A 71,834-nucleotide genomic window follows, 5' to 3' on the forward strand; every position below is an offset into this window, starting at 1 on the left:
AATGTGCACAGGCTCGCCCTGGGGATCTTGTTTAAAAGCAGATTCTAATTCAGCAGGCCTAGGTGGGACCCGGAATGCCACCTTTCTAAGGAGGCCCCAGCTGACGTGTGTGCAGCTGATCAGTTGACCCCACTTTGAGCAGCAAAATCACGCAGTATGGTGAAATTTACAATGTTTAAAAAATAAAATAAAATCAAGATTATATGCGACTTGGTTTTTCGCTTATTGGAAATAAAGACCTTTGGCACCTACATTGTCTTCTGTGTTTCTTGATTTGGGCGGATTCCTTGCAGATAACAGTTTTTGAGCCCTCTTTTATTTAGACATGAAACGTGAGAATGATCTGGCTTTAGTGGGACTTATTTCATAAATAAAATGTGAAGAAAATATAAAACATGTTTTTTTCAAACTCTAAACGTGGCTCCAAGTGGTTCTGGTGTAGCCCTCCAGGGGTAGCCCTCCTTAGCTGAGGACCCTGCCAGCAGTGGGGTTAAGGTGTAGCTCAATCTAGACTCTCACGAGGTCCCTGGGACTCAGTTCATGGGAACTTGGGGTGACCGTGAAAGAGGGAGACAAGTGGACACCTCCCGCCCTTGACTGCCTCAAAGGGAAGCTAGTAATTGTTACTCTGCTCTCTCAAGTAGCGTCTATTTCAACGAAACGTAAGCGAAATAGCTGAGTTTGAAGGGATTTTCACAACTCATCAGACATCCTGAGATGACCTCTGGTCAAAGTTGGATATTCACATTAAATTTGTAAATAGGAGAAGGTCAATAATAAAAACTATTTTTAGTAGGAAAAAAGAAAGACTGTTCCAATTACATGTCAAGAAATTATACCAGGAAGTCAGGAAGAGGAAGAAAACTGGTGTCATCTGTACAGAGAGACGAGAGACTTAAAGGAAAAGGGTTAATGAAACCAAGCGGGGTGACAAACCTCGGGGCCCAGGTGGGAGGATGTGCCCCCGACACTCAGCCACGCTGAGAGCCCAACAGACATGGGACAAGGCCAGCCACGGCGGGAGATGCCACGGGGGCTCTCAGAACCACAGGTCTGACAGACAAGAGAGGACAGGAAAGGCCTGAACCACAATTCGTAACCTCAACCTAATAAACATACAGAATTCGCCAAACAGAGAATGCACATCCTTTCCAAATAAACACAGTATTTAAAAAAATTGACCACATAAGAGGTCACAATGGAAGTCTCAACAAGCTTTTAAAAACTACCATCTGCACTGATCAGAATGTGATAAATGGGAGAAATAGACAAAATGCTCTTCTTACAAAGAACAGTCTTATCTGCAAAACAGAAACAGACTCACAGACATAGAGAACAGACTGGTGGTTGTCAAGGGGGTGGGGGGGATCGATGGAGCGAGAGCTTGGGGTTAGCAGATGCAAACTATTACATATAGGACGGATAAACAAGGTCCTAACCCTATATAGGGTTACAGTTCCCTGTATAGCACAGGGAACTATATTCAGTATCCTGTGATAAACCATAATGGAAAAGAATATGAAAAAGAATGTATGTGTGTATATATATATATATATACGTGTGTTTGTATATATACATACGTGTATATACATATATACACAACTGAGTCACTTGGCTGTACAGCAGAAATTAACACAACATTGTAAATCAACTATACTTCAATAAAATAAATTTAAAATAAAAAGGACAAAATTCCACTGCCCAGAAAAGGGAGAAGTAACAGTACAGCGGCACCTGATAACTCAGGATGATACGCAAGGACAAGTGGGTGCGGGGCGGCCCCCAGCCCGTCTTCAGGTGGAGGAGGGAAGACAAAGCAGGGGGGCAGCGCCACCGTCCTGCCCAATGACTGTGATGGTGACACGACACAGGAGAGGGGAGCACAGAGTGAGAGACTGCCCCACAGCCCCAGAGCCTGGCTAGGGTTCAAGGTCATGACCCCAAAATGTCACCTCACAACAACTGTGTCACCAGTGATCCTGCAGTGGGGCTGGACGGGGGAAAATGGTGTAGAGGGTGTTATTGGGACATGAGGCAAAATTTGAATTAGATAAGAGTATTACAGCAATGTTAAGTGTCCTGATTTGGGCCATTGTATTCTGGTTATGTAAGATAATGCAATAGTCTTTAAAATCACAGACTGAAGTGTTTGGGTATCAAGGGGCATGGTGCCCACAGTTTACCATCAAATGGTTGAGACTGCGAGAGACAGAACAAATGGGGCAAAATGTGAACAACTGGGGGTTCTGGGTAAACCTGGGTGGGCACACAAGGAGCTCTTAGCACTCATCTTGGAATTTTCCTGCAAGTTTAAAATTATATAAAAATTTTTAATTACCATAAATAAATACAACGAATCATCTAAATCCAGGGTTCTACAGGCACCTGTCTGGCCCGATCTCTTCAAAATCTCAGTGCCGTAATAGAAACTGTGGGGTAGGAAGGACTGCTATAGCTTAGAGACAGAAAAACGTCACTGAAGGCAACACAGGAGCATGGCTGGGTGCTGGTTTGGAAAAACACGCAGCCATAAAAGTCACCTTTAGAACATCTGGGGGACATGGGAATACGGACTGGGTAGTAGATGGTATAAGACAATGACTATCGACCTTGTGAGGTGTGAATACGGCACTGGCGTTACGTGGGCGACGCAGGCGTAAATATTTAGAGGTGACGGGTCATGACATCTGTCATTGTCTTTGAAATTGTGCTGTGCGCGTGCACGTGTGTGTTAAACATGGGAAATGTTGACGGCTCACACTAGGTGAGGGGAGGGCAGGTGTTCAGTGAACTCTGTGCTCATTAGAAAAATAAAACAAAGAGAACCACCTGCTTGCAGACTCGTTTACTCATTCTCAACTTCTCCACCTGACGCCTCCTGGGCACTGAAAACCTAGCCCGTCGGACACAGAACGTGGATTCCGCCCCACCCCATCCTGCTCGTCCACACGTCTTCCCATCTCAGGAAACGGCGCCACCCGCCCACCTGCTCCAGCCAGACGCCCCACCGTGATCCCCACTTCCTCTGCCCAGCAGCCCTACATCCAGCACCGCGGGCCCTGGCCAGTCACAGCAGAGCGGCTGCGGCCTCTGACCAGGGTCTGTGTCTCCACTCCTGCCCACCCCCAACCTCTCCTCCTGGAGTCCAGTCTCCCTGCTGTGCAGCAGGGAGAGCCATCTTTGCAGCATGTCAACCAGACCCCACACCGGGATGGAGGTGGTCCATTCACCCTCGACCTCTTAGCCGCTTCCCTCCAGCCCACGGGGTCTCTGTCTTATTCAAGGTGCCCCCAGTGTCTGGGACACAAGCCTGGTTAGAGTCGGAACAGACCTGTGGCATGACATGTGTACTGAAATAATTTAGGAAAATCACGGAAGACTTTTGGGTATCACATCTTTCAAAATGTTCATGCAAGGAAGAGGGGGAAAGTCACTAAGGAAACAGGAAGGACACAAGGGTTTAAGCTACCTACATTCTAATTCCCCCCCAAGTTGCTACTGACGTCACTTCAGCCTGTTTCCTGATGGGTCTTGTAATCCGACCCAGAAACAATCTACAACTTCAATGTAACTAAATTTCACAAAGATTCAGGAAGCCTAAGACACACAAAAATTATTGTCCGGAAGTTTTTAACCTATTTAATCTGTGAGTAGAGATAGTGACAGTTACGTTTTTTTATTGCTGTAAACACCTTCATCATATTTGAATGAATCAGAGAAATAATAGTTTACCACTATTACGTACACACAGCCAACCATTAAATCATTGTTTTAAATAGAAAAGCTTTATTTTTTTACAATAAACCAAGTCTATCGCTAAAAAATAATGTTAAAGAGTAACCACACTATAAATAACCAGAAATGATCCAATCAGCACAAACTGCACACAGGGATCGCTTTCAAAGGCAACTAAATATACAAGGAAAATAAGGAACTTGACCAAATTACGAAATACACAAGATGGAAATGCCCATAGGCACAGAAAAGGGAAACGGAGAAGACAAACTCTTAGCACTCAGCCCCAGGGGCCTCACTCCAGGCGACCTGGGGCGCTCGGCCGGCCGCTGCCCCAGGATCTCGATACGGAAGGCTCTTTTGCAAAAGGTTCCACGTTTACAGTGCCAGCCTCAGCTCGGTTCTCTAACCAGGCCCGTGCTGCCGTCAACGGCAGCGACTACACGACAGCCGGGACCAGCAGCCAAACCCGGACGCTCTTCACTAAGGCCTCATCTACAGCGGCCAGCCCCCCTTCAGTGGCCCACTAAGCCCAGTTGCACTCCCTGGAAAGTTTCCTGTTTACTTCTCCTGGGCCAGGAGCAAGGACCAGGTCCAAGTCTCTAGACCAAGGATGGACCCAAACCCCCTGAAACTGGAAGCAAAATTGTGTGTGTGTTTCTTCTGGGCAGGACATTCTTTCACTCACCTGCCCTCCAGGTGCCAAGAAAGTCACAGAAGCTAGGATTCACAGCTTTCATCCTCCAGGGGTCCCGGTTCATAAAGGACCACAGACCGCCAGCCGGTTAATATCCCCAAACCTGCTCTTTTTAGGGATGATTTACATCACAACTGGAGTCTTAGACCATCTTTAACTTTTACGTATCACGTTCAGATAATACGGCCCTTGTTTCTATTTCCCCACCTGTACGCTCAGAACTTTAGAGCAACTTTCTAAGGCAACAACAACAGCAGGAATTCACTAGATGCTCTGTAACTGCAGGCACTGGGCCAGACACTACACTTCAGCTTCTTTACTTCCTGTGTCCCATCTACGCAGTAGGTAATACACCTATTGTATAGACGAGAGACTCAGGTGGAGAGGTAAAGAATGTGTAGGAAGTTGTTAAACTAGGGAATGGCAGAGCAAGAATTTAAACTTTTACCGTCAACACGTAGTACATATGAGGCTTTTTTTCAGACGGTAGGTGCTCAGCAAATGTTTATTAAATAAATATAAACCATGCCCATTATGAGTCACGGTGAGTTCAGTGATGCCCATCACTTGGCGTGTATGTGCGGACACACCCTTAGGAAAGGGATCTAGATGCCTAGCTTTAATATATCCCTTTAAAGAAATAAATTTCCACCGCTCCACACTGTAGGTTCAGAGATGAATATTTGTCTTGCTCAATGCTCTATTTCCTGAGCCTAAAACAGAAACTGGTACAAAGTACTCAATAAATGACTAAGTTAATTAACTCTATGTTAGGGAATCATCCCGTACCCAGCTCTAACAGAAAAAGTAACCACATTTTGCTTCTACACAGAACAGCACAAATAAAATCCACAGATAAAACAACTTACATAAGCTGTAACTTCCTCCTTCTTCAATATCCTTAAAAGAACCAAGCAAAACTGAGTAACCCAGTGTGCAGGCGGACTCCCTCCCAGGAAGGCGGCCCCGGCCAGCACCTGGGAACGTAGATTTCGGGGGGGGTTCCCACCACCATTGGTCACTGGCTTATGCTAAACACCAGCTTTCCTTCTGGGCGTCTGGGATTTGGCCGCGTGCCACCTAGGGAACACCCCCCACAACCAGCCCCCAGTAGGATCCATGGCCCCGAGTCTCTAAGGAGCTTTGCTGTCCGGGAACATGTCACCAGTGCTGGGGGGTGACAGGCATCCTGAGTGGCTCCACTGAGAGGTGTTCTGGGGAGCTGGCGCCTGGGGCCCCTAGACCTCTCCCCATGCGCCTCTGCTGACTTTGCTGGGTTCTTTGCCCAAAATAAACCAAAGCCATGAGTCCTCCTAATGAATCATCAAACCTGGGGTTGGTCTTGGCTACCCCCATCCACCTAGCAAAGCAAGGTGACCATTGACTCTTGCCAGCTTTCCCTCCCTTGAACACAGAAGTGCCTACACCATTGTTTTCTACAAAAAGGTGCCTGTTACCAGCACTGACTCTCACCAGCTTGGCGTCTAGGACAACTGTATACCACCGACAGCACGCATTACCTTCTATCTCTTTCCATGCGGTTGTGCCTCTCCCTCCGCTGGGACCTGCCCCGTGGGGGCCCGCTCTGCCTCTGCTCCCCGAGGGCGGCCTGGGGCGACTCCACCGACGGCCAAGCACCCTGCGCTGCTGTGGAGCCTTCACCCACATTCTGGAGCTCTCCAAGGGTTCTTCGTTCTATGTTTGTGTCCAACTGACGGATCCTACTCCGACTCCTCTTATTTATTGCTTGTTTACATAGCGCTTCTTCTTTGCAAAAGAAGGAAAAAGTGGTATTTTAATTTTTTGATTCTTCTAAACTTACCCTCGTGAATGCTGAATATATTTTTTGGTATTTTCGATCCAAGATATAAACATGAATGGGTAAGGAGCACACAGAACCAAACAAGAAGCACTCCAAAATTCCATAGAAACATCCGGCACAAGACTCTAGGTTTCAAACTATACAACGGAACATAAACTAAATTAAAACACCCCAGAGGGCTTTCCTGGTGGCGCAGTAGCTGAGAGTCCGCCTGCTGATGCAGGGGACACGGGTTCATGCCGCGGTCCAGGAAGATCCCACATGCCGCGGAGCGGCTGGGCCCGTGAGCCATGGCCACTGAGCCTGCGCGTCCGGAGCCTGTGTTCCGCAACGGGAGAGGCCACAACAGTGAGAGGCCCACGTACCGCAAAAAAAAAAAAACACCCCAGGTATTATGTAATCAATACAGCTTATACAGCAATACAATCAAAAGTCCCCCTTTTAAATCAAGAGCCATTTTAACTGTCATCTAGGAATAAAAAAACCAAGAAGTTGTTTGATTTTTCTGATACTCAGAAGGGGAAAAAAAAAACAAACCTAGAAATATTTTCTCCAAAAGATTTTCTTGATATGCAATTATTCTAAGATGACAACTGATTTTCTAACTGCAATGCTCAGAAGAGGACAGAACCTAAGTGGTTTAGGATTAAACACGCCCTCACCTTACAAGTGAGATTCCCCCCACAAAAGGAGTCATCACGTCATAGCTTTGACCTGTGCTACAGAAATATGTCAAATTTCTATCACAGTACAGCAGGCGTCTAAGAAGTACCTGTGGTGATGTGCATTCCCGAGGTACCGTACAAAGCCAAACCCTCTACGGTGAAAGAATCACTTAACACACATTTCAGAATGGTGATAACTTTGCAAAAGACATAGAGAGGAATTCACAAGTATTGGTAATATTTTGGTTCTTCAGCTGAGTAGTCAGTACAGGGACTATTTTAATTTTAACCTTTATACCTTACAAATGCTAACATATACTTTCACGAGCAATGTCATAAGAACAATGGAAAATTAATCACTGGCGTGGGAGAAAGAAGGAGAGCTCCATCCCTACCCTGTCTTTATCAGCTCTTGAAAAGCTGAGTGTAAGCTGTGTTATTGTTGGATAACTCGAAAAAGAATGTTTTCCAGGAAAAACGGATTGAGGGTTAACGTCAGGGGTAAGCAAAGTTTGCCTTCAGAAGTTTCTTTCTTTCTAAGACTGTCTGTATCACCTTATGGCCTCTTGCTCCCAACTCAATCCTTTGCCCATCTGCAGATGGTCCCCTAAAGCTCTGAGCGGATTTCAGACTCCTGCCTCACTCATGAAGTATGAAATAAGAGAAAAAAAAAAAAACACCTAAATTTGCTGTCAGTAACGAAAATGTACCTAAGTCTATCATGTTTCTGTTTAAGGAGGTTACTGTTAAGAAAAAGCAGCCCCTAAACTCAACGTTTCCAGGCCAAGTATAAATGTGATGTTCAAAATTCGCAAGGATGTTCCAAGTGAGGTGACTGGGCAGAGGGACAGAAGGATTCCTAAGATGCAAGCAGGCTTCCGAGATCCTTTCATTTGTTTATAAACCACCTCTCTCCCCTCCCCCACCCGTGGACAAAAAAAAAGGGGGGCAGAGACATCAGGCAGGAGGAGAAAGCAGCTGCCAGCTTCTGTTTTATCGCTTACCTCCTACTTTAATCCGAACCTGCTCAGGCAAAGCTTTGTTTCTACTACCCAAAGTCTGTTTAGTGGATTCAATTTACTTCTGATAACAGAAAGAAAACGCTCTCGGCAATCCAATATCCTGATGCTTGGTAGCTTCAAGTACAGAACGTGAGTTACTAGAAGTCTGGAAAACAATGAAGCAACAGGGACGTTATCAACAGGTGACAATCTCCTCTCTACGCACAAATAAAATGCATTTTAATAGAAGTAATGTCAAAGTTATTCACATGAACTTGAAGAACTTTAGGTGCACTAAGGATTTTTAAATATCCCCGAACCACATAAATACTCTCGATTTTAACAAGTTATCGAGCTCAATGAAAGACAAAAACATCCTTGGGACCTAACTAAAATACAAGTTATCCACTTAACACAAAAGAGCAAAGCTTCGCAAATCATTTTCCCTACATGTGTTTGTGAAAGATTAGAATTTCCACTAGTAGGGCAAGTATTTGCAGTTAACAGAGGGTATGTAAATTGAAGAGCAGTAGTTGCAGCAGCTGTTTTATTTTTCACTCATGTTCTACATTTGTTTTGTTGCTGATGAAGTGGAACACTCATTAATCCGGATGGATGGCGAATAAGAGTTACCAAACTGCCAAGACAAAAGAAACCCAGAAACACATGAAGAGTATGTGGCAGGTAAGTTTCCTGAAACACCACAATCACGATCACACTCTAATGGCTAACATTTGATTTTCTGGATAGGAACTCGAATCTATTACCATGAATGCCCCCCATCATGGAAATCTCTACAAAACAATTATCAGCTAGTGTCGTAGGGGACAATTCACTTTCTTCCTCACATTGGAAGGTGTGGCTGTGTGTCATCTTTTAGTTACACCTCCCTTCCCATTACACTTCTGACACCAATCTCTGTGTTTTTTTGGCCATCCTCCAAAATCTGACGACTATGGGCAAAATGGGGAAAACTACAGGGTGGGGACAGACAGAAAGCTGAGGAGACACCCTAGCAGACAGGCTACTCCTCTCCGATAGTTGTTGCTGCGAGATCACTTATGGGCTGGCAGTCTGGCTGAAGGATGAAGCTGCATTTTACACTCAAAGACTCACAACATGACGCCTGTCCTCCCAGGGGATGCATCTGTGCAAGATCAGGTCAGCCTCAACCTGAGTCAACAGAGGGGGAAGCAGAGGTCTCTCCTGACATTTAGGTGGGTGATTTGGGGACAAAACCTTTGTTCCTCAGGAACACGTGTGCACTTATCTCAACTCATCTCTCTTCCACATGCAGACGCAGAGCGCACACCGCAAAGGTAATGCTGCAGGCTGTGTACTTAATATCTGCTTGCTGTGCCTGCACAGAGCACACAAACTTTCAGCTCAGCCTCCACACCCACTGAGGTCTGCTCCCTGTTAAGATGCAAGCTGCAGTGAGGCCGCTGGCCTCTGCAGAAAACCCGGGTCTACATCCAGACCGAGGCTGGTGCTTCTCTGCACAGGACCCTGGTCTACACCCGGACCCAGGCTACTGCCTCCCTGCAGAGGCCCCTGGTTCCACCCGGATACAGGCCGGTGGCCTCTGCTGAGGACCCTGGTCTACACCCAGACCCACGATGCTGCTTCTCTGCAAGGACCCTGGTCTATACCCGCACACAGCCTGCTGCTTCTCTGCACAGGACCCTGGTCTACACCCTGATCCAGCCGGGCCCGCTCCCTGGGGGATGCACCCACTTGTTGAGCGCCATGCCAGGCTCGGGGGGATCCGCACCGCGCGGGGCTGGCGGGGGCTCGGCTGCTATGCTGTTGAAGCCGTCCTCCAGGCGGACGCGCACCGCCCACTTGGCCCGCACCTCGGTCGCGCCCTCCACGTTCTCCTTGCCGGCGCCGTCGGGCGCCTTGGGCCGGGGTGCGCCGGCGCCCGGCCCGTCGGCGCCTGGCGTCTTCTCGGCGGCGCGGGGCGCGCCCGCCTCACTCAGCAGCATCATGCGCAGCTCCTGGAAGTCGATGTGGCCCAGGCACTGGTTGGCGCCCGCGAAGCCACCATCGGCCAGCGCAGGCGGCACAGCACCGGGTACACGGGCGGCGCGACCCCGCCGCCGCGCCCACGGCCGCAGCGAAGCCCCCCGCCACTGCGCCCGCCGCCGCCGCCGCCAGGAAGCAAGAGTTGACGCGCGTCTCGAGCTCGCCGTCGGCCGCCGCCGCCTCCATGTGCGAGTAGAGGATGTGCTGCAGCTGCATGTACTCGATCTCCGTCATCTCCACAAGGCTCAGCTCGCTGGTCCTGAAATTCAGCCCCGCCTCGCCCAGCGCCGCGTCCGCGCCCTCGGGGCCCGCCGGCCCGCCCGCCTGCGGCGGCTCCTGCTGCCCGGGGCCCGACATGCCTGCGCCAAAGGCGTGTGGCGCGCGGGCGGGCCTGCTGCGCCAGGCCGGGCGGTCGGGTACACAGAAACCGACGGCCGCGGCGGGCCTGCGCCGCCCGCCCGCAATGGCGGACCCTCCCCGGCCCCCCCCCGCCCCGCCCCGCCCGGAGGTCCCACCCCGAGGGCGGGCCACACCCACCGCCCGCCCGCCCCGCCCCCGCCGCGGCGCCCCGTCCCGAGCTGCGCGCCCATGTTGGGGACGCGGGGTTCTGGTGGCGGGGGCGCGGCGCGCGGGTCCAGGCCGTCCAAGTCCAGTGCCTGAGGGCCCAGACCACCCGGGTCGAGTGTCCGCAGGGCCGGGCCGCCCGGATCCCAATGTCCAAGGGGCCAAACGCCCGAGTCCAGTGTCCGAGGGTCAGACACACCTGGGTCGAGTGTCCGCGGGGCCGCCCGGGGCCTGGCCGGGTATCAGGGCGCATGCAAGAGACACCTCTCTAGGTAACGCTTCACCACCAGTCCACGTATCCACGGGGTGCCCTGCGGTCCCCCCCTTCTCGGGACACGAGGCCTGCAGTAAGCCCGAACAGTAGACAGGTGAGACAGCGGCCCCAAATACAGGTGTGACAAGGCAGGCTGTACGTAGGTGAAAACTCAGGCAGGTAAATCAATACACGTGGTGCACGGTTCCTCCTACAACCGGCAGGGCTCGTGTAATCAATGCACTGGACAAACACTGGCCACTGATGAGCTGGAATGCACGTGCCATGTGGGTTCATCCTTTTAAAGTGCGCTCTTCAGTGGTAGTGGGTTCACATGCCATCACCACAACCAGTTTTCGAACATTTTCATCACCCCAAAGAATCCCATACCCATTAGCACTCCCTAAACACTAACCTTCTTTTTGTCCCTATGGGTTTGCCGACCCTGGGTACGTCCTATAAATGGTATCATAGAATACGTGGTCTTTAGAAGAATTAGTTTTGCAGGCTCAAAATGATGACTGTACCCACCTCTCACCCTTACCCCCATCTCAACCAGTGGCTGTTTTCTGTATGGGAACCACGTGCTTTAAAGAAAGGCCTGTGATTTAGGCACAGTTTTCTTCCATCAGGCTCTGAATCGCTCATTCTGTCAGAGCTCAGACATCTATGGAGTGCTATTCATTTCTTCTGCAGTCTCTTTTCTTTGAACAATGTAAGATCATCCTGCACTTCCCTGGAGGACCAGTGGTTAAGACTCCGTGCTTCCACTGCAGGGGGTGCAGGTTCAATCCCTGGTAGGGGAACGAAGATCTCACATGCCACGTGGCACAGCCAAAAAACTGTTTTTAAAAAAAGGAAAAAGACAAAATATATATACATTTCCTTTTCTTTTTGTCGACTTAATATGTCCCCAGTAGGATAATGATGGACCACTTACTCAAGAAAAGGTATCAGGTGTGGGGGGGAAAAAAGAGCACTTTTTCTCACACCTAACATAAAAATTAGTTTCAGATCATCGAAATACCTACATTTAAAAAGAAAATTATACAACTACTAAATATATAGGATGATATCGATAAAATCTTTGAGAAGATTCTCAGCGTGACATCAACACAGACCGTAATGTGCACAGGCTCGCCCTGGGGATCTTGTTTAAAAGCAGATTCTAATTCAGCAGGCCTAGGTGGGACCCGGAATGCCACCTTTCTAAGGAGGCCCCAGCTGACGTGTGTGCAGCTGATCAGTTGACCCCACTTTGAGCAGCAAAATCACGCAGTATGGTGAAATTTACAATGTTTAAAAAATAAAATAAAATCAAGATTATATGCGACTTGGTTTTTCGCTTATTGGAAATAAAGACCTTTGGCACCTACATTGTCTTCTGTGTTTCTTGATTTGGGCGGATTCCTTGCAGATAACAGTTTTTGAGCCCTCTTTTATTTAGACATGAAACGTGAGACTGATCTGGCTTTAGTGGGACTCATTTGATAAATAAAGTGTGAAGAAAATATAAAACATGTTTTTTTCAAACTCTAAACGTGGCTCCAAGTGGTTCTGGTGTAGCCCTCCAGGGGTAGCCCTCCTTAGCTGAGGACCCTGCCAGCAGTGGGGTTAAGGTGTAGCTCAATCTAGACTCTCACGAGGTCCCTGGGACTCAGTTCATGGGAACTTGGGGTGACCGTGAAAGAGGGAGACAAGTGGACACCTCCCGCCCTTGACTGCCTCAAAGGGAAGCTAGTAATTGTTACTCTGCTCTCTCAAGTAGCGTCTATTTCAACAAAACGTAAGCGAAATAGCTGAGTTTGAAGGGATTTTTACAACTCATCAGACACCCGGAGATGACCTCTGGTCAAAGTTGGATATTCACATTAAATTTGTAAATAGGAGAAGGTCAATAATAAAAACTATTTTTAGTAGGAAAAAAGAAAGACTGTTCCAATTACATGTCAAGAAATTATACCAGGAAGTCAGGAAGAGGAAGAAAACTGGTGTCATCTGTACAGAGAGACGAGAGACTTAAAGGAAAAGGGTTAATGAAACCAAGCGGGGTGACAAACCTCGGGGCCCCGGTGGGAGGATGTGCCCCCGACACTCAGCCACGCTGAGAGCCCCACAGACATGGGACAAGGCCAGTCACGGCGGGAGATGCCACGGGGGCTCTCAGAACCACAGGTCTGACAGACAAGAGAGGACAGGAAAGGCCTGAACCACAATTCGTAACCTCAACCTAATAAACATACAGAATTCGCCAAACACACATCCTTTCCAAATAAACAGAGAATTTAAAAAAATTGACCACATAAGAGGTCACAATGGAAGTCTCAACAAGCTTTTAAAAACTACCATCTTCACTGATCAGAATGTGATAAATAAATGGGAGAAATAGATAAAATGCTCTTCTTACAAAGAACAGTCTTATCTGCAAAACAGAAACAGACTCACAGACATAGAGAACAGACTGGTGGTTGTCAAGGGGGTGGGGGTGGGGGATTGATGGAGTGGGAGCTTGGCGTTAGCAGATGCAAACTATTACATATAGGACGGATAAACAAGGTCCTAACCCTGTATAGGGTTACAGCTCCCTGTATAGCACAGGGAACTATATTCAGTATCCTGTGATAAACCATAATGGAAAAGAATATGAAAAAGAATGTATGTGTGTATATATATATATATATATATATACGTGTGTTTGTATATATACATACGTGTATATACATATATACACAACTGAGTCACTTGGCTGTACAGCAGAAATTAACACAACATTGTAAATCAACTATACTTCAATAAAATAAATTTAAAATAAAAAGGACAAAATCCCACTGCCCAGAAAAGGGAGAAGTAACAGTACAGCGGCACCTGATAACTCAGGATGATACGCAAGGACAAGTGGGTGCGGGGCGGCCCCCAGCCCGTCTTCAGGTGGAGGAGGGAAGACAAAGCAGGGGGGCAGCGCCACCGTCCTGCCCAATGACTGTGATGGTGACACGACACAGGAGAGGGGAGCACAGAGTGAGAGACTGCCCCACAGCCCCAGAGCCTGGCTAGGGTTCAAGGTCATGACCCCAAAATGTCACCTCACAACAACTGTGTCACCAGTGATCCTGGATTGGGGCTGGACGGGGGAAAATGGTGTAGAGGATGTTATTGGGACAAGAGGCAAAATTTGAATTAGATAAGAGTATTACAGCAATGTTAAGTGTCCTGATTTGGGCCATTGTATTCTGGTTATGTAAGATAATGTAATAGTCTTTAAAATCACAGACTGAAGTGTTTGGGTATCAAGGGGCATGGTGCCCACAGTTTACCATCAAATGGTTGAGACTGCGAGAGACAGAACAAATGGGGCAAAATGTGAACAACCGGGGGTTCTGGGTAAAGCTGGGTGGGCACACAAGGAGCTCTCAGCACTCATCTTGCAATTTTCCTGCAAGTTTAAAATTATATAAAAATTTTTAATTACCATAAATAAATACAACGAATCATCTAAATCCAGGGTTCTACAGGCACCTGTCTGGCCCGATCTCTTCCAAATCTCAGTGCCGTAATAGAAACTGTGGGGTACGAAGGACTGCTATAGCTTAGAGACAGAAAAACGTCACTGAATGCAACACAGGAGCATGGCTGGGTGCTGGTTTGGAAAAACACGCAGCCATAAAAGTCACCTTTAGAACATCTGGGGGACATGGGAATACGGACTGGGTAGTAGATGGTATAAGACAATGACTATCGACCTTGTGAGGTGTGAATACGGCACTGGCGTTACGTGGGCGACGCAGGCGTAAATATTTAGAGGTGACGGGTCATGACATCCGTCATTGTCTTTGAAATTGTGCTGTGCGCGTGCACGTGTGTGTTAAACATGGGAAATGTTGACGGCTCACACTAGGTGAGGGGAGGGCAGGTGTTCAGTGAACTCTGTGCTCATTAGAAAAATAAAACAAAGAGAACCACCTGCTTGCAGACTCGTTTACTCATTCTCAACTTCTCCACCTGACGCCTCCTGGGCACTGAAAACCTAGCCCGTCGGACACAGAACGTGGATTCCGCCCCACCCCATCCTGCTCGTCCACACGTCTTCCCATCTCAGGAAACGGCGCCACCCGCCCACCTGCTCCAGCCAGACGCCCCACCGTGATCCCCACTTCCTCTGCCCAGCAGCCCTACATCCAGCACCGCGGGCCCTGGCCAGTCACAGCAGAGCGGCTGCGGCCTCTGACCAGGGTCTGTGTCTCCACTCCTGCCCACCCCCAACCTCTCCTCCTGGAGTCCAGTCTCCCTGCTGTGCAGCAGGGAGAGCCATCTTTGCAGCATGTCAACCAGACCCCACACCGGGATGGAGGTGGTCCATTCACCCTCGACCTCTTAGCCGCTTCCCTCCAGCCCACGGGGTCTCTGTCTTATTCAAGGTGCCCCCAGTGTCTGGGACACAAGCCTGGTTAGAGTCGGAACAGACCTGTGGCATGACATGTGTACTGAAATAATTTAGGAAAATCACGGAAGACTTTTGGGTATCACATCTTTCAAAATGTTCATGCAAGGAAGAGGGGGAAAGTCACTAAGGAAACAGGAAGGACACAAGGGTTTAAGCTACCTACATTCTAATTCCCCCCCAAGTTGCTACTGACGTCACTTCAGCCTGTTTCCTGATGGGTCTTGTAATCCGACCCAGAAACAATCTACAACTTCAATGTAACTAAATTTCACAAAGATTCAGGAAGCCTAAGACACACAAAAATTATTGTCCGGAAGTTTTTAACCTATTTAATCTGTGAGTAGAGATAGTGACAGTTACGTTTTTTTATTGCTGTAAACACCTTCATCATATTTGAATGAATCAGAGAAATAATAGTTTACCACTATTACGTACACACAGCCAACCATTAAATCATTGTTTTAAATAGAAAAGCTTTATTTTTTTACAATAAACCAAGTCTATCGCTAAAAAATAATGTTAAAGAGTAACCACACTATAAATAACCAGAAATGATCCAATCAGCACAAACTGCACACAGGGATCGCTTTCAAAGGCAACTAAATATACAAGGAAAATAAGGAACTTGACCAAATTACGAAATACACAAGATGGAAATGCCCATAGGCACAGAAAAGGGAAACGGAGAAGACAAACTCTTAGCGCTCAGCCCCAGGGGCCTCACTCCAGGCGACCTGGGGCGCTCGGCCGGCCGCTGCCCCAGGGATCTCGATACTGAAGGCTCTTTTGCAAAAGGTTCCACGTTTACAGTGCCAGCCTCAGCTCGGTTCTCTAACCAGGCCCGTGCTGCCGTCAACGGCAGCGACTACACGACAGCCGGGACCAGCAGCAAAACCCGGACGCTCTTCACTGAGGCCTCATCTACAGCGGCCAGCCCCCCTTCAGTGGCCCACTAAGCCCAGTTGCGCTCCCTGGAAAGTTTCCTGTTTACTTCTCCTGGGCCAGGAGCAAGGACCAGGTCCAAGTCTCTAGACCAAGGATGGACCCAAACCCCCTGAAACTGGAAGCAAAATTGTGTGTGTGTTTCTTCTGGGCAGGACATTCTTTCACTCACCTGCCCTCCAGGTGCCAAGAAAGTCACAGAAGCTAGGATTCACAGCTTTCATCCTCCAGGGGTCCCGGTTCATAAAGGACCACAGACTACCAGCCGGTTAATATCCTCAAACCTGCTCTTTTTAGGGATGATTTACATCACAACTGGAGTCTTAGACCATCTTTAACTTTTACGTATTACGTTCAGATAATACGGCCCTTGTTTCTATTTCCCCACCTGTACGCTCAGAACTTTAGAGCAACTTTCTAAGGCAACAACAACAGCAGGAATTCACTAGATGCTCTGTAACTGCAGGCACTGGGCCAGACACTACACTTCAGCTTCTTTACTTCCTGTGTCCCATCTACGCAGTAGGTAATACACCTATTGTATAGACGAGAGACTCAGGTGGAGAGGTAAAGAATGTGTAGGAAGTTGTTAAACTAGGGAATGGCAGAGCAAGAATTTAAACTTTTACCGTCAACACGTAGTACATATGAGGCTTTTTTTCAGACGGTAGGTGCTCAGCAAATGTTTATTAAATAAATATAAACCATGCCCATTATGAGTCACGGTGAGTTCAGTGATGCCCATCACTTGGCGTGTATGTGCGGACACACCCTTAGGAAAGGGATCTAGATGCCTAGCTTTAATATATCCCTTTAAAGAAATAAATTTCCACCGCTCCACACTGTAGGTTCAGAGATGAATATTTGTCTTGCTCAATGCTCTATTTCCTGAGCCTAAAACAGAAACTGGTACAAAGTACTCAATAAATGACTAAGTTAATTAACTCTATGTTAGGGAATCATCCCGTACCCAGCTCTAACAGAAAAAGTAACCACATTTTGCTTCTACACAGAACAGCACAAATAAAATCCACAGATAAAACAACTTACATAAGCTGTAACTTCCTCCTTCTTCAATATCCTTAAAAGAACCAAGCAAAACTGAGTAACCCAGTGTGCAGGCGGACTCCCTCCCAGGAAGGCGGCCCCGGCCAGCACCTGGGAACGTAGATTTCGGGGGGGGTTCCCACCACCATTGGTCACTGGCTTATGCTAAACACCAGCTTTCCTTCTGGGCGTCTGGGATTTGGCCGCGTGCCACCTAGGGAATACCCCCCACAACCAGCCCCCAGTAGGATCCATGGCCCCGAGTCTCTAAGGAGCTTTGCTGTCCGGGAACATGTCACCAGTGCTGGGGGGTGACAGGCATCCTGAGTGGCTCCACTGAGAGGTGTTCTGGGGAGCTGGCGCCTGGGGCCCCTAGACCTCTCCCCATGCGCCTCTGCTGACTTTGCTGGGTTCTTTGCCCAAAATAAACCAAAGCCATGAGTCCTCCTAATGAATCATCAAACCTGGGGTTGGTCTTGGCTACCCCCATCCACCTAGCAAAGCAAGGTGACCATTGACTCTTGCCAGCTTTCCCTCCCTTGAACACAGAAGTGCCTACACCATTGTTTTCTACAAAAAGGTGCCTGTTACCAGCACTGACTCTCACCAGCTTGGCATCTAGGACAACTGTATACCACCGACAGCACGCATTACCTTCTATCTCTTTCCATGCGGTTGTCCCTCTCCCTCCGCTGGGACCTGCCCCGTGGGGGCCCGCTCTGCCTCTGCTCCCCGAGGGCGGCCTGGGGCGACTCCACCGACGGCCAAGCACCCTGCGCTGCTGTGGAGCCTTCACCCACATTCCGGAGCTCTCCAAGGGTTCTTCGTTCTATGTTTGTGTCCAACTGACGTATCCTACCCCGACTCCTCTTATTTATTGCTTGTTTACATAGCGCTTCTTCTTTGCAAAAGAAGGAAAAAGTGGTATTTTAATTTTTTGATTCTTCTAAACTTACCCTCGTGAATGCTGAATATATTTTTTGGTATTTTCGATCCAAGATATAAACATCAATGGGTAAGGAGCACACAGAACCAAACAAGAAGCACTTCAAAATTCCATAGAAACATCCGGCACAAGGCTCTAGGTTTCAAACTATACAACGGAACATAAACTAAATTAAAACACCCCAGAGGGCTTTCCTGGTGGCGCAGTGGCTGAGAGTCCGCCTGCTGATGCAGGGGACACGGGTTCATGCCGCGGTCCGGGAAGATCCCACGTGCCGCGGAGCGGCTGGGCCCGTGAGCCATGGCCACTGAGCCTGCGCGTCCGGAGCCTGTGTTCCGCAACGGGAGAGGCCACAACAGTGAGAGGCCCACGTACCGCAAAAAAAAAACACCCCAGGTATTATGTAATCAATACAACTTATACAGCAATACAATCAAAAGTCCCCCTTTTAAATCAAGAGCCATTTTAACTGTCATCTATGAATTAAAAAACCAAGAAGTTGTTTGATTTTTCTGATATTCAGAAGGGGAAAAAAAAAACAAACCTAGAAATATTTTCTCCAAAAGATTTTCTTGATATGCAATTATTCTAAGATGACAACTGATTTTCTAACTGCAATGCTCAGAAGAGGACAGAACCTAAGTAGTTTAGGATTAAACACGCCCTCACCTTACAAGTGAGATTCCCCCCACAAAAGGAGTCATCACGTCATAGCTTTGACCTGTGCTACAGAAATATGTCAAATTTCTATCACAGTACAGCAGGCGTCTAAGAAGTACCTGTGGTGATGTGCATTCCCGAGGTACTGTACAAAGCCAAACCCTCTACGATGAAAGAATCACTTAACACACATTTCAGAATGGTGATAACTTTGCAAAAGACATAGAGAGGAATTCACAAGTATTGGTAATATTTTGGTTCTTCAGCTGAGTAGTCAGTACAGGGACTATTTTAATTTTAACCTTTATACCTTACAAATGCTAACATATACTTTCACGAGCAATGTCATAAGAACAATGGAAAATTAATCACTGGCGTGGGAGAAAGAAGGAGAGCTCCATCCCTACCCTGTCTTTATCAGCTCTTGAAAAGCTTAGTGTAAGCTGTGTTATTGTTGGATAACTCGAAAAAGAATGTTTTCCAGGAAAAACGGATTGAGGGTTAACGTCAGGGGTAAGCAAAGTTTGCCTTCAGAAGTTTCTTTCTTTCTAAGACTTTCTGTATCACCTTATGGCCTCTTGCTCCCAACTCAATCCTTTGCCCACCTGCAGATGGTCCCCTAAAGCTCTGAGCGGATTTCAGACTCCTGCCTCACTCATGAAGTATGAAATAAGAGAAAAAAAAAAAAACACCTAAATTTGCTGTCAGTAACGAAAATGTACCTAAGTCTATCATGTTTCTGTTTAAGGAGGTTACTGTTAAGAAAAAGCAGCCCCTAAACTCAACGTTTCCAGGCCAAGTATAAATGTGATGTTCAAAATTCGCAAGGATGTTCCAAGTGAGGTGACTGGGCAGAGGGACAGAAGGATTCCTAAGATGCAAGCAGGCTTCCGAGATCCTTTCATTTGTTTATAAACCACCTCTCTCCCCTCCCCGACCCGTGGACAAAAAAAAAAAGGGGGGCAGAGACATCAGGCAGGAGGAGAAAGCACCTGCCAGCTTCTGTTTTATCGCTTACCTCCTACTTTAATCCGAACCTGCTCAGGCAAAGCTTTGTTTCTACTACCCAAAGTCTGTTTAGTGGATTCAATTTACCTCTGATGACAGAAAGAAAATGCTCTCGGCAATCCAACATCCTGATGCTTGGTAGCTTCAAGTACAGAACGTGAGTTACTACAACTCTGGAAAACAATGAAGCAACAGGAACGTTATCAACAGGTGACAATCTCCTCTCTACGCACAAATAAAACGCACTTTAATAGAAGTAACGTCAAAGTTATTCACATGAACTTGAAGAACTTTAGGTGCACTAAGGATTTTTAAATATCCCCGAACCACATAAATACTCTCGATTTTAACAAGTTATCGAGCTCAGTGAAAGACAAAAACAGCCTTGGGACCTAACTAAAATACAATTTATCCATTTAACACAAAAGAGCAAAGCTTCGCAAATCATTTTCCCTACCTGTGTTTGTGAAAGATTAGAATTTCCACTAGTAGAGCAACTATTTGCAGTAAACAGAGGGTATGTAAATTGAAGAGCAGTAGTTGCAGCAGCTGTTTTATTTTTCACTCATGTTCTACATTTGTTTTGTTGCTGATGAAGTGGAACACTCATTAATTCGGATGGATGGCGAATAAGAGTTACCAAACTGCCAAGACAAAAGAAACCCAGAAACACATGAAGAGTATGTGGCAGGTAAGTTTCCTGAAACACCACAATCACTATCACACTCTAATGGCTAACATTTGATTTTCTGGATAGGAACTCGAATCTGTTACCATGAATGCCCCCCATCATGGAAATCTCTACAAAACAATTATCAGCTAGTGTCGGAGGGGACAAGTTCAAACTTTCTTCCTCACATTGGAAGGTGTGGCTGTGTGTCATCTTTTAGTTACACCTCCCTTCCCATTACACTTCTGACACCAATCTCTGTTTTTTTTTGGCCATCCTCCAAACTCTGACGACTATGGGCAAAATGGGGAAAACTACAGGGTGGGGACAGACAGAAAGCTGAGGAGACACCCTAGCAGACAGGCTACTCCTCTCCGATAGTTGTTGCTGCGAGATCACTTATGGGCTGGCAGTCTGGCTGAAGGATGAAGCTGCATTTTACACTCAAAGACTCACAACATGACGTCTGTCCTCCCAGGGGATGCATCTGTGCAAGATCAGGTCAGCCTCAACCTGAGTCAACAGAGGGGGAAGCAGAGGTCTCTCCTGACATTTAGGTGGGTGATTTGGGGACAAAACCTTTGTTCCTCAGGAACATGTGTGCACTTACCTCAACTCATCTCTCTTCCACATGCAGACGCAGAGCGCACACCGCAAAGGTAATGCTGCAGGCTGTGTACTTAATATCTGCTTGCTGTGCCTGCACAGAGCACACAAACTTGCAGCTCAGCCTCCACACCCACTGAGGTCTGCTCCCTGTTAAGATGCAAGCTGCAGTGAGGCCGCTGGCCTCTGCAGAAAACCCGGGTCTACATCCAGACCGAGGCTGGTGCTTCTCTGCACAGGACCCTGGTCTACACCCGGACCCAGGCTACTGCCTCCCTGCAGAGGCCTCTGGTTCCACCCGGATACAGGCCGGTGGCCTCTGCTGAGGACCCTGGTCTACACCCAGACCCACGATGCTGCTTCTCTGCAAGGACCCTGGTCTATACCCGCACACAGCCTGCTGCTTCTCTGCACAGGACCCTGGTCTACACCCTGATCCAGCCGGGCCCGCTCCCTGGGGGATGCACCCACTTGTTGAGCGCCATGTCAGGCTCGGGGGGATCCGCACCGCGCGGGGCTGGCGGGGGCTCGGCTGCTATGCTGTTGAAGCCGTCCTCCAGGCGGACGCGCACCGCCCACTTGGCCCGCACCTCGGTCGCGCCCTCCACGTTCTCCTTGCCGGCGCCGTCGGGCGCCTTGGACCGGGGTGCGCCGGCGCCCGGTCCGTCGGCGCCCGGCGTCTTCTCGGCGGCGCGGGGCGCGCCCGCCTCGCTCAGCAGCAGCATGCGCAGCTCCTGGAAGTCGATGTGGCCCAGGCACTGGTTGGCGCCCGCGAAGCCACCATAGGCCAGCGCAGGCGGCACAGCACCGGGTACACGGGCGGCGCGACCCCGCCGCCGCGCCCACGGCCGCAGCGAAGCCCCCCGCCGCTGCGCCCGACGCCGCCGCCGCCAGGAAGCAAGAGTTGACGCGCGTCTCGAGCTCGCCGTCGGACGCCGCCGCCTCCATGTGCGAGTAGACGATGTGCTGCAGCTGCATGTACTCGATCTCCGTCATCTCCACAAGGCTCAGCTCGCTGGTCCTGAAACTCAGCCCCGCCTCGCCGAGCGCCGCATCCGCGCCCTCGGGGCCCGCCGGCCCGCCCGCCTGCGGCGGCTCCTGCTGCCCGGGGCCCGACATGCCTGCGCCAAAGGCGTGTGGCGCGCGGGCGGGCCTGCTGCGCCAGGCCGGGCGGTCGGGTACACAGAAACCGACGGCCGCGGCGGGCCTGCGCCGCCCGCCCGCAATGGCGGACCCTCCCCGGCCCCGCCCCGCCCCGCCCCGCCCCGCCCGGAGGTCCCACCCCGAGGGCGGGCCACACCCACCGCCCGCCCGCCCCGCCCCCGCCGCGGCGCCCCGTCCCGAGCTGCGCGCCCATGTTGGGGACGCGGGGTTCTGGTGGCGGGGGCGCGGCGCGCGGGTCCAGGCCGTCCAAGTCCAGTGCCTGAGGGCCCAGACCACCCGGGTCGAGTGTCCGCAGGGCCGGGCCGCCCGGATCCCAATGTCCAAGGGGCCAAACGCCCGAGTCCAGTGTCCGAGGGTCAGACACACCTGGGTCGAGTGTCCGCGGGGCCGCCCGGGGCCTGGCCGGGTATCAGGGCGCATGCAAGAGACACCTCTCTAGGTAACGCTTCACCACCAGTCCACGTATCCACGGGGTGCCCTGCGGTCCCCCCCTTCTCGGGACACGAGGCCTGCAGTAAGCCCGAACAGTAGACAGGTGAGACAGCGGCCCCAAATACAGGTGTGACAAGGCAGGCTGTACGTAGGTGAAAACTCAGGCAGGTAAATCAATACACGTGGTGCACGGTTCCTCCTACAACCGGCAGGGCTCGTGTAATCAATGCACTGGACAAACACTGGCCACTGATGAGCTGGAATGCACGTGCCATGTGGGTTCATCCTTTTAAAGTGCGCTCTTCAGTGGTAGTGGGTTCACATGCCATCACCACAACCAGTTTTCGAACATTTTCATCACCCCAAAGAATCCCATACCCATTAGCACTCCCTAAACACTAACCTTCTTTTTGTCCCTACGGGTTTGCCGACCCTGGGTACGTCCTATAAATGGTATCATAGAATACGTGGTCTTTAGAAGAATTAGTTTTGCAGGCTCAAAATGATGACTGTACCCACCTCTCACCCTTACCCCCATCTCAACCAGTGGCTGTTTTCTGGGAGGACCAGTGGTTAAGACTCCGTGCTTCCACTGCAGGGGGTGCAGGTTCAATCCCTGGTAGGGGAACGAAGATCTCACATGCCACGTGGCACAGCCAAAAAACTGTTTTTAAAAAAAGGAAAAAGACAAAATATATATACATTTCCTTTTCTTTTTGTCGACTTAATATGTCCCCAGTAGGATAATGATGGACCACTTACTCAAGAAAAGGTATCAGGTGTGGGGGGGAAAAAAGAGCACTTTTTCTCACACCTAACATAAAAATTAGTTTCAGATCATCGAAATACCTACATTTAAAAAGAAAATTATACAACTACTAAATATATAGGATGATATCGATAAAATCTTTGAGAAGATTCTCAGCGTGACATCAACACAGACCGTAATGTGCACAGGCTCGCCCTGGGGATCTTGTTTAAAAGCAGATTCTAATTCAGCAGGCCTAGGTGGGACCCGGAATGCCACCTTTCTAAGGAGGCCCCAGCTGACGTGTGTGCAGCTGATCAGTTGACCCCACTTTGAGCAGCAAAATCACGCAGTATGGTGAAATTTACAATGTTTAAAAAATAAAATAAAATCAAGATTATATGCGACTTGGTTTTTCGCTTATTGGAAATAAAGACCTTTGGCACCTACATTGTCTTCTGTGTTTCTTGATTTGGGCGGATTCCTTGCAGATAACAGTTTTTGAGCCCTCTTTTATTTAGACATGAAACGTGAGAATGATCTGGCTTTAGTGGGACTTATTTCATAAATAAAATGTGAAGAAAATATAAAACATGTTTTTTTCAAACTCTAAACGTGGCTCCAAGTGGTTCTGGTGTAGCCCTCCAGGGGTAGCCCTCCTTAGCTGAGGACCCTGCCAGCAGTGGGGTTAAGGTGTAGCTCAATCTAGACTCTCACGAGGTCCCTGGGACTCAGTTCATGGGAACTTGGGGTGACCGTGAAAGAGGGAGACAAGTGGACACCTCCCGCCCTTGACTGCCTCAAAGGGAAGCTAGTAATTGTTACTCTGCTCTCTCAAGTAGCGTCTATTTCAACGAAACGTAAGCGAAATAGCTGAGTTTGAAGGGATTTTCACAACTCATCAGACATCCTGAGATGACCTCTGGTCAAAGTTGGATATTCACATTAAATTTGTAAATAGGAGAAGGTCAATAATAAAAACTATTTTTAGTAGGAAAAAAGAAAGACTGTTCCAATTACATGTCAAGAAATTATACCAGGAAGTCAGGAAGAGGAAGAAAACTGGTGTCATCTGTACAGAGAGACGAGAGACTTAAAGGAAAAGGGTTAATGAAACCAAGCGGGGTGACAAACCTCGGGGCCCAGGTGGGAGGATGTGCCCCCGACACTCAGCCACGCTGAGAGCCCAACAGACATGGGACAAGGCCAGCCACGGCGGGAGATGCCACGGGGGCTCTCAGAACCACAGGTCTGACAGACAAGAGAGGACAGGAAAGGCCTGAACCACAATTCGTAACCTCAACCTAATAAACATACAGAATTCGCCAAACAGAGAATGCACATCCTTTCCAAATAAACACAGTATTTAAAAAAATTGACCACATAAGAGGTCACAATGGAAGTCTCAACAAGCTTTTAAAAACTACCATCTGCACTGATCAGAATGTGATAAATGGGAGAAATAGACAAAATGCTCTTCTTACAAAGAACAGTCTTATCTGCAAAACAGAAACAGACTCACAGACATAGAGAACAGACTGGTGGTTGTCAAGGGGGTGGGGGGGATCGATGGAGCGAGAGCTTGGGGTTAGCAGATGCAAACTATTACATATAGGACGGATAAACAAGGTCCTAACCCTATATAGGGTTACAGTTCCCTGTATAGCACAGGGAACTATATTCAGTATCCTGTGATAAACCATAATGGAAAAGAATATGAAAAAGAATGTATGTGTGTATATATATATATATATATATATATATACGTGTGTTTGTATATATACATACGTGTATATACATATATACACAACTGAGTCACTTGGCTGTACAGCAGAAATTAACACAACATTGTAAATCAACTATACTTCAATAAAATAAATTTAAAATAAAAAGGACAAAATTCCACTGCCCAGAAAAGGGAGAAGTAACAGTACAGCGGCACCTGATAACTCAGGATGATACGCAAGGACAAGTGGGTGCGGGGCGGCCCCCAGCCCGTCTTCAGGTGGAGGAGGGAAGACAAAGCAGGGGGGCAGCGCCACCGTCCTGCCCAATGACTGTGATGGTGACACGACACAGGAGAGGGGAGCACAGAGTGAGAGACTGCCCCACAGCCCCAGAGCCTGGCTAGGGTTCAAGGTCATGACCCCAAAATGTCACCTCACAACAACTGTGTCACCAGTGATCCTGCAGTGGGGCTGGACGGGGGAAAATGGTGTAGAGGGTGTTATTGGGACATGAGGCAAAATTTGAATTAGATAAGAGTATTACAGCAATGTTAAGTGTCCTGATTTGGGCCATTGTATTCTGGTTATGTAAGATAATGTAATAGTCTTTAAAATCACAGACTGAAGTGTTTGGGTATCAAGGGGCATGGTGCCCACAGTTTACCATCAAATGGTTGAGACTGCGAGAGACAGAACAAATGGGGCAAAATGTGAACAACTGGGGGTTCTGGGTAAACCTGGGTGGGCACACAAGGAGCTCTTAGCACTCATCTTGCAATTTTCCTGCAAGTTTAAAATTATATAAAAATTTTTAATTACCATAAATAAATACAACGAATCATCTAAATCCAGGGTTCTACAGGCACCTGTCTGGCCCGATCTCTTCAAAATCTCAGTGCCGTAATAGAAACTGTGGGGTAGGAAGGACTGCTATAGCTTAGAGACAGAAAAACGTCACTGAAGGCAACACAGGAGCATGGCTGGGTGCTGGTTTGGAAAAACACGCAGCCATAAAAGTCACCTTTAGAACATCTGGGGGACATGGGAATACGGACTGGGTAGTAGATGGTATAAGACAATGACTATCGACCTTGTGAGGTGTGAATACGGCACTGGCGTTACGTGGGCGACGCAGGCGTAAATATTTAGAGGTGACGGGTCATGACATCTGTCATTGTCTTTGAAATTGTGCTGTGCGCGTGCACGTGTGTGTTAAACATGGGAAATGTTGACGGCTCACACTAGGTGAGGGGAGGGCAGGTGTTCAGTGAACTCTGTGCTCATTAGAAAAATAAAACAAAGAGAACCACCTGCTTGCAGACTCGTTTACTCATTCTCAACTTCTCCACCTGACGCCTCCTGGGCACTGAAAACCTAGCCCGTCGGACACAGAACGTGGATTCCGCCCCACCCCATCCTGCTCGTCCACACGTCTTCCCATCTCAGGAAACGGCGCCACCCGCCCACCTGCTCCAGCCAGACGCCCCACCGTGATCCCCACTTCCTCTGCCCAGCAGCCCTACATCCAGCACCGCGGGCCCTGGCCAGTCACAGCAGAGCGGCTGCGGCCTCTGACCAGGGTCTGTGTCTCCACTCCTGCCCACCCCCAACCTCTCCTCCTGGAGTCCAGTCTCCCTGCTGTGCAGCAGGGAGAGCCATCTTTGCAGCATGTCAACCAGACCCCACACCGGGATGGAGGTGGTCCATTCACCCTCGACCTCTTAGCCGCTTCCCTCCAGCCCACGGGGTCTCTGTCTTATTCAAGGTGCCCCCAGTGTCTGGGACACAAGCCTGGTTAGAGTCGGAACAGACCTGTGGCATGACATGTGTACTGAAATAATTTAGGAAAATCACGGAAGACTTTTGGGTATCACATCTTTCAAAATGTTCATGCAAGGAAGAGGGGGAAAGTCACTAAGGAAACAGGAAGGACACAAGGGTTTAAGCTACCTACATTCTAATTCCCCCCCAAGTTGCTACTGACGTCACTTCAGCCTGTTTCCTGATGGGTCTTGTAATCCGACCCAGAAACAATCTACAACTTCAATGTAACTAAATTTCACAAAGATTCAGGAAGCCTAAGACACACAAAAATTATTGTCCGGAAGTTTTTAACCTATTTAATCTGTGAGTAGAGATAGTGACAGTTACGTTTTTTTATTGCTGTAAACACCTTCATCATATTTGAATGAATCAGAGAAATAATAGTTTACCACTATTACGTACACACAGCCAACCATTAAATCATTGTTTTAAATAGAAAAGCTTTATTTTTTTACAATAAACCAAGTCTATCGCTAAAAAATAATGTTAAAGAGTAACCACACTATAAATAACCAGAAATGATCCAATCAGCACAAACTGCACACAGGGATCGCTTTCAAAGGCAACTAAATATACAAGGAAAATAAGGAACTTGACCAAATTACGAAATACACAAGATGGAAATGCCCATAGGCACAGAAAAGGGAAACGGAGAAGACAAACTCTTAGCACTCAGCCCCAGGGGCCTCACTCCAGGCGACCTGGGGCGCTCGGCCGGCCGCTGCCCCAGGATCTCGATACGGAAGGCTCTTTTGCAAAAGGTTCCACGTTTACAGTGCCAGCCTCAGCTCGGTTCTCTAACCAGGCCCGTGCTGCCGTCAACGGCAGCGACTACACGACAGCCGGGACCAGCAGCCAAACCCGGACGCTCTTCACTAAGGCCTCATCTACAGCGGCCAGCCCCCCTTCAGTGGCCCACTAAGCCCAGTTGCACTCCCTGGAAAGTTTCCTGTTTACTTCTCCTGGGCCAGGAGCAAGGACCAGGTCCAAGTCTCTAGACCAAGGATGGACCCAAACCCCCTGAAACTGGAAGCAAAATTGTGTGTGTGTTTCTTCTGGGCAGGACATTCTTTCACTCACCTGCCCTCCAGGTGCCAAGAAAGTCACAGAAGCTAGGATTCACAGCTTTCATCCTCCAGGGGTCCCGGTTCATAAAGGACCACAGACTACCAGCCGGTTAATATCCCCAAACCTGCTCTTTTTAGGGATGATTTACATCACAACTGGAGTCTTAGACCATCTTTAACTTTTACGTATCACGTTCAGATAATACGGCCCTTGTTTCTATTTCCCCACCTGTACGCTCAGAACTTTAGAGCAACTTTCTAAGGCAACAACAACAGCAGGAATTCACTAGATGCTCTGTAACTGCAGGCACTGGGCCAGACACTACACTTCAGCTTCTTTACTTCCTGTGTCCCATCTATGCAGTAGGTAATACACCTATTGTATAGACGAGAGACTCAGGTGGAGAGGTAAAGAATGTGTAGGAAGTTGTTAAACTAGGGAATGGCAGAGCAAGAATTTAAACTTTTACCGTCAACACGTAGTACATATGAGGCTTTTTTTCAGACGGTAGGTGCTCAGCAAATGTTTATTAAATAAATATAAACCATGCCCATTATGAGTCACGGTGAGTTCAGTGATGCCCATCACTTGGCGTGTATGTGCGGACACACCCTTAGGAAAGGGATCTAGATGCCTAGCTTTAATATATCCCTTTAAAGAAATAAATTTCCACCGCTCCACACTGTAGGTTCAGAGATGAATATTTGTCTTGCTCAATGCTCTATTTCCTGAGCCTAAAACAGAAACTGGTACAAAGTACTCAATAAATGACTAAGTTAATTAACTCTATGTTAGGGAATCATCCCGTACCCAGCTCTAACAGAAAAAGTAACCACATTTTGCTTCTACACAGAACAGCACAAATAAAATCCACAGATAAAACAACTTACATAAGCTGTAACTTCCTCCTTCTTCAATATCCTTAAAAGAACCAAGCAAAACTGAGTAACCCAGTGTGCAGGCGGACTCCCTCCCAGGAAGGCGGCCCCGGCCAGCACCTGGGAACGTAGATTTCGGGGGGGCTTCCCACCACCATTGGTCACTGGCTTATGCTAAACACCAGCTTTCCTTCTGGGCGTCTGGGATTTGGCCGCGTGCCACCTAGGGAACACCCCCCACAACCAGCCCCCAGTAGGATCCATGGCCCCGAGTCTCTAAGGAGCTTTGCTGTCCGGGAACATGTCACCAGTGCTGGGGGGTGACAGGCATCCTGAGTGGCTCCACTGAGAGGTGTTCTGGGGAGCTGGCGCCTGGGGCCCCTAGACCTCTCCCCATGCGCCTCTGCTGACTTTGCTGGGTTCTTTGCCCAAAATAAACCAAAGCCATGAGTCCTCCTAATGAATCATCAAACCTGGGGTTGGTCTTGGCTACCCCCATCCACCTAGCAAAGCAAGGTGACCATTGACTCTTGCCAGCTTTCCCTCCCTTGAACACAGAAGTGCCTACACCATTGTTTTCTACAAAAAGGTGCCTGTTACCAGCACTGACTCTCACCAGCTTGGCATCTAGGACAACTGTATACCACCGACAGCACGCATTACCTTCTATCTCTTTCCATGCGGTTGTCCCTCTCCCTCCGCTGGGACCTGCCCCGTGGGGGCCCGCTCTGCCTCTGCTCCCCGAGGGCGGCCTGGGGCGACTCCACCGACGGCCAAGCACCCTGCGCTGCTGTGGAGCCTTCACCCACATTCCGGAGCTCTCCAAGGGTTCTTCCTTCTATGTTTGTGTCCAACTGACGTATCCTACCCCGACTCCTCTTATTTATTGCTTGTTTACATAGCGCTTCTTCTTTGCAAAAGAAGGAAAAAGTGGTATTTTAATTTTTTGATTCTTCTAAACTTACCCTCGTGAATGCTGAATATATTTTTTGGTATTTTCGATCCAAGATATAAACATCAATGGGTAAGGAGCACACAGAACCAAACAAGAAGCACTTCAAAATTCCATAGAAACATCCGGCACAAGGCTCTAGGTTTCAAACTATACAACGGAACATAAACTAAATTAAAACACCCCAGAGGGCTTTCCTGGTGGCGCAGTGGCTGAGAGTCCGCCTGCTGATGCAGGGGACACGGGTTCATGCCGCGGTCCGGGAAGATCCCACGTGCCGCGGAGCGGCTGGGCCCGTGAGCCATGGCCACTGAGCCTGCGCGTCCGGAGCCTGTGTTCCGCAACGGGAGAGGCCACAACAGTGAGAGGCCCACGTACCGCAAAAAAAAAACACCCCAGGTATTATGTAATCAATACAACTTATACAGCAATACAATCAAAAGTCCCCCTTTTAAATCAAGAGCCATTTTAACTGTCATCTATGAATTAAAAAACCAAGAAGTTGTTTGATTTTTCTGATATTCAGAAGGGGAAAAAAAAAACAAACCTAGAAATATTTTCTCCAAAAGATTTTCTTGATATGCAATTATTCTAAGATGACAACTGATTTTCTAACTGCAATGCTCAGAAGAGGACAGAACCTAAGTAGTTTAGGATTAAACACGCCCTCACCTTACAAGTGAGATTCCCCCCACAAAAGGAGTCATCACGTCATAGCTTTGACCTGTGCTACAGAAATATGTCAAATTTCTATCACAGTACAGCAGGCGTCTAAGAAGTACCTGTGGTGATGTGCATTCCCGAGGTACTGTACAAAGCCAAACCCTCTACGATGAAAGAATCACTTAACACACATTTCAGAATGGTGATAACTTTGCAAAAGACATAGAGAGGAATTCACAAGTATTGGTAATATTTTGGTTCTTCAGCTGAGTAGTCAGTACAGGGACTATTTTAATTTTAACCTTTATACCTTACAAATGCTAACATATACTTTCACGAGCAATGTCATAAGAACAATGGAAAATTAATCACTGGCGTGGGAGAAAGAAGGAGAGCTCCATCCCTACCCTGTCTTTATCAGCTCTTGAAAAGCTTAGTGTAAGCTGTGTTATTGTTGGATAACTCGAAAAAGAATGTTTTCCAGGAAAAACGGATTGAGGGTTAACGTCAGGGGTAAGCAAAGTTTGCCTTCAGAAGTTTCTTTCTTTCTAAGACTTTCTGTATCACCTTATGGCCTCTTGCTCCCAACTCAATCCTTTGCCCACCTGCAGATGGTCCCCTAAAGCTCTGAGCGGATTTCAGACTCCTGCCTCACTCATGAAGTATGAAATAAGAGAAAAAAAAAAAAACACCTAAATTTGCTGTCAGTAACGAAAATGTACCTAAGTCTATCATGTTTCTGTTTAAGGAGGTTACTGTTAAGAAAAAGCAGCCCCTAAACTCAACGTTTCCAGGCCAAGTATAAACGTGATGTTCAAAATTCGCAAGGATGTTCCAAGTGAGGTGACTGGGCAGAGGGACAGAAGGATTCCTAAGATGCAAGCAGGCTTCCGAGATCCTTTCATTTCTTTATAAACCACCTCTCTCCCCTCCCCGACCCGTGGACAAAAAAAAAAAGGGGGGCAGAGACATCAGGCAGGAGGAGAAAGCACCTGCCAGCTTCTGTTTTATCGCTTACCTCCTACTTTAATCCGAACCTGCTCATGCAAAGCTTTGTTTCTACTACCCAAAGTCTGTTTAGTGGATTCAATTTACCTCTGATGACAGAAAGAAAATGCTCTCGGCAATCCAACATCCTGATGCTTGGTAGCTTCAAGTACAGAACGTGAGTTACTACAACTCTGGAAAACAATGAAGCAACAGGAACGTTATCAACAGGTGACAATCTCCTCTCTACGCACAAATAAAACGCACTTTAATAGAAGTAACGTCAAAGTTATTCACATGAACTTGAAGAACTTTAGGTGCACTAAGGATTTTTAAATATCCCCGAACCACATAAATACTCTCGATTTTAACAAGTTATCGAGCTCAGTGAAAGACAAAAACAGCCTTGGGACCTAACTAAAATACAATTTATCCATTTAACACAAAAGAGCAAAGCTTCGCAAATCATTTTCCCTACCTGTGTTTGTGAAAGATTAGAATTTCCACTAGTAGAGCAACTATTTGCAGTAAACAGAGGGTATGTAAATTGAAGAGCAGTAGTTGCAGCAGCTGTTTTATTTTTCACTCATGTTCTACATTTGTTTTGTTGCTGATGAAGTGGAACACTCATTAATTCGGATGGATGGCGAATAAGAGTTACCAAACTGCCAAGACAAAAGAAACCCAGAAACACATGAAGAGTATGTGGCAGGTAAGTTTCCTGAAACACCACAATCACTATCACACTCTAATGGCTAACATTTGATTTTCTGGATAGGAACTCGAATCTGTTACCATGAATGCCCCCCATCATGGAAATCTCTACAAAACAATTATCAGCTAGTGTCGTAGGGGACAAGTTCAAACTTTCTTCCTCACATTGGAAGGTGTGGCTGTGTGTCATCTTTTAGTTACACCTCCCTTCCCATTACACTTCTGACACCAATCTCTGTTTTTTTCTGGCCATCCTCCAAACTCTGACGACTATGGGCAAAACGGGGAAAACTACAGGGTGGGGACAGACAGAAAGCTGAGGAGACACCCTAGCAGACAGGCTACTCCTCTCCGATAGTTGTTGCTGCGAGATCACTTATGGGCTGGCAGTCTGGCTGAAGGATGAAGCTGCATTTTACACTCAAAGACTCACAACATGACGTCTGTCCTCCCAGGGGATGCATCTGTGCAAGATCAGGTCAGCCTCAACCTGAGTCAACAGAGGGGGAAGCAGAGGTCTCTCCTGACATTTAGGTGGGTGATTTGGGGACAAAACCTTTGTTCCTCAGGAACATGTGTGCACTTACCTCAACTCATCTCTCTTCCACATGCAGACGCAGAGCGCACACCGCAAAGGTAATGCTGCAGGCTGTGTACTTAATATCTGCTTGCTGTGCCTGCACAGAGCACACAAACTTGCAGCTCAGCCTCCACACCCACTGAGGTCTGCTCCCTGTTAAGATGCAAGCTGCAGTGAGGCCGCTGGCCTCTGCAGAAAACCCGGGTCTACATCCAGACCGAGGCTGGTGCTTCTCTGCACAGGACCCTGGTCTACACCCGGACCCAGGCTACTGCCTCCCTGCAGAGGCCTCTGGTTCCACCCGGATACAGGCCGGTGGCCTCTGCTGAGGACCCTGGTCTACACCCAGACCCACGATGCTGCTTCTCTGCAAGGACCCTGGTCTATACCCGCACACAGCCTGCTGCTTCTCTGCACAGGACCCTGGTCTACACCCTGATCCAGCCGGGCCCGCTCCCTGGGGGATGCACCCACTTGTTGAGCGCCATGTCAGGCTCGGGGGGATCCGCACCGCGCGGGGCTGGCGGGGGCTCGGCTGCTATGCTGTTGAAGCCGTCCTCCAGGCGGACGCGCACCGCCCACTTGGCCCGCACCTCGGTCGCGCCCTCCACGTTCTCCTTGCCGGCGCCGTCGGGCGCCTTGGACCGGGGTGCGCCGGCGCCCGGTCCGTCGGCGCCCGGCGTCTTCTCGGCGGCGCGGGGCGCGCCCGCCTCGCTCAGCAGCAGCATGCGCAGCTCCTGGAAGTCGATGTGGCCCAGGCACTGGTTGGCGCCCGCGAAGCCACCATAGGCCAGCGCAGGCGGCACAGCACCGGGTACACGGGCGGCGCGACCCCGCCGCCGCGCCCACGGCCGCAGCGAAGCCCCCCGCCGCTGCGCCCGACGCCGCCGCCGCCAGGAAGCAAGAGTTGACGCGCGTCTCGAGCTCGCCGTCGGACGCCGCCGCCTCCATGTGCGAGTAGACGATGTGCTGCAGCTGCATGTACTCGATCTCCGTCATCTCCACAAGGCTCAGCTCGCTGGTCCTGAAACTCAGCCCCGCCTCGCCGAGCGCCGCATCCGCGCCCTCGGGGCCCGCCGGCCCGCCCGCCTGCGGCGGCTCCTGCTGCCCGGGGCCCGACATGCCTGCGCCAAAGGCGTGTGGCGCGCGGGCGGGCCTGCTGCGCCAGGCCGGGCGGTCGGGTACACAGAAACCGACGGCCGCGGCGGGCCTGCGCCGCCCGCCCGCAATGGCGGACCCTCCCCGGCCCCGCCCCGCCCCGCCCCGCCCCGCCCGGAGGTCCCACCCCGAGGGCGGGCCACACCCACCGCCCGCCCGCCCCGCCCCCGCCGCGGCGCCCCGTCCCGAGCTGCGCGCCCATGTTGGGGACGCGGGGTTCTGGTGGCGGGGGCGCGGCGCGCGGGTCCAGGCCGTCCAAGTCCAGTGCCTGAGGGCCCAGACCACCCGGGTCGAGTGTCCGCAGGGCCGGGCCGCCCGGATCCCAATGTCCAAGGGGCCAAACGCCCGAGTCCAGTGTCCGAGGGTCAGACACACCTGGGTCGAGTGTCCGCGGGGCCGCCCGGGGCCTGGCCGGGTATCAGGGCGCATGCAAGAGACACCTCTCTAGGTAACGCTTCACCACCAGTCCACGTATCCACGGGGTGCCCTGCGGTCCCCCCCTTCTCGGGACACGAGGCCTGCAGTAAGCCCGAACAGTAGACAGGTGAGACAGCGGCCCCAAATACAGGTGTGACAAGGCAGGCTGTACGTAGGTGAAAACTCAGGCAGGTAAATCAATACACGTGGTGCACGGTTCCTCCTACAACCGGCAGGGCTCGTGTAATCAATGCACTGGACAAACACTGGCCACTGATGAGCTGGAATGCACGTGCCATGTGGGTTCATCCTTTTAAAGTGCGCTCTTCAGTGGTAGTGGGTTCACATGCCATCACCACAACCAGTTTTCGAACATTTTCATCACCCCAAAGAATCCCATACCCATTAGCACTCCCTAAACACTAACCTTCTTTTTGTCCCTACGGGTTTGCCGACCCTGGGTACGTCCTATAAATGGTATCATAGAATACGTGGTCTTTAGAAGAATTAGTTTTGCAGGCTCAAAATGATGACTGTACCCACCTCTCACCCTTACCCCCATCTCAACCAGTGGCTGTTTTCTGTATGGGAACCACGTGCTTTAAAGAAAGGCCTGTGATTTAGGCACAGTTTTCTTCCATCAGGCTCTGAATCGCTCATTCTGTCAGAGCTCAGACATCTATGGAGTGCTATTCATTTCTTCTGCAGTCTCTTTTCTTTGAACAATGTAAGATCATCCTGCACTTCCCTGGAGGACCAGTGGTTAAGACTCCGTGCTTCCACTGCAGGGGGTGCAGGTTCAATCCCTGGTAGGGGAACGAAGATCTCACATGCCACGTGGCACAGCCAAAAAACTGTTTTTAAAAAAAGGAAAAAGACAAAATATATATACATTTCCTTTTCTTTTTGTCGACTTAATATGTCCCCAGTAGGATAATGATGGACCACTTACTCAAGAAAAGGTATCAGGTGTGGGGGGGAAAAAAGAGCACTTTTTCTCACACCTAACATAAAAATTAGTTTCAGATCATCGAAATACCTACATTTAAAAAGAAAATTATACAACTACTAAATATATAGGATGATATCGATAAAATCTTTGAGAAGATTCTCAGCGTGACATCAACACAGACCGTAATGTGCACAGGCTCGCCCTGGGGATCTTGTTTAAAAGCAGATTCTAATTCAGCAGGCCTAGGTGGGACCCGGAATGCCACCTTTCTAAGGAGGCCCCAGCTGACGTGTGTGCAGCTGATCAGTTGACCCCACTTTGAGCAGCAAAATCACGCAGTATGGTGAAATTTACAATGTTTAAAAAATAAAATAAAATCAAGATTATATGCGACTTGGTTTTTCGCTTATTGGAAATAAAGACCTTTGGCACCTACATTGTCTTCTGTGTTTCTTGATTTGGGCGGATTCCTTGCAGATAACAGTTTTTGAGCCCTCTTTTATTTAGACATGAAACGTGAGAATGATCTGGCTTTAGTGGGACTTATTTCATAAATAAAATGTGAAGAAAATATAAAACATGTTTTTTTCAAACTCTAAACGTGGCTCCAAGTGGTTCTGGTGTAGCCCTCCAGGGGTAGCCCTCCTTAGCTGAGGACCCTGCCAGCAGTGGGGTTAAGGTGTAGCTCAATCTAGACTCTCACGAGGTCCCTGGGACTCAGTTCATGGGAACTTGGGGTGACCGTGAAAGAGGGAGACAAGTGGACACCTCCCGCCCTTGACTGCCTCAAAGGGAAGCTAGTAATTGTTACTCTGCTCTCTCAAGTAGCGTCTATTTCAACGAAACGTAAGCGAAATAGCTGAGTTTGAAGGGATTTTCACAACTCATCAGACATCCTGAGATGACCTCTGGTCAAAGTTGGATATTCACATTAAATTTGTAAATAGGAGAAGGTCAATAATAAAAACTATTTTTAGTAGGAAAAAAGAAAGACTGTTCCAATTACATGTCAAGAAATTATACCAGGAAGTCAGGAAGAGGAAGAAAACTGGTGTCATCTGTACAGAGAGACGAGAGACTTAAAGGAAAAGGGTTAATGAAACCAAGCGGGGTGACAAACCTCGGGGCCCAGGTGGGAGGATGTGCCCCCGACACTCAGCCACGCTGAGAGCCCAACAGACATGGGACAAGGCCAGCCACGGCGGGAGATGCCACGGGGGCTCTCAGAACCACAGGTCTGACAGACAAGAGAGGACAGGAAAGGCCTGAACCACAATTCGTAACCTCAACCTAATAAACATACAGAATTCGCCAAACAGAGAATGCACATCCTTTCCAAATAAACACAGTATTTAAAAAAATTGACCACATAAGAGGTCACAATGGAAGTCTCAACAAGCTTTTAAAAACTACCATCTGCACTGATCAGAATGTGATAAATGGGAGAAATAGACAAAATGCTCTTCTTACAAAGAACAGTCTTATCTGCAAAACAGAAACAGACTCACAGACATAGAGAACAGACTGGTGGTTGTCAAGGGGGTGGGGGGGATCGATGGAGCGAGAGCTTGGGGTTAGCAGATGCAAACTATTACATATAGGACGGATAAACAAGGTCCTAACCCTATATAGGGTTACAGTTCCCTGTATAGCACAGGGAACTATATTCAGTATCCTGTGATAAACCATAATGGAAAAGAATATGAAAAAGAATGTATGTGTGTATATATATATATATATACGTGTGTTTGTATATATACATACGTGTATATACATATATACACAACTGAGTCACTTGGCTGTACAGCAGAAATTAACACAACATTGTAAATCAACTATACTTCAATAAAATAAATTTAAAATAAAAAGGACAAAATTCCACTGCCCAGAAAAGGGAGAAGTAACAGTACAGCGGCACCTGATAACTCAGGATGATACGCAAGGACAAGTGGGTGCGGGGCGGCCCCCAGCCCGTCTTCAGGTGGAGGAGGGAAGACAAAGCAGGGGGGCAGCGCCACCGTCCTGCCCAATGACTGTGATGGTGACACGACACAGGAGAGGGGAGCACAGAGTGAGAGACTGCCCCACAGCCCCAGAGCCTGGCTAGGGTTCAAGGTCATGACCCCAAAATGTCACCTCACAACAACTGTGTCACCAGTGATCCTGCAGTGGGGCTGGACGGGGGAAAATGGTGTAGAGGGTGTTATTGGGACATGAGGCAAAATTTGAATTAGATAAGAGTATTACAGCAATGTTAAGTGTCCTGATTTGGGCCATTGTATTCTGGTTATGTAAGATAATGCAATAGTCTTTAAAATCACAGACTGAAGTGTTTGGGTATCAAGGGGCATGGTGCCCACAGTTTACCATCAAATGGTTGAGACTGCGAGAGACAGAACAAATGGGGCAAAATGTGAACAACTGGGGGTTCTGGGTAAACCTGGGTGGGCACACAAGGAGCTCTTAGCACTCATCTTGGAATTTTCCTGCAAGTTTAAAATTATATAAAAATTTTTAATTACCATAAATAAATACAACGAATCATCTAAATCCAGGGTTCTACAGGCACCTGTCTGGCCCGATCTCTTCAAAATCTCAGTGCCGTAATAGAAACTGTGGGGTAGGAAGGACTGCTATAGCTTAGAGACAGAAAAACGTCACTGAAGGCAACACAGGAGCATGGCTGGGTGCTGGTTTGGAAAAACACGCAGCCATAAAAGTCACCTTTAGAACATCTGGGGGACATGGGAATACGGACTGGGTAGTAGATGGTATAAGACAATGACTATCGACCTTGTGAGGTGTGAATACGGCACTGGCGTTACGTGGGCGACGCAGGCGTAAATATTTAGAGGTGACGGGTCATGACATCTGTCATTGTCTTTGAAATTGTGCTGTGCGCGTGCACGTGTGTGTTAAACATGGGAAATGTTGACGGCTCACACTAGGTGAGGGGAGGGCAGGTGTTCAGTGAACTCTGTGCTCATTAGAAAAATAAAACAAAGAGAACCACCTGCTTGCAGACTCGTTTACTCATTCTCAACTTCTCCACCTGACGCCTCCTGGGCACTGAAAACCTAGCCCGTCGGACACAGAACGTGGATTCCGCCCCACCCCATCCTGCTCGTCCACACGTCTTCCCATCTCAGGAAACGGCGCCACCCGCCCACCTGCTCCAGCCAGACGCCCCACCGTGATCCCCACTTCCTCTGCCCAGCAGCCCTACATCCAGCACCGCGGGCCCTGGCCAGTCACAGCAGAGCGGCTGCGGCCTCTGACCAGGGTCTGTGTCTCCACTCCTGCCCACCCCCAACCTCTCCTCCTGGAGTCCAGTCTCCCTGCTGTGCAGCAGGGAGAGCCATCTTTGCAGCATGTCAACCAGACCCCACACCGGGATGGAGGTGGTCCATTCACCCTCGACCTCTTAGCCGCTTCCCTCCAGCCCACGGGGTCTCTGTCTTATTCAAGGTGCCCCCAGTGTCTGGGACACAAGCCTGGTTAGAGTCGGAACAGACCTGTGGCATGACATGTGTACTGAAATAATTTAGGAAAATCACGGAAGACTTTTGGGTATCACATCTTTCAAAATGTTCATGCAAGGAAGAGGGGGAAAGTCACTAAGGAAATAGGAAGGACACAAGGGTTTAAGCTACCTACATTCTAATTCCCCCCCAAGTTGCTACTGACGTCACTTCAGCCTGTTTCCTGATGGGTCTTGTAATCCGACCCAGAAACAATCTACAACTTCAATGTAACTAAATTTCACAAAGATTCAGGAAGCCTAAGACACACAAAAATTATTGTCCGGAAGTTTTTAACCTATTTAATCTGTGAGTAGAGATAGTGACAGTTACGTTTTTTTATTGCTGTAAACACCTTCATCATATTTGAATGAATCAGAGAAATAATAGTTTACCACTATTACGTACACACAGCCAACCATTAAATCATTGTTTTAAATAGAAAAGCTTTATTTTTTTACAATAAACCAAGTCTATCGCTAAAAAATAATGTTAAAGAGTAACCACACTATAAATAACCAGAAATGATCCAATCAGCACAAACTGCACACAGGGATCGCTTTCAAAGGCAACTAAATATACAAGGAAAATAAGGAACTTGACCAAATTACGAAATACACAAGATGGAAATGCCCATAGGCACAGAAAAGGGAAACGGAGAAGACAAACTCTTAGCACTCAGCCCCAGGGGCCTCACTCCAGGCGACCTGGGGCGCTCGGCCGGCCGCTGCCCCAGGATCTCGATACGGAAGGCTCTTTTGCAAAAGGTTCCACGTTTACAGTGCCAGCCTCAGCTCGGTTCTCTAACCAGGCCCGTGCTGCCGTCAACGGCAGCGACTACACGACAGCCGGGACCAGCAGCAAAACCCGGACGCTCTTCACTAAGGCCTCATCTACAGCGGCCAGCCCCCCTTCAGTGGCCCACTAAGCCCAGTTGCACTCCCTGGAAAGTTTCCTGTTTACTTCTCCTGGGCCAGGAGCAAGGACCAGGTCCAAGTCTCTAGACCAAGGATGGACCCAAACCCCCTGAAACTGGAAGCAAAATTGTGTGTGTGTTTCTTCTGGGCAGGACATTCTTTCACTCACCTGCCCTCCAGGTGCCAAGAAAGTCACAGAAGCTAGGATTCACAGCTTTCATCCTCCAGGGGTCCCGGTTCATAAAGGACCACAGACCGCCAGCCGGTTAATATCCCCAAACCTGCTCTTTTTAGGGATGATTTACATCACAACTGGAGTCTTAGACCATCTTTAACTTTTACGTATCACGTTCAGATAATACGGCCCTTGTTTCTATTTCCCCACCTGTACGCTCAGAACTTTAGAGCAACTTTCTAAGGCAACAACAACAGCAGGAATTCACTAGATGCTCTGTAACTGCAGGCACTGGGCCAGACACTACACTTCAGCTTCTTTACTTCCTGTGTCCCATCTACGCAGTAGGTAATACACCTATTGTATAGACGAGAGACTCAGGTGGAGAGGTAAAGAATGTGTAGGAAGTTGTTAAACTAGGGAATGGCAGAGCAAGAATTTAAACTTTTACCGTCAACACGTAGTACATATGAGGCTTTTTTTCAGACGGTAGGTGCTCAGCAAATGTTTATTAAATAAATATAAACCATGCCCATTATGAGTCACGGTGAGTTCAGTGATGCCCATCACTTGGCGTGTATGTGCGGACACACCCTTAGGAAAGGGATCTAGATGCCTAGCTTTAATATATCCCTTTAAAGAAATAAATTTCCACCGCTCCACACTGTAGGTTCAGAGATGAATATTTGTCTTGCTCAATGCTCTATTTCCTGAGCCTAAAACAGAAACTGGTACAAAGTACTCAATAAATGACTAAGTTAATTAACTCTATGTTAGGGAATCATCCCGTACCCAGCTCTAACAGAAAAAGTAACCACATTTTGCTTCTACACAGAACAGCACAAATAAAATCCACAGATAAAACAACTTACATAAGCTGTAACTTCCTCCTTCTTCAATATCCTTAAAAGAACCAAGCAAAACTGAGTAACCCAGTGTGCAGGCGGACTCCCTCCCAGGAAGGCGGCCCCGGCCAGCACCTGGGAACGTAGATTTCGGGGGGGGTTCCCACCACCATTGGTCACTGGCTTATGCTAAACACCAGCTTTCCTTCTGGGCGTCTGGGATTTGGCCGCGTGCCACCTAGGGAACACCCCCCACAACCAGCCCCCAGTAGGATCCATGGCCCCGAGTCTCTAAGGAGCTTTGCTGTCCGGGAACATGTCACCAGTGCTGGGGGGTGACAGGCATCCTGAGTGGCTCCACTGAGAGGTGTTCTGGGGAGCTGGCGCCTGGGGCCCCTAGACCTCTCCCCATGCGCCTCTGCTGACTTTGCTGGGTTCTTTGCCCAAAATAAACCAAAGCCATGAGTCCTCCTAATGAATCATCAAACCTGGGGTTGGTCTTGGCTACCCCCATCCACCTAGCAAAGCAAGGTGACCATTGACTCTTGCCAGCTTTCCCTCCCTTGAACACAGAAGTGCCTACACCATTGTTTTCTACAAAAAGGTGCCTGTTACCAGCACTGACTCTCACCAGCTTGGCGTCTAGGACAACTGTATACCACCGACAGCACGCATTACCTTCTATCTCTTTCCATGCGGTTGTGCCTCTCCCTCCGCTGGGACCTGCCCCGTGGGGGCCCGCTCTGCCTCTGCTCCCCGAGGGCGGCCTGGGGCGACTCCACCGACGGCCAAGCACCCTGCGCTGCTGTGGAGCCTTCACCCACATTCCGGAGCTCTCCAAGGGTTCTTCGTTCTATGTTTGTGTCCAACTGACGGATCCTACTCCGACTCCTCTTATTTATTGCTTGTTTACATAGCGCTTCTTCTTTGCAAAAGAAGGAAAAAGTGGTATTTTAATTTTTTGATTCTTCTAAACTTACCCTCGTGAATGCTGAATATATTTTTTGGTATTTTCGATCCAAGATATAAACATGAATGGGTAAGGAGCACACAGAACCAAACAAGAAGCACTCCAAAATTCCATAGAAACATCCGGCACAAGACTCTAGGTTTCAAACTATACAACGGAACATAAACTAAATTAAAACACCCCAGAGGGCTTTCCTGGTGGCGCAGTAGCTGAGAGTCCGCCTGCTGATGCAGGGGACACGGGTTCATGCCGCGGTCCAGGAAGATCCCACATGCCGCGGAGCGGCTGGGCCCGTGAGCCATGGCCACTGAGCCTGCGCGTCCGGAGCCTGTGTTCCGCAACGGGAGAGGCCACAACAGTGAGAGGCCCACGTACCGCAAAAAAAAAAAAACACCCCAGGTATTATGTAATCAATACAGCTTATACAGCAATACAATCAAAAGTCCCCCTTTTAAATCAAGAGCCATTTTAACTGTCATCTAGGAATAAAAAAACCAAGAAGTTGTTTGATTTTTCTGATACTCAGAAGGGGAAAAAAAAAACAAACCTAGAAATATTTTCTCCAAAAGATTTTCTTGATATGCAATTATTCTAAGATGACAACTGATTTTCTAACTGCAATGCTCAGAAGAGGACAGAACCTAAGTGGTTTAGGATTAAACACGCCCTCACCTTACAAGTGAGATTCCCCCCACAAAAGGAGTCATCACGTCATAGCTTTGACCTGTGCTACAGAAATATGTCAAATTTCTATCACAGTACAGCAGGCGTCTAAGAAGTACCTGTGGTGATGTGCATTCCCGAGGTACCGTACAAAGCCAAACCCTCTACGGTGAAAGAATCACTTAACACACATTTCAGAATGGTGATAACTTTGCAAAAGACATAGAGAGGAATTCACAAGTATTGGTAATATTTTGGTTCTTCAGCTGAGTAGTCAGTACAGGGACTATTTTAATTTTAACCTTTATACCTTACAAATGCTAACATATACTTTCACGAGCAATGTCATAAGAACAATGGAAAATTAATCACTGGCGTGGGAGAAAGAAGGAGAGCTCCATCCCTACCCTGTCTTTATCAGCTCTTGAAAAGCTGAGTGTAAGCTGTGTTATTGTTGGATAACTCGAAAAAGAATGTTTTCCAGGAAAAACGGATTGAGGGTTAACGTCAGGGGTAAGCAAAGTTTGCCTTCAGAAGTTTCTTTCTTTCTAAGACTGTCTGTATCACCTTATGGCCTCTTGCTCCCAACTCAATCCTTTGCCCATCTGCAGATGGTCCCCTAAAGCTCTGAGCGGATTTCAGACTCCTGCCTCACTCATGAAGTATGAAATAAGAGAAAAAAAAAAAAACACCTAAATTTGCTGTCAGTAACGAAAATGTACCTAAGTCTATCATGTTTCTGTTTAAGGAGGTTACTGTTAAGAAAAAGCAGCCCCTAAACTCAACGTTTCCAGGCCAAGTATAAATGTGATGTTCAAAATTCGCAAGGATGTTCCAAGTGAGGTGACTGGGCAGAGGGACAGAAGGATTCCTAAGATGCAAGCAGGCTTCCGAGATCCTTTCATTTGTTTATAAACCACCTCTCTCCCCTCCCCCACCCGTGGACAAAAAAAAAGGGGGGCAGAGACATCAGGCAGGAGGAGAAAGCAGCTGCCAGCTTCTGTTTTATCGCTTACCTCCTACTTTAATCCGAACCTGCTCAGGCAAAGCTTTGTTTCTACTACCCAAAGTCTGTTTAGTGGATTCAATTTACTTCTGATAACAGAAAGAAAACGCTCTCGGCAATCCAATATCCTGATGCTTGGTAGCTTCAAGTACAGAACGTGAGTTACTAGAAGTCTGGAAAACAATGAAGCAACAGGGACGTTATCAACAGGTGACAATCTCCTCTCTACGCACAAATAAAATGCATTTTAATAGAAGTAATGTCAAAGTTATTCACATGAACTTGAAGAACTTTAGGTGCACTAAGGATTTTTAAATATCCCCGAACCACATAAATACTCTCGATTTTAACAAGTTATCGAGCTCAATGAAAGACAAAAACATCCTTGGGACCTAACTAAAATACAAGTTATCCACTTAACACAAAAGAGCAAAGCTTCGCAAATCATTTTCCCTACATGTGTTTGTGAAAGATTAGAATTTCCACTAGTAGGGCAAGTATTTGCAGTTAACAGAGGGTATGTAAATTGAAGAGCAGTAGTTGCAGCAGCTGTTTTATTTTTCACTCATGTTCTACATTTGTTTTGTTGCTGATGAAGTGGAACACTCATTAATCCGGATGGATGGCGAATAAGAGTTACCAAACTGCCAAGACAAAAGAAACCCAGAAACACATGAAGAGTATGTGGCAGGTAAGTTTCCTGAAACACCACAATCACGATCACACTCTAATGGCTAACATTTGATTTTCTGGATAGGAACTCGAATCTATTACCATGAATGCCCCCCATCATGGAAATCTCTACAAAACAATTATCAGCTAGTGTCGTAGGGGACAATTCACTTTCTTCCTCACATTGGAAGGTGTGGCTGTGTGTCATCTTTTAGTTACACCTCCCTTCCCATTACACTTCTGACACCAATCTCTGTGTTTTTTTGGCCATCCTCCAAAATCTGACGACTATGGGCAAAATGGGGAAAACTACAGGGTGGGGACAGACAGAAAGCTGAGGAGACACCCTAGCAGACAGGCTACTCCTCTCCGATAGTTGTTGCTGCGAGATCACTTATGGGCTGGCAGTCTGGCTGAAGGATGAAGCTGCATTTTACACTCAAAGACTCACAACATGACGCCTGTCCTCCCAGGGGATGCATCTGTGCAAGATCAGGTCAGCCTCAACCTGAGTCAACAGAGGGGGAAGCAGAGGTCTCTCCTGACATTTAGGTGGGTGATTTGGGGACAAAACCTTTGTTCCTCAGGAACACGTGTGCACTTATCTCAACTCATCTCTCTTCCACATGCAGACGCAGAGCGCACACCGCAAAGGTAATGCTGCAGGCTGTGTACTTAATATCTGCTTGCTGTGCCTGCACAGAGCACACAAACTTTCAGCTCAGCCTCCACACCCACTGAGGTCTGCTCCCTGTTAAGATGCAAGCTGCAGTGAGGCCGCTGGCCTCTGCAGAAAACCCGGGTCTACATCCAGACCGAGGCTGGTGCTTCTCTGCACAGGACCCTGGTCTACACCCGGACCCAGGCTACTGCCTCCCTGCAGAGGCCCCTGGTTCCACCCGGATACAGGCCGGTGGCCTCTGCTGAGGACCCTGGTCTACACCCAGACCCACGATGCTGCTTCTCTGCAAGGACCCTGGTCTATACCCGCACACAGCCTGCTGCTTCTCTGCACAGGACCCTGGTCTACACCCTGATCCAGCCGGGCCCGCTCCCTGGGGGATGCACCCACTTGTTGAGCGCCATGCCAGGCTCGGGGGGATCCGCACCGCGCGGGGCTGGCGGGGGCTCGGCTGCTATGCTGTTGAAGCCGTCCTCCAGGCGGACGCGCACCGCCCACTTGGCCCGCACCTCGGTCGCGCCCTCCACGTTCTCCTTGCCGGCGCCGTCGGGCGCCTTGGGCCGGGGTGCGCCGGCGCCCGGCCCGTCGGCGCCTGGCGTCTTCTCGGCGGCGCGGGGCGCGCCCGCCTCACTCAGCAGCATCATGCGCAGCTCCTGGAAGTCGATGTGGCCCAGGCACTGGTTGGCGCCCGCGAAGCCACCATCGGCCAGCGCAGGCGGCACAGCACCGGGTACACGGGCGGCGCGACCCCGCCGCCGCGCCCACGGCCGCAGCGAAGCCCCCCGCCACTGCGCCCGCCGCCGCCGCCGCCAGGAAGCAAGAGTTGACGCGCGTCTCGAGCTCGCCGTCGGCCGCCGCCGCCTCCATGTGCGAGTAGAGGATGTGCTGCAGCTGCATGTACTCGATCTCCGTCATCTCCACAAGGCTCAGCTCGCTGGTCCTGAAATTCAGCCCCGCCTCGCCGAGCGCCGCGTCCGCGCCCTCGGGGCCCGCCGGCCCGCCCGCCTGCGGCGGCTCCTGCTGCCCGGGGCCCGACATGCCTGCGCCAAAGGCGTGTGGCGCGCGGGCGGGCCTGCTGCGCCAGGCCGGGCGGTCGGGTACACAGAAACCGACGGCCGCGGCGGGCCTGCGCCGCCCGCCCGCAATGGCGGACCCTCCCCGGCCCCCCCCCGCCCCGCCCCGCCCGGAGGTCCCACCCCGAGGGCGGGCCACACCCACCGCCCGCCCGCCCCGCCCCCGCCGCGGCGCCCCGTCCCGAGCTGCGCGCCCATGTTGGGGACGCGGGGTTCTGGTGGCGGGGGCGCGGCGCGCGGGTCCAGGCCGTCCAAGTCCAGTGCCTGAGGGCCCAGACCACCCGGGTCGAGTGTCCGCAGGGCCGGGCCGCCCGGATCCCAATGTCCAAGGGGCCAAACGCCCGAGTCCAGTGTCCGAGGGTCAGACACACCTGGGTCGAGTGTCCGCGGGGCCGCCCGGGGCCTGGCCGGGTATCAGGGCGCATGCAAGAGACACCTCTCTAGGTAACGCTTCACCACCAGTCCACGTATCCACGGGGTGCCCTGCGGTCCCCCCCTTCTCGGGACACGAGGCCTGCAGTAAGCCCGAACAGTAGACAGGTGAGACAGCGGCCCCAAATACAGGTGTGACAAGGCAGGCTGTACGTAGGTGAAAACTCAGGCAGGTAAATCAATACACGTGGTGCACGGTTCCTCCTACAACCGGCAGGGCTCGTGTAATCAATGCACTGGACAAACACTGGCCACTGATGAGCTGGAATGCACGTGCCATGTGGGTTCATCCTTTTAAAGTGCGCTCTTCAGTGGTAGTGGGTTCACATGCCATCACCACAACCAGTTTTCGAACATTTTCATCACCCCAAAGAATCCCATACCCATTAGCACTCCCTAAACACTAACCTTCTTTTTGTCCCTATGGGTTTGCCGACCCTGGGTACGTCCTATAAATGGTATCATAGAATACGTGGTCTTTAGAAGAATTAGTTTTGCAGGCTCAAAATGATGACTGTACCCACCTCTCACCCTTACCCCCATCTCAACCAGTGGCTGTTTTCTGTATGGGAACCACGTGCTTTAAAGAAAGGCCTGTGATTTAGGCACAGTTTTCTTCCATCAGGCTCTGAATCGCTCATTCTGTCAGAGCTCAGACATCTATGGAGTGCTATTCATTTCTTCTGCAGTCTCTTTTCTTTGAACAATGTAAGATCATCCTGCACTTCCCTGGAGGACCAGTGGTTAAGACTCCGTGCTTCCACTGCAGGGGGTGCAGGTTCAATCCCTGGTAGGGGAACGAAGATCTCACATGCCACGTGGCACAGCCAAAAAACTGTTTTTAAAAAAAGGAAAAAGACAAAATATATATACATTTCCTTTTCTTTTTGTCGACTTAATATGTCCCCAGTAGGATAATGATGGACCACTTACTCAAGAAAAGGTATCAGGTGTGGGGGGGAAAAAAGAGCACTTTTTCTCACACCTAACATAAAAATTAGTTTCAGATCATCGAAATACCTACATTTAAAAAGAAAATTATACAACTACTAAATATATAGGATGATATCGATAAAATCTTTGAGAAGATTCTCAGCGTGACATCAACACAGACCGTAATGTGCACAGGCTCGCCCTGGGGATCTTGTTTAAAAGCAGATTCTAATTCAGCAGGCCTAGGTGGGACCCGGAATGCCACCTTTCTAAGGAGGCCCCAGCTGACGTGTGTGCAGCTGATCAGTTGACCCCACTTTGAGCAGCAAAATCACGCAGTATGGTGAAATTTACAATGTTTAAAAAATAAAATAAAATCAAGATTATATGCGACTTGGTTTTTCGCTTATTGGAAATAAAGACCTTTGGCACCTACATTGTCTTCTGTGTTTCTTGATTTGGGCGGATTCCTTGCAGATAACAGTTTTTGAGCCCTCTTTTATTTAGACATGAAACGTGAGAATGATCTGGCTTTAGTGGGACTTATTTCATAAATAAAATGTGAAGAAAATATAAAACATGTTTTTTTCAAACTCTAAACGTGGCTCCAAGTGGTTCTGGTGTAGCCCTCCAGGGGTAGCCCTCCTTAGCTGAGGACCCTGCCAGCAGTGGGGTTAAGGTGTAGCTCAATCTAGACTCTCACGAGGTCCCTGGGACTCAGTTCATGGGAACTTGGGGTGACCGTGAAAGAGGGAGACAAGTGGACACCTCCCGCCCTTGACTGCCTCAAAGGGAAGCTAGTAATTGTTACTCTGCTCTCTCAAGTAGCGTCTATTTCAACGAAACGTAAGCGAAATAGCTGAGTTTGAAGGGATTTTCACAACTCATCAGACATCCTGAGATGACCTCTGGTCAAAGTTGGATATTCACATTAAATTTGTAAATAGGAGAAGGTCAATAATAAAAACTATTTTTAGTAGGAAAAAAGAAAGACTGTTCCAATTACATGTCAAGAAATTATACCAGGAAGTCAGGAAGAGGAAGAAAACTGGTGTCATCTGTACAGAGAGACGAGAGACTTAAAGGAAAAGGGTTAATGAAACCAAGCGGGGTGACAAACCTCGGGGCCCAGGTGGGAGGATGTGCCCCCGACACTCAGCCACGCTGAGAGCCCAACAGACATGGGACAAGGCCAGTCACGGCGGGAGATGCCACGGGGGCTCTCAGAACCACAGGTCTGACAGACAAGAGAGGACAGGAAAGGCCTGAACCACAATTCGTAACCTCAACCTAATAAACATACAGAATTCGCCAAACAGAGAATGCACATCCTTTCCAAATAAACACAGTATTTAAAAAAATTGACCACATAAGAGGTCACAATGGAAGTCTCAACAAGCTTTTAAAAACTACCATCTGCACTGATCAGAATGTGATAAATGGGAGAAATAGACAAAATGCTCTTCTTACAAAGAACAGTCTTATCTGCAAAACAGAAACAGACTCACAGACATAGAGAACAGACTGGTGGTTGTCAAGGGGGTGGGGGGGATCGATGGAGCGAGAGCTTGGGGTTAGCAGATGCAAACTATTACATATAGGACGGATAAACAAGGTCCTAACCCTATATAGGGTTACAGTTCCCTGTATAGCACAGGGAACTATATTCAGTATCCTGTGATAAACCATAATGGAAAAGAATATGAAAAAGAATGTATGTGTGTATATATATATATATATACGTGTGTTTGTATATATACATACGTGTATATACATATATACACAACTGAGTCACTTGGCTGTACAGCAGAAATTAACACAACATTGTAAATCAACTATACTTCAATAAAATAAATTTAAAATAAAAAGGACAAAATTCCACTGCCCAGAAAAGGGAGAAGTAACAGTACAGCGGCACCTGATAACTCAGGATGATACGCAAGGACAAGTGGGTGCGGGGCGGCCCCCAGCCCGTCTTCAGGTGGAGGAGGGAAGACAAAGCAGGGGGGCAGCGCCACCGTCCTGCCCAATGACTGTGATGGTGACACGACACAGGAGAGGGGAGCACAGAGTGAGAGACTGCCCCACAGCCCCAGAGCCTGGCTAGGGTTCAAGGTCATGACCCCAAAATGTCACCTCACAACAACTGTGTCACCAGTGATCCTGCAGTGGGGCTGGACGGGGGAAAATGGTGTAGAGGGTGTTATTGGGACATGAGGCAAAATTTGAATTAGATAAGAGTATTACAGCAATGTTAAGTGTCCTGATTTGGGCCATTGTATTCTGGTTATGTAAGATAATGTAATAGTCTTTAAAATCACAGACTGAAGTGTTTGGGTATCAAGGGGCATGGTGCCCACAGTTTACCATCAAATGGTTGAGACTGCGAGAGACAGAACAAATGGGGCAAAATGTGAACAACTGGGGGTTCTGGGTAAACCTGGGTGGGCACACAAGGAGCTCTTAGCACTCATCTTGCAATTTTCCTGCAAGTTTAAAATTATATAAAAATTTTTAATTACCATAAATAAATACAACGAATCATCTAAATCCAGGGTTCTACAGGCACCTGTCTGGCCCGATCTCTTCAAAATCTCAGTGCCGTAATAGAAACTGTGGGGTAGGAAGGACTGCTATAGCTTAGAGACAGAAAAACGTCACTGAAGGCAACACAGGAGCATGGCTGGGTGCTGGTTTGGAAAAACACGCAGCCATAAAAGTCACCTTTAGAACATCTGGGGGACATGGGAATACGGACTGGGTAGTAGATGGTATAAGACAATGACTATCGACCTTGTGAGGTGTGAAAACGGCACTGGCGTTACGTGGGCGACGCAGGCGTAAATATTTAGAGGTGACGGGTCATGACATCTGTCATTGTCTTTGAAATTGTGCTGTGCGCGTGCACGTGTGTGTTAAACATGGGAAATGTTGACGGCTCACACTAGGTGAGGGGAGGGCAGGTGTTCAGTGAACTCTGTGCTCATTAGAAAAATAAAACAAAGAGAACCACCTGCTTGCAGACTCGTTTACTCATTCTCAACTTCTCCACCTGACGCCTCCTGGGCACTGAAAACCTAGCCCGTCGGACACAGAACGTGGATTCCGCCCCACCCCATCCTGCTCGTCCACACGTCTTCCCATCTCAGGAAACGGCGCCACCCGCCCACCTGCTCCAGCCAGACGCCCCACCGTGATCCCCACTTCCTCTGCCCAGCAGCCCTACATCCAGCACCGCGGGCCCTGGCCAGTCACAGCAGAGCGGCTGCGGCCTCTGACCAGGGTCTGTGTCTCCACTCCTGCCCACCCCCAACCTCTCCTCCTGGAGTCCAGTCTCCCTGCTGTGCAGCAGGGAGAGCCATCTTTGCAGCATGTCAACCAGACCCCACACCGGGATGGAGGTGGTCCATTCACCCTCGACCTCTTAGCCGCTTCCCTCCAGCCCACGGGGTCTCTGTCTTATTCAAGGTGCCCCCAGTGTCTGGGACACAAGCCTGGTTAGAGTCGGAACAGACCTGTGGCATGACATGTGTACTGAAATAATTTAGGAAAATCACGGAAGACTTTTGGGTATCACATCTTTCAAAATGTTCATGCAAGGAAGAGGGGGAAAGTCACTAAGGAAACAGGAAGGACACAAGGGTTTAAGCTACCTACATTCTAATTCCCCCCCAAGTTGCTACTGACGTCACTTCAGCCTGTTTCCTGATGGGTCTTGTAATCCGACCCAGAAACAATCTACAACTTCAATGTAACTAAATTTCACAAAGATTCAGGAAGCCTAAGACACACAAAAATTATTGTCCGGAAGTTTTTAACCTATTTAATCTGTGAGTAGAGATAGTGACAGTTACGTTTTTTTATTGCTGTAAACACCTTCATCATATTTGAATGAATCAGAGAAATAATAGTTTACCACTATTGCGTACACACAGCCAACCATTAAATCATTGTTTTAAATAGAAAAGCTTTATTTTTTTACAATAAACCAAGTCTATCGCTAAAAAATAATGTTAAAGAGTAACCACACTATAAATAACCAGAAATGATCCAATCAGCACAAACTGCACACAGGGATCGCTTTCAAAGGCAACTAAATATACAAGGAAAATAAGGAACTTGACCAAATTACGAAATACACAAGATGGAAATGCCCATAGGCACAGAAAAGGGAAACGGAGAAGACAAACTCTTAGCGCTCAGCCCCAGGGGCCTCACTCCAGGCGACCTGGGGCGCTCGGCCGGCCGCTGCCCCAGGGATCTCGATACTGAAGGCTCTTTTGCAAAAGGTTCCACGTTTACAGTGCCAGCCTCAGCTCGGTTCTCTAACCAGGCCCGTGCTGCCGTCAACGGCAGCGACTACACGACAGCCGGGACCAGCAGCAAAACCCGGACGCTCTTCACTGAGGCCTCATCTACAGCGGCCAGCCCCCCTTCAGTGGCCCACTAAGCCCAGTTGCGCTCCCTGGAAAGTTTCCTGTTTACTTCTCCTGGGCCAGGAGCAAGGACCAGGTCCAAGTCTCTAGACCAAGGATGGACCCAAACCCCCTGAAACTGGAAGCAAAATTGTGTGTGTGTTTCTTCTGGGCAGGACATTCTTTCACTCACCTGCCCTCCAGGTGCCAAGAAAGTCACAGAAGCTAGGATTCACAGCTTTCATCCTCCAGGGGTCCCGGTTCATAAAGGACCACAGACTACCAGCCGGTTAATATCCTCAAACCTGGTCTTTTTAGGGATGATTTACATCACAACTGGAGTCTTAGACCATCTTTAACTTTTACGTATTACGTTCAGATAATACGGCCCTTGTTTCTATTTCCCCACCTGTACGCTCAGAACTTTAGAGCAACTTTCTAAGGCAACAACAACAGCAGGAATTCACTAGATGCTCTGTAACTGCAGGCACTGGGCCAGACACTACACTTCAGCTTCTTTACTTCCTGTGTCCCATCTACGCAGTAGGTAATACACCTATTGTATAGACGAGAGACTCAGGTGGAGAGGTAAAGAATGTGTAGGAAGTTGTTAAACTAGGGAATGGCAGAGCAAGAATTTAAACTTTTACCGTCAACACGTAGTACATATGAGGCTTTTTTTCAGACGGTAGGTGCTCAGCAAATGTTTATTAAATAAATATAAACCATGCCCATTATGAGTCACGGTGAGTTCAGTGATGCCCATCACTTGGCGTGTATGTGCGGACACACCCTTAGGAAAGGGATCTAGATGCCTAGCTTTAATATATCCCTTTAAAGAAATAAATTTCCACCGCTCCACACTGTAGGTTCAGAGATGAATATTTGTCTTGCTCAATGCTCTATTTCCTGAGCCTAAAACAGAAACTGGTACAAAGTACTCAATAAATGACTAAGTTAATTAACTCTATGTTAGGGAATCATCCCGTACCCAGCTCTAACAGAAAAAGTAACCACATTTTGCTTCTACACAGAACAGCACAAATAAAATCCACAGATAAAACAACTTACATAAGCTGTAACTTCCTCCTTCTTCAATATCCTTAAAAGAACCAAGCAAAACTGAGTAACCCAGTGTGCAGGCGGACTCCCTCCCAGGAAGGCGGCCCCGGCCAGCACCTGGGAACGTAGATTTCGGGGGGGGTTCCCACCACCATTGGTCACTGGCTTATGCTAAACACCAGCTTTCCTTCTGGGCGTCTGGGATTTGGCCGCGTGCCACCTAGGGAATACCCCCCACAACCAGCCCCCAGTAGGATCCATGGCCCCGAGTCTCTAAGGAGCTTTGCTGTCCGGGAACATGTCACCAGTGCTGGGGGGTGACAGGCATCCTGAGTGGCTCCACTGAGAGGTGTTCTGGGGAGCTGGCGCCTGGGGCCCCTAGACCTCTCCCCATGCGCCTCTGCTGACTTTGCTGGGTTCTTTGCCCAAAATAAACCAAAGCCATGAGTCCTCCTAATGAATCATCAAACCTGGGGTTGGTCTTGGCTACCCCCATCCACCTAGCAAAGCAAGGTGACCATTGACTCTTGCCAGCTTTCCCTCCCTTGAACACAGAAGTGCCTACACCATTGTTTTCTACAAAAAGGTGCCTGTTACCAGCACTGACTCTCACCAGCTTGGCATCTAGGACAACTGTATACCACCGACAGCACGCATTACCTTCTATCTCTTTCCATGCGGTTGTCCCTCTCCCTCCGCTGGGACCTGCCCCGTGGGGGCCCGCTCTGCCTCTGCTCCCCGAGGGCGGCCTGGGGCGACTCCACCGACAGCCAAGCACCCTGCGCTGCTGTGGAGCCTTCACCCACATTCCGGAGCTCTCCAAGGGTTCTTCGTTCTATGTTTGTGTCCAACTGACGTATCCTACCCCGACTCCTCTTATTTATTGCTTGTTTACATAGCGCTTCTTCTTTGCAAAAGAAGGAAAAAGTGGTATTTTAATTTTTTGATTCTTCTAAACTTACCCTCGTGAATGCTGAATATATTTTTTGGTATTTTCGATCCAAGATATAAACATCAATGGGTAAGGAGCACACAGAACCAAACAAGAAGCACTTCAAAATTCCATAGAAACATCCGGCACAAGGCTCTAGGTTTCAAACTATACAACGGAACATAAACTAAATTAAAACACCCCAGAGGGCTTTCCTGGTGGCGCAGTGGCTGAGAGTCCGCCTGCTGATGCAGGGGACACGGGTTCATGCCGCGGTCCGGGAAGATCCCACGTGCCGCGGAGCGGCTGGGCCCGTGAGCCATGGCCACTGAGCCTGCGCGTCCGGAGCCTGTGTTCCGCAACGGGAGAGGCCACAACAGTGAGAGGCCCACGTACCGCAAAAAAAAAACACCCCAGGTATTATGTAATCAATACAACTTATACAGCAATACAATCAAAAGTCCCCCTTTTAAATCAAGAGCCATTTTAACTGTCATCTATGAATTAAAAAACCAAGAAGTTGTTTGATTTTTCTGATATTCAGAAGGGGAAAAAAAAAACAAACCTAGAAATATTTTCTCCAAAAGATTTTCTTGATATGCAATTATTCTAAGATGACAACTGATTTTCTAACTGCAATGCTCAGAAGAGGACAGAACCTAAGTAGTTTAGGATTAAACACGCCCTCACCTTACAAGTGAGATTCCCCCCACAAAAGGAGTCATCACGTCATAGCTTTGACCTGTGCTACAGAAATATGTCAAATTTCTATCACAGTACAGCAGGCGTCTAAGAAGTACCTGTGGTGATGTGCATTCCCGAGGTACTGTACAAAGCCAAACCCTCTACGATGAAAGAATCACTTAACACACATTTCAGAATGGTGATAACTTTGCAAAAGACATAGAGAGGAATTCACAAGTATTGGTAATATTTTGGTTCTTCAGCTGAGTAGTCAGTACAGGGACTATTTTAATTTTAACCTTTATACCTTACAAATGCTAACATATACTTTCACGAGCAATGTCATAAGAACAATGGAAAATTAATCACTGGCGTGGGAGAAAGAAGGAGAGCTCCATCCCTACCCTGTCTTTATCAGCTCTTGAAAAGCTTAGTGTAAGCTGTGTTATTGTTGGATAACTCGAAAAAGAATGTTTTCCAGGAAAAACGGATTGAGGGTTAACGTCAGGGGTAAGCAAAGTTTGCCTTCAGAAGTTTCTTTCTTTCTAAGACTTTCTGTATCACCTTATGGCCTCTTGCTCCCAACTCAATCCTTTGCCCACCTGCAGATGGTCCCCTAAAGCTCTGAGCGGATTTCAGACTCCTGCCTCACTCATGAAGTATGAAATAAGAGAAAAAAAAAAAAACACCTAAATTTGCTGTCAGTAACGAAAATGTACCTAAGTCTATCATGTTTCTGTTTAAGGAGGTTACTGTTAAGAAAAAGCAGCCCCTAAACTCAACGTTTCCAGGCCAAGTATAAACGTGATGTTCAAAATTCGCAAGGATGTTCCAAGTGAGGTGACTGGGCAGAGGGACAGAAGGATTCCTAAGATGCAAGCAGGCTTCCGAGATCCTTTCATTTCTTTATAAACCACCTCTCTCCCCTCCCCGACCCGTGGACAAAAAAAAAAAGGGGGGCAGAGACATCAGGCAGGAGGAGAAAGCACCTGCCAGCTTCTGTTTTATCGCTTACCTCCTACTTTAATCCGAACCTGCTCATGCAAAGCTTTGTTTCTACTACCCAAAGTCTGTTTAGTGGATTCAATTTACCTCTGATGACAGAAAGAAAATGCTCTCGGCAATCCAACATCCTGATGCTTGGTAGCTTCAAGTACAGAACGTGAGTTACTACAACTCTGGAAAACAATGAAGCAACAGGAACGTTATCAACAGGTGACAATCTCCTCTCTACGCACAAATAAAACGCACTTTAATAGAAGTAACGTCAAAGTTATTCACATGAACTTGAAGAACTTTAGGTGCACTAAGGATTTTTAAATATCCCCGAACCACATAAATACTCTCGATTTTAACAAGTTATCGAGCTCAGTGAAAGACAAAAACAGCCTTGGGACCTAACTAAAATACAATTTATCCATTTAACACAAAAGAGCAAAGCTTCGCAAATCATTTTCCCTACCTGTGTTTGTGAAAGATTAGAATTTCCACTAGTAGAGCAACTATTTGCAGTAAACAGAGGGTATGTAAATTGAAGAGCAGTAGTTGCAGCAGCTGTTTTATTTTTCACTCATGTTCTACATTTGTTTTGTTGCTGATGAAGTGGAACACTCATTAATTCGGATGGATGGCGAATAAGAGTTACCAAACTGCCAAGACAAAAGAAACCCAGAAACACATGAAGAGTATGTGGCAGGTAAGTTTCCTGAAACACCACAATCACTATCACACTCTAATGGCTAACATTTGATTTTCTGGATAGGAACTCGAATCTGTTACCATGAATGCCCCCCATCATGGAAATCTCTACAAAACAATTATCAGCTAGTGTCGGAGGGGACAAGTTCAAACTTTCTTCCTCACATTGGAAGGTGTGGCTGTGTGTCATCTTTTAGTTACACCTCCCTTCCCATTACACTTCTGACACCAATCTCTGTTTTTTTCTGGCCATCCTCCAAACTCTGACGACTATGGGCAAAACGGGGAAAACTACAGGGTGGGGACAGACAGAAAGCTGAGGAGACACCCTAGCAGACAGGCTACTCCTCTCCGATAGTTGTTGCTGCGAGATCACTTATGGGCTGGCAGTCTGGCTGAAGGATGAAGCTGCATTTTACACTCAAAGACTCACAACATGACGTCTGTCCTCCCAGGGGATGCATCTGTGCAAGATCAGGTCAGCCTCAACCTGAGTCAACAGAGGGGGAAGCAGAGGTCTCTCCTGACATTTAGGTGGGTGATTTGGGGACAAAACCTTTGTTCCTCAGGAACATGTGTGCACTTACCTCAACTCATCTCTCTTCCACATGCAGACGCAGAGCGCACACCGCAAAGGTAATGCTGCAGGCTGTGTACTTAATATCTGCTTGCTGTGCCTGCACAGAGCACACAAACTTGCAGCTCAGCCTCCACACCCACTGAGGTCTGCTCCCTGTTAAGATGCAAGCTGCAGTGAGGCCGCTGGCCTCTGCAGAAAACCCGGGTCTACATCCAGACCGAGGCTGGTGCTTCTCTGCACAGGACCCTGGTCTACACCCGGACCCAGGCTACTGCCTCCCTGCAGAGGCCTCTGGTTCCACCCGGATACAGGCCGGTGGCCTCTGCTGAGGACCCTGGTCTACACCCAGACCCACGATGCTGCTTCTCTGCAAGGACCCTGGTCTATACCCGCACACAGCCTGCTGCTTCTCTGCACAGGACCCTGGTCTACACCCTGATCCAGCCGGGCCCGCTCCCTGGGGGATGCACCCACTTGTTGAGCGCCATGTCAGGCTCGGGGGGATCCGCACCGCGCGGGGCTGGCGGGGGCTCGGCTGCTATGCTGTTGAAGCCGTCCTCCAGGCGGACGCGCACCGCCCACTTGGCCCGCACCTCGGTCGCGCCCTCCACGTTCTCCTTGCCGGCGCCGTCGGGCGCCTTGGACCGGGGTGCGCCGGCGCCCGGTCCGTCGGCGCCCGGCGTCTTCTCGGCGGCGCGGGGCGCGCCCGCCTCGCTCAGCAGCAGCATGCGCAGCTCCTGGAAGTCGATGTGGCCCAGGCACTGGTTGGCGCCCGCGAAGCCACCATAGGCCAGCGCAGGCGGCACAGCACCGGGTACACGGGCGGCGCGACCCCGCCGCCGCGCCCACGGCCGCAGCGAAGCCCCCCGCCGCTGCGCCCGACGCCGCCGCCGCCAGGAAGCAAGAGTTGACGCGCGTCTCGAGCTCGCCGTCGGACGCCGCCGCCTCCATGTGCGAGTAGACGATGTGCTGCAGCTGCATGTACTCGATCTCCGTCATCTCCACAAGGCTCAGCTCGCTGGTCCTGAAACTCAGCCCCGCCTCGCCGAGCGCCGCATCCGCGCCCTCGGGGCCCGCCGGCCCGCCCGCCTGCGGCGGCTCCTGCTGCCCGGGGCCCGACATGCCTGCGCCAAAGGCGTGTGGCGCGCGGGCGGGCCTGCTGCGCCAGGCCGGGCGGTCGGGTACACAGAAACCGACGGCCGCGGCGGGCCTGCGCCGCCCGCCCGCAATGGCGGACCCTCCCCGGCCCCGCCCCGCCCCGCCCCGCCCCGCCCGGAGGTCCCACCCCGAGGGCGGGCCACACCCACCGCCCGCCCGCCCCGCCCCCGCCGCGGCGCCCCGTCCCGAGCTGCGCGCCCATGTTGGGGACGCGGGGTTCTGGTGGCGGGGGCGCGGCGCGCGGGTCCAGGCCGTCCAAGTCCAGTGCCTGAGGGCCCAGACCACCCGGGTCGAGTGTCCGCAGGGCCGGGCCGCCCGGATCCCAATGTCCAAGGGGCCAAACGCCCGAGTCCAGTGTCCGAGGGTCAGACACACCTGGGTCGAGTGTCCGCGGGGCCGCCCGGGGCCTGGCCGGGTATCAGGGCGCATGCAAGAGACACCTCTCTAGGTAACGCTTCACCACCAGTCCACGTATCCACGGGGTGCCCTGCGGTCCCCCCCTTCTCGGGACACGAGGCCTGCAGTAAGCCCGAACAGTAGACAGGTGAGACAGCGGCCCCAAATACAGGTGTGACAAGGCAGGCTGTACGTAGGTGAAAACTCAGGCAGGTAAATCAATACACGTGGTGCACGGTTCCTCCTACAACCGGCAGGGCTCGTGTAATCAATGCACTGGACAAACACTGGCCACTGATGAGCTGGAATGCACGTGCCATGTGGGTTCATCCTTTTAAAGTGCGCTCTTCAGTGGTAGTGGGTTCACATGCCATCACCACAACCAGTTTTCGAACATTTTCATCACCCCAAAGAATCCCATACCCATTAGCACTCCCTAAACACTAACCTTCTTTTTGTCCCTACGGGTTTGCCGACCCTGGGTACGTCCTATAAATGGTATCATAGAATACGTGGTCTTTAGAAGAATTAGTTTTGCAGGCTCAAAATGATGACTGTACCCACCTCTCACCCTTACCCCCATCTCAACCAGTGGCTGTTTTCTGTATGGGAACCACGTGCTTTAAAGAAAGGCCTGTGATTTAGGCACAGTTTTCTTCCATCAGGCTCTGAATCGCTCATTCTGTCAGAGCTCAGACATCTATGGAGTGCTATTCATTTCTTCTGCAGTCTCTTTTCTTTGAACAATGTAAGATCATCCTGCACTTCCCTGGAGGACCAGTGGTTAAGACTCCGTGCTTCCACTGCAGGGGGTGCAGGTTCAATCCCTGGTAGGGGAACGAAGATCTCACATGCCACGTGGCACAGCCAAAAAACTGTTTTTAAAAAAAGGAAAAAGACAAAATATATATACATTTCCTTTTCTTTTTGTCGACTTAATATGTCCCCAGTAGGATAATGATGGACCACTTACTCAAGAAAAGGTATCAGGTGTGGGGGGGAAAAAAGAGCACTTTTTCTCACACCTAACATAAAAATTAGTTTCAGATCATCGAAATACCTACATTTAAAAAGAAAATTATACAACTACTAAATATATAGGATGATATCGATAAAATCTTTGAGAAGATTCTCAGCGTGACATCAACACAGACCGTAATGTGCACAGGCTCGCCCTGGGGATCTTGTTTAAAAGCAGATTCTAATTCAGCAGGCCTAGGTGGGACCCGGAATGCCACCTTTCTAAGGAGGCCCCAGCTGACGTGTGTGCAGCTGATCAGTTGACCCCACTTTGAGCAGCAAAATCACGCAGTATGGTGAAATTTACAATGTTTAAAAAATAAAATAAAATCAAGATTATATGCGACTTGGTTTTTCGCTTATTGGAAATAAAGACCTTTGGCACCTACATTGTCTTCTGTGTTTCTTGATTTGGGCGGATTCCTTGCAGATAACAGTTTTTGAGCCCTCTTTTATTTAGACATGAAACGTGAGAATGATCTGGCTTTAGTGGGACTTATTTCATAAATAAAATGTGAAGAAAATATAAAACATGTTTTTTTCAAACTCTAAACGTGGCTCCAAGTGGTTCTGGTGTAGCCCTCCAGGGGTAGCCCTCCTTAGCTGAGGACCCTGCCAGCAGTGGGGTTAAGGTGTAGCTCAATCTAGACTCTCACGAGGTCCCTGGGACTCAGTTCATGGGAACTTGGGGTGACCGTGAAAGAGGGAGACAAGTGGACACCTCCCGCCCTTGACTGCCTCAAAGGGAAGCTAGTAATTGTTACTCTGCTCTCTCAAGTAGCGTCTATTTCAACGAAACGTAAGCGAAATAGCTGAGTTTGAAGGGATTTTCACAACTCATCAGACATCCTGAGATGACCTCTGGTCAAAGTTGGATATTCACATTAAATTTGTAAATAGGAGAAGGTCAATAATAAAAACTATTTTTAGTAGGAAAAAAGAAAGACTGTTCCAATTACATGTCAAGAAATTATACCAGGAAGTCAGGAAGAGGAAGAAAACTGGTGTCATCTGTACAGAGAGACGAGAGACTTAAAGGAAAAGGGTTAATGAAACCAAGCGGGGTGACAAACCTCGGGGCCCAGGTGGGAGGATGTGCCCCCGACACTCAGCCACGCTGAGAGCCCAACAGACATGGGACAAGGCCAGCCACGGCGGGAGATGCCACGGGGGCTCTCAGAACCACAGGTCTGACAGACAAGAGAGGACAGGAAAGGCCTGAACCACAATTCGTAACCTCAACCTAATAAACATACAGAATTCGCCAAACAGAGAATGCACATCCTTTCCAAATAAACACAGTATTTAAAAAAATTGACCACATAAGAGGTCACAATGGAAGTCTCAACAAGCTTTTAAAAACTACCATCTGCACTGATCAGAATGTGATAAATGGGAGAAATAGACAAAATGCTCTTCTTACAAAGAACAGTCTTATCTGCAAAACAGAAACAGACTCACAGACATAGAGAACAGACTGGTGGTTGTCAAGGGGGTGGGGGGGATCGATGGAGCGAGAGCTTGGGGTTAGCAGATGCAAACTATTACATATAGGACGGATAAACAAGGTCCTAACCCTATATAGGGTTACAGTTCCCTGTATAGCACAGGGAACTATATTCAGTATCCTGTGATAAACCATAATGGAAAAGAATATGAAAAAGAATGTATGTGTGTATATATATATATATATACGTGTGTTTGTATATATACATACGTGTATATACATATATACACAACTGAGTCACTTGGCTGTACAGCAGAAATTAACACAACATTGTAAATCAACTATACTTCAATAAAATAAATTTAAAATAAAAAGGACAAAATTCCACTGCCCAGAAAAGGGAGAAGTAACAGTACAGCGGCACCTGATAACTCAGGATGATACGCAAGGACAAGTGGGTGCGGGGCGGCCCCCAGCCCGTCTTCAGGTGGAGGAGGGAAGACAAAGCAGGGGGGCAGCGCCACCGTCCTGCCCAATGACTGTGATGGTGACACGACACAGGAGAGGGGAGCACAGAGTGAGAGACTGCCCCACAGCCCCAGAGCCTGGCTAGGGTTCAAGGTCATGACCCCAAAATGTCACCTCACAACAACTGTGTCACCAGTGATCCTGCAGTGGGGCTGGACGGGGGAAAATGGTGTAGAGGGTGTTATTGGGACATGAGGCAAAATTTGAATTAGATAAGAGTATTACAGCAATGTTAAGTGTCCTGATTTGGGCCATTGTATTCTGGTTATGTAAGATAATGCAATAGTCTTTAAAATCACAGACTGAAGTGTTTGGGTATCAAGGGGCATGGTGCCCACAGTTTACCATCAAATGGTTGAGACTGCGGGGAGACAGAACAAATGGGGCAAAATGTGAACAACTGGGGGTTCTGGGTAAACCTGGGTGGGCACACAAGGAGCTCTTAGCACTCATCTTGCAATTTTCCTGCAAGTTTAAAATTATATAAAAATTTTTAATTACCTTAAATAAATACAACGAATCATCTAAATCCAGGGGTCTACAGGCACCTGTCTGGCCCGATCTCTTCAAAATCTCAGTGCCGTAATAGAAACTGTGGGGTAGGAAGGACTGCTATAGCTTAGAGACAGAAAAACGTCACTGAAGGCAACACAGGAGCATGGCTGGGTGCTGGTTTGGAAAAACACGCAGCCATAAAAGTCACCTTTAGAACATCTGGGGGACATGGGAATACGGACTGGGTAGTAGATGGTATAAGACAATGACTATCGACCTTGTGAGGTGTGAAAACGGCACTGGCGTTACGTGGGCGACGCAGGCGTAAATATTTAGAGGTGACGGGTCATGACATCTGTCATTGTCTTTGAAATTGTGCTGTGCGCGTGCACGTGTGTGTTAAACATGGGAAATGTTGACGGCTCACACTAGGTGAGGGGAGGGCAGGTGTTCAGTGAACTCTGTGCTCATTAGAAAAATAAAACAAAGAGAACCACCTGCTTGCAGACTCGTTTACTCATTCTCAACTTCTCCACCTGACGCCTCCTGGGCACTGAAAACCTAGCCCGTCGGACACAGAACGTGGATTCCGCCCCACCCCATCCTGCTCGTCCACACGTCTTCCCATCTCAGGAAACGGCGCCACCCGCCCACCTGCTCCAGCCAGACGCCCCACCGTGATCCCCACTTCCTCTGCCCAGCAGCCCTACATCCAGCACCGCGGGCCCTGGCCAGTCACAGCAGAGCGGCTGCGGCCTCTGACCAGGGTCTGTGTCTCCACTCCTGCCCACCCCCAACCTCTCCTCCTGGAGTCCAGTCTCCCTGCTGTGCAGCAGGGAGAGCCATCTTTGCAGCATGTCAACCAGACCCCACACCGGGATGGAGGTGGTCCATTCACCCTCGACCTCTTAGCCGCTTCCCTCCAGCCCACGGGGTCTCTGTCTTATTCAAGGTGCCCCCAGTGTCTGGGACACAAGCCTGGTTAGAGTCGGAACAGACCTGTGGCATGACATGTGTACTGAAATAATTTAGGAAAATCACGGAAGACTTTTGGGTATCACATCTTTCAAAATGTTCATGCAAGGAAGAGGGGGAAAGTCACTAAGGAAACAGGAAGGACACAAGGGTTTAAGCTACCTACATTCTAATTCCCCCCCAAGTTGCTACTGACGTCACTTCAGCCTGTTTCCTGATGGGTCTTGTAATCCGACCCAGAAACAATCTACAACTTCAATGTAACTAAATTTCACAAAGATTCAGGAAGCCTAAGACACACAAAAATTATTGTCCGGAAGTTTTTAACCTATTTAATCTGTGAGTAGAGATAGTGACAGTTACGTTTTTTTATTGCTGTAAACACCTTCATCATATTTGAATGAATCAGAGAAATAATAGTTTACCACTATTACGTACACACAGCCAACCATTAAATCATTGTTTTAAATAGAAAAGCTTTATTTTTTTACAATAAACCAAGTCTATCGCTAAAAAATAATGTTAAAGAGTAACCACACTATAAATAACCAGAAATGATCCAATCAGCACAAACTGCACACAGGGATCGCTTTCAAAGGCAACTAAATATACAAGGAAAATAAGGAACTTGACCAAATTACGAAATACACAAGATGGAAATGCCCATAGGCACAGAAAAGGGAAACGGAGAAGACAAACTCTTAGCACTCAGCCCCAGGGGCCTCACTCCAGGCGACCTGGGGCGCTCGGCCGGCCGCTGCCCCAGGATCTCGATACGGAAGGCTCTTTTGCAAAAGGTTCCACGTTTACAGTGCCAGCCTCAGCTCGGTTCTCTAACCAGGCCCGTGCTGCCGTCAACGGCAGCGACTACACGACAGCCGGGACCAGCAGCCAAACCCGGACGCTCTTCACTAAGGCCTCATCTACAGCGGCCAGCCCCCCTTCAGTGGCCCACTAAGCCCAGTTGCACTCCCTGGAAAGTTTCCTGTTTACTTCTCCTGGGCCAGGAGCAAGGACCAGGTCCAAGTCTCTAGACCAAGGATGGACCCAAACCCCCTGAAACTGGAAGCAAAATTGTGTGTGTGTTTCTTCTGGGCAGGACATTCTTTCACTCACCTGCCCTCCAGGTGCCAAGAAAGTCACAGAAGCTAGGATTCACAGCTTTCATCCTCCAGGGGTCCCGGTTCATAAAGGACCACAGACCGCCAGCCGGTTAATATCCCCAAACCTGCTCTTTTTAGGGATGATTTACATCACAACTGGAGTCTTAGACCATCTTTAACTTTTACGTATCACGTTCAGATAATACGGCCCTTGTTTCTATTTCCCCACCTGTACGCTCAGAACTTTAGAGCAACTTTCTAAGGCAACAACAACAGCAGGAATTCACTAGATGCTCTGTAACTGCAGGCACTGGGCCAGACACTACACTTCAGCTTCTTTACTTCCTGTGTCCCATCTACGCAGTAGGTAATACACCTATTGTATAGACGAGAGACTCAGGTGGAGAGGTAAAGAATGTGTAGGAAGTTGTTAAACTAGGGAATGGCAGAGCAAGAATTTAAACTTTTACCGTCAACACGTAGTACATATGAGGCTTTTTTTCAGACGGTAGGTGCTCAGCAAATGTTTATTAAATAAATATAAACCATGCCCATTATGAGTCACGGTGAGTTCAGTGATGCCCATCACTTGGCGTGTATGTGCGGACACACCCTTAGGAAAGGGATCTAGATGCCTAGCTTTAATATATCCCTTTAAAGAAATAAATTTCCACCGCTCCACACTGTAGGTTCAGAGATGAATATTTGTCTTGCTCAATGCTCTATTTCCTGAGCCTAAAACAGAAACTGGTACAAAGTACTCAATAAATGACTAAGTTAATTAACTCTATGTTAGGGAATCATCCCGTACCCAGCTCTAACAGAAAAAGTAACCACATTTTGCTTCTACACAGAACAGCACAAATAAAATCCACAGATAAAACAACTTACATAAGCTGTAACTTCCTCCTTCTTCAATATCCTTAAAAGAACCAAGCAAAACTGAGTAACCCAGTGTGCAGGCGGACTCCCTCCCAGGAAGGCGGCCCCGGCCAGCACCTGGGAACGTAGATTTCGGGGGGGGTTCCCACCACCATTGGTCACTGGCTTATGCTAAACACCAGCTTTCCTTCTGGGCGTCTGGGATTTGGCCGCGTGCCACCTAGGGAACACCCCCCACAACCAGCCCCCAGTAGGATCCATGGCCCCGAGTCTCTAAGGAGCTTTGCTGTCCGGGAACATGTCACCAGTGCTGGGGGGTGACAGGCATCCTGAGTGGCTCCACTGAGAGGTGTTCTGGGGAGCTGGCGCCTGGGGCCCCTAGACCTCTCCCCATGCGCCTCTGCTGACTTTGCTGGGTTCTTTGCCCAAAATAAACCAAAGCCATGAGTCCTCCTAATGAATCATCAAACCTGGGGTTGGTCTTGGCTACCCCCATCCACCTAGCAAAGCAAGGTGACCATTGACTCTTGCCAGCTTTCCCTCCCTTGAACACAGAAGTGCCTACACCATTGTTTTCTACAAAAAGGTGCCTGTTACCAGCACTGACTCTCACCAGCTTGGCGTCTAGGACAACTGTATACCACCGACAGCACGCATTACCTTCTATCTCTTTCCATGCGGTTGTGCCTCTCCCTCCGCTGGGACCTGCCCCGTGGGGGCCCGCTCTGCCTCTGCTCCCCGAGGGCGGCCTGGGGCGACTCCACCGACGGCCAAGCACCCTGCGCTGCTGTGGAGCCTTCACCCACATTCCGGAGCTCTCCAAGGGTTCTTCGTTCTATGTTTGTGTCCAACTGACGGATCCTACTCCGACTCCTCTTATTTATTGCTTGTTTACATAGCGCTTCTTCTTTGCAAAAGAAGGAAAAAGTGGTATTTTAATTTTTTGATTCTTCTAAACTTACCCTCGTGAATGCTGAATATATTTTTTGGTATTTTCGATCCAAGATATAAACATGAATGGGTAAGGAGCACACAGAACCAAACAAGAAGCACTCCAAAATTCCATAGAAACATCCGGCACAAGACTCTAGGTTTCAAACTATACAACGGAACATAAACTAAATTAAAACACCCCAGAGGGCTTTCCTGGTGGCGCAGTAGCTGAGAGTCCGCCTGCTGATGCAGGGGACACGGGTTCATGCCGCGGTCCAGGAAGATCCCACATGCCGCGGAGCGGCTGGGCCCGTGAGCCATGGCCACTGAGCCTGCGCGTCCGGAGCCTGTGTTCCGCAACGGGAGAGGCCACAACAGTGAGAGGCCCACGTACCGCAAAAAAAAAAAAACACCCCAGGTATTATGTAATCAATACAGCTTATACAGCAATACAATCAAAAGTCCCCCTTTTAAATCAAGAGCCATTTTAACTGTCATCTAGGAATAAAAAAACCAAGAAGTTGTTTGATTTTTCTGATACTCAGAAGGGGAAAAAAAAAACAAACCTAGAAATATTTTCTCCAAAAGATTTTCTTGATATGCAATTATTCTAAGATGACAACTGATTTTCTAACTGCAATGCTCAGAAGAGGACAGAACCTAAGTGGTTTAGGATTAAACACGCCCTCACCTTACAAGTGAGATTCCCCCCACAAAAGGAGTCATCACGTCATAGCTTTGACCTGTGCTACAGAAATATGTCAAATTTCTATCACAGTACAGCAGGCGTCTAAGAAGTACCTGTGGTGATGTGCATTCCCGAGGTACCGTACAAAGCCAAACCCTCTACGGTGAAAGAATCACTTAACACACATTTCAGAATGGTGATAACTTTGCAAAAGACATAGAGAGGAATTCACAAGTATTGGTAATATTTTGGTTCTTCAGCTGAGTAGTCAGTACAGGGACTATTTTAATTTTAACCTTTATACCTTACAAATGCTAACATATACTTTCACGAGCAATGTCATAAGAACAATGGAAAATTAATCACTGGCGTGGGAGAAAGAAGGAGAGCTCCATCCCTACCCTGTCTTTATCAGCTCTTGAAAAGCTGAGTGTAAGCTGTGTTATTGTTGGATAACTCGAAAAAGAATGTTTTCCAGGAAAAACGGATTGAGGGTTAACGTCAGGGGTAAGCAAAGTTTGCCTTCAGAAGTTTCTTTCTTTCTAAGACTGTCTGTATCACCTTATGGCCTCTTGCTCCCAACTCAATCCTTTGCCCATCTGCAGATGGTCCCCTAAAGCTCTGAGCGGATTTCAGACTCCTGCCTCACTCATGAAGTATGAAATAAGAGAAAAAAAAAAAAACACCTAAATTTGCTGTCAGTAACGAAAATGTACCTAAGTCTATCATGTTTCTGTTTAAGGAGGTTACTGTTAAGAAAAAGCAGCCCCTAAACTCAACGTTTCCAGGCCAAGTATAAATGTGATGTTCAAAATTCGCAAGGATGTTCCAAGTGAGGTGACTGGGCAGAGGGACAGAAGGATTCCTAAGATGCAAGCAGGCTTCCGAGATCCTTTCATTTGTTTATAAACCACCTCTCTCCCCTCCCCCACCCGTGGACAAAAAAAAAGGGGGGCAGAGACATCAGGCAGGAGGAGAAAGCAGCTGCCAGCTTCTGTTTTATCGCTTACCTCCTACTTTAATCCGAACCTGCTCAGGCAAAGCTTTGTTTCTACTACCCAAAGTCTGTTTAGTGGATTCAATTTACTTCTGATAACAGAAAGAAAACGCTCTCGGCAATCCAATATCCTGATGCTTGGTAGCTTCAAGTACAGAACGTGAGTTACTAGAAGTCTGGAAAACAATGAAGCAACAGGGACGTTATCAACAGGTGACAATCTCCTCTCTACGCACAAATAAAATGCATTTTAATAGAAGTAATGTCAAAGTTATTCACATGAACTTGAAGAACTTTAGGTGCACTAAGGATTTTTAAATATCCCCGAACCACATAAATACTCTCGATTTTAACAAGTTATCGAGCTCAATGAAAGACAAAAACATCCTTGGGACCTAACTAAAATACAAGTTATCCACTTAACACAAAAGAGCAAAGCTTCGCAAATCATTTTCCCTACATGTGTTTGTGAAAGATTAGAATTTCCACTAGTAGGGCAAGTATTTGCAGTTAACAGAGGGTATGTAAATTGAAGAGCAGTAGTTGCAGCAGCTGTTTTATTTTTCACTCATGTTCTACATTTGTTTTGTTGCTGATGAAGTGGAACACTCATTAATCCGGATGGATGGCGAATAAGAGTTACCAAACTGCCAAGACAAAAGAAACCCAGAAACACATGAAGAGTATGTGGCAGGTAAGTTTCCTGAAACACCACAATCACGATCACACTCTAATGGCTAACATTTGATTTTCTGGATAGGAACTCGAATCTATTACCATGAATGCCCCCCATCATGGAAATCTCTACAAAACAATTATCAGCTAGTGTCGTAGGGGACAATTCACTTTCTTCCTCACATTGGAAGGTGTGGCTGTGTGTCATCTTTTAGTTACACCTCCCTTCCCATTACACTTCTGACACCAATCTCTGTGTTTTTTTGGCCATCCTCCAAAATCTGACGACTATGGGCAAAATGGGGAAAACTACAGGGTGGGGACAGACAGAAAGCTGAGGAGACACCCTAGCAGACAGGCTACTCCTCTCCGATAGTTGTTGCTGCGAGATCACTTATGGGCTGGCAGTCTGGCTGAAGGATGAAGCTGCATTTTACACTCAAAGACTCACAACATGACGCCTGTCCTCCCAGGGGATGCATCTGTGCAAGATCAGGTCAGCCTCAACCTGAGTCAACAGAGGGGGAAGCAGAGGTCTCTCCTGACATTTAGGTGGGTGATTTGGGGACAAAACCTTTGTTCCTCAGGAACACGTGTGCACTTATCTCAACTCATCTCTCTTCCACATGCAGACGCAGAGCGCACACCGCAAAGGTAATGCTGCAGGCTGTGTACTTAATATCTGCTTGCTGTGCCTGCACAGAGCACACAAACTTTCAGCTCAGCCTCCACACCCACTGAGGTCTGCTCCCTGTTAAGATGCAAGCTGCAGTGAGGCCGCTGGCCTCTGCAGAAAACCCGGGTCTACATCCAGACCGAGGCTGGTGCTTCTCTGCACAGGACCCTGGTCTACACCCGGACCCAGGCTACTGCCTCCCTGCAGAGGCCCCTGGTTCCACCCGGATACAGGCCGGTGGCCTCTGCTGAGGACCCTGGTCTACACCCAGACCCACGATGCTGCTTCTCTGCAAGGACCCTGGTCTATACCCGCACACAGCCTGCTGCTTCTCTGCACAGGACCCTGGTCTACACCCTGATCCAGCCGGGCCCGCTCCCTGGGGGATGCACCCACTTGTTGAGCGCCATGCCAGGCTCGGGGGGATCCGCACCGCGCGGGGCTGGCGGGGGCTCGGCTGCTATGCTGTTGAAGCCGTCCTCCAGGCGGACGCGCACCGCCCACTTGGCCCGCACCTCGGTCGCGCCCTCCACGTTCTCCTTGCCGGCGCCGTCGGGCGCCTTGGGCCGGGGTGCGCCGGCGCCCGGCCCGTCGGCGCCTGGCGTCTTCTCGGCGGCGCGGGGCGCGCCCGCCTCACTCAGCAGCATCATGCGCAGCTCCTGGAAGTCGATGTGGCCCAGGCACTGGTTGGCGCCCGCGAAGCCACCATCGGCCAGCGCAGGCGGCACAGCACCGGGTACACGGGCGGCGCGACCCCGCCGCCGCGCCCACGGCCGCAGCGAAGCCCCCCGCCACTGCGCCCGCCGCCGCCGCCGCCAGGAAGCAAGAGTTGACGCGCGTCTCGAGCTCGCCGTCGGCCGCCGCCGCCTCCATGTGCGAGTAGAGGATGTGCTGCAGCTGCATGTACTCGATCTCCGTCATCTCCACAAGGCTCAGCTCGCTGGTCCTGAAATTCAGCCCCGCCTCGCCGAGCGCCGCGTCCGCGCCCTCGGGGCCCGCCGGCCCGCCCGCCTGCGGCGGCTCCTGCTGCCCGGGGCCCGACATGCCTGCGCCAAAGGCGTGTGGCGCGCGGGCGGGCCTGCTGCGCCAGGCCGGGCGGTCGGGTACACAGAAACCGACGGCCGCGGCGGGCCTGCGCCGCCCGCCCGCAATGGCGGACCCTCCCCGGCCCCCCCCCGCCCCGCCCCGCCCGGAGGTCCCACCCCGAGGGCGGGCCACACCCACCGCCCGCCCGCCCCGCCCCCGCCGCGGCGCCCCGTCCCGAGCTGCGCGCCCATGTTGGGGACGCGGGGTTCTGGTGGCGGGGGCGCGGCGCGCGGGTCCAGGCCGTCCAAGTCCAGTGCCTGAGGGCCCAGACCACCCGGGTCGAGTGTCCGCAGGGCCGGGCCGCCCGGATCCCAATGTCCAAGGGGCCAAACGCCCGAGTCCAGTGTCCGAGGGTCAGACACACCTGGGTCGAGTGTCCGCGGGGCCGCCCGGGGCCTGGCCGGGTATCAGGGCGCATGCAAGAGACACCTCTCTAGGTAACGCTTCACCACCAGTCCACGTATCCACGGGGTGCCCTGCGGTCCCCCCCTTCTCGGGACACGAGGCCTGCAGTAAGCCCGAACAGTAGACAGGTGAGACAGCGGCCCCAAATACAGGTGTGACAAGGCAGGCTGTACGTAGGTGAAAACTCAGGCAGGTAAATCAATACACGTGGTGCACGGTTCCTCCTACAACCGGCAGGGCTCGTGTAATCAATGCACTGGACAAACACTGGCCACTGATGAGCTGGAATGCACGTGCCATGTGGGTTCATCCTTTTAAAGTGCGCTCTTCAGTGGTAGTGGGTTCACATGCCATCACCACAACCAGTTTTCGAACATTTTCATCACCCCAAAGAATCCCATACCCATTAGCACTCCCTAAACACTAACCTTCTTTTTGTCCCTATGGGTTTGCCGACCCTGGGTACGTCCTATAAATGGTATCATAGAATACGTGGTCTTTAGAAGAATTAGTTTTGCAGGCTCAAAATGATGACTGTACCCACCTCTCACCCTTACCCCCATCTCAACCAGTGGCTGTTTTCTGTATGGGAACCACGTGCTTTAAAGAAAGGCCTGTGATTTAGGCACAGTTTTCTTCCATCAGGCTCTGAATCGCTCATTCTGTCAGAGCTCAGACATCTATGGAGTGCTATTCATTTCTTCTGCAGTCTCTTTTCTTTGAACAATGTAAGATCATCCTGCACTTCCCTGGAGGACCAGTGGTTAAGACTCCGTGCTTCCACTGCAGGGGGTGCAGGTTCAATCCCTGGTAGGGGAACGAAGATCTCACATGCCACGTGGCACAGCCAAAAAACTTTTTTTAAAAAAAGGAAAAAGACAAAATATATATACATTTCCTTTTCTTTTTGTCGACTTAATATGTCCCCAGTAGGATAATGATGGACCACTTACTCAAGAAAAGGTATCAGGTGTGGGGGGGAAAAAAGAGCACTTTTTCTCACACCTAACATAAAAATTAGTTTCAGATCATCGAAATACCTACATTTAAAAAGAAAATTATACAACTACTAAATATATAGGATGATATCGATAAAATCTTTGAGAAGATTCTCAGCGTGACATCAACACAGACCGTAATGTGCACAGGCTCGCCCTGGGGATCTTGTTTAAAAGCAGATTCTAATTCAGCAGGCCTAGGTGGGACCCGGAATGCCACCTTTCTAAGGAGGCCCCAGCTGACGTGTGTGCAGCTGATCAGTTGACCCCACTTTGAGCAGCAAAATCACGCAGTATGGTGAAATTTACAATGTTTAAAAAATAAAATAAAATCAAGATTATATGCGACTTGGTTTTTCGCTTATTGGAAATAAAGACCTTTGGCACCTACATTGTCTTCTGTGTTTCTTGATTTGGGCGGATTCCTTGCAGATAACAGTTTTTGAGCCCTCTTTTATTTAGACATGAAACGTGAGAATGATCTGGCTTTAGTGGGACTTATTTCATAAATAAAATGTGAAGAAAATATAAAACATGTTTTTTTCAAACTCTAAACGTGGCTCCAAGTGGTTCTGGTGTAGCCCTCCAGGGGTAGCCCTCCTTAGCTGAGGACCCTGCCAGCAGTGGGGTTAAGGTGTAGCTCAATCTAGACTCTCACGAGGTCCCTGGGACTCAGTTCATGGGAACTTGGGGTGACCGTGAAAGAGGGAGACAAGTGGACACCTCCCGCCCTTGACTGCCTCAAAGGGAAGCTAGTAATTGTT

General features: G+C 49.0%; 6 pseudogenes across 6 annotated transcripts; all 6 read right to left on the minus strand.

Moving 5' to 3' along the window:
• Positions 1–5,948: 5,948 nt before the first annotated feature.
• Positions 5,949–10,305, minus strand: LOC307053607 (transcription factor-like 5 protein; annotated as a pseudogene). The gene is made up of 4 exons: positions 9,658–10,305; positions 8,371–8,557; positions 7,924–8,086; positions 5,949–6,199 (listed from the first exon to the last, which is right to left on the minus strand). The product of its transcript is annotated as a transcription factor-like 5 protein (transcript).
• Positions 10,306–17,845: 7,540 nt separating this feature from the next.
• On the minus strand, positions 17,846–22,204 carry LOC307053632 (transcription factor-like 5 protein; annotated as a pseudogene). The gene is made up of 4 exons: positions 21,557–22,204; positions 20,267–20,453; positions 19,820–19,982; positions 17,846–18,096 (listed from the first exon to the last, which is right to left on the minus strand). The product of its transcript is annotated as a transcription factor-like 5 protein (transcript).
• Positions 22,205–29,585: 7,381 nt separating this feature from the next.
• LOC307053137 (transcription factor-like 5 protein) lies at positions 29,586–33,944 on the minus strand (annotated as a pseudogene). Its single transcript has 4 exons — positions 33,297–33,944; positions 32,007–32,193; positions 31,560–31,722; positions 29,586–29,836 (listed from the first exon to the last, which is right to left on the minus strand). The product of its transcript is annotated as a transcription factor-like 5 protein (transcript).
• A 7,537-nt stretch (positions 33,945–41,481) lies between these two features.
• Positions 41,482–45,838, minus strand: LOC307053112 (transcription factor-like 5 protein; annotated as a pseudogene). The gene is made up of 4 exons: positions 45,191–45,838; positions 43,904–44,090; positions 43,457–43,619; positions 41,482–41,732 (listed from the first exon to the last, which is right to left on the minus strand). The product of its transcript is annotated as a transcription factor-like 5 protein (transcript).
• A 7,533-nt stretch (positions 45,839–53,371) lies between these two features.
• On the minus strand, positions 53,372–57,730 carry LOC307053956 (transcription factor-like 5 protein; annotated as a pseudogene). The gene is made up of 4 exons: positions 57,083–57,730; positions 55,793–55,979; positions 55,346–55,508; positions 53,372–53,622 (listed from the first exon to the last, which is right to left on the minus strand). The product of its transcript is annotated as a transcription factor-like 5 protein (transcript).
• Positions 57,731–65,268: 7,538 nt separating this feature from the next.
• On the minus strand, positions 65,269–69,625 carry LOC307053223 (transcription factor-like 5 protein; annotated as a pseudogene). The gene is made up of 4 exons: positions 68,978–69,625; positions 67,691–67,877; positions 67,244–67,406; positions 65,269–65,519 (listed from the first exon to the last, which is right to left on the minus strand). The product of its transcript is annotated as a transcription factor-like 5 protein (transcript).
• Positions 69,626–71,834: the final 2,209 nt, after the last annotated feature.

The sequence above is a fragment of the Hyperoodon ampullatus genome (genome assembly GCF_949752795.1).
Source record: "Hyperoodon ampullatus genome assembly, chromosome: 5".
Classification (NCBI taxonomy): Eukaryota; Metazoa; Chordata; class Mammalia; order Artiodactyla; family Ziphiidae; genus Hyperoodon; species Hyperoodon ampullatus.